The sequence below is a fragment of the Lepidochelys kempii genome, chromosome 16 (genome assembly GCF_965140265.1).
Source record: "Lepidochelys kempii isolate rLepKem1 chromosome 16, rLepKem1.hap2, whole genome shotgun sequence".
Classification (NCBI taxonomy): Eukaryota; Metazoa; Chordata; order Testudines; family Cheloniidae; genus Lepidochelys; species Lepidochelys kempii.
In genome coordinates, this window is record NC_133271.1 from 3,365,555 (window position 1) to 3,437,643 (window position 72,089).

General features: G+C 48.0%; 1 protein-coding gene across 1 annotated transcript; it reads right to left on the minus strand.

Annotated features, from left to right (window-relative positions):
• Nucleotides 1-1,020: 1,020 nt before the first annotated feature.
• Nucleotides 1,021-52,547, minus strand: LOC140899221 (leucine-zipper-like transcriptional regulator 1). The gene is made up of 5 exons (XM_073314298.1): nt 52,282-52,547; nt 51,376-51,545; nt 37,388-37,544; nt 4,747-4,873; nt 1,021-1,212 (listed from the first exon to the last, which is right to left on the minus strand). Exons 1-5 carry the CDS (start codon nt 52,322-52,324, stop codon nt 1,053-1,055), a joined length of 657 nt encoding a protein of 218 aa, XP_073170399.1. The 5' UTR covers nt 52,325-52,547; the 3' UTR covers nt 1,021-1,052.
• Nucleotides 52,548-72,089: the final 19,542 nt, after the last annotated feature.

Consider the following 72,089-nt stretch of genomic DNA (forward strand, 5'->3'; position numbering starts at 1 on the left):
CTTTTTGTGCATCTTACCCTAGCTCTCTAAGACACACCAGTCCTTTCACACAAACAACCCAAGACAGAGCTTGCCCCCATTACAGCCAACAGCCCAGTGGTTAGCACACACACCTGGACTGCAGGAGACCTAGATTTAAACCCTTCTCTGGATTAGCGACTTGAACACCAGTCTCCCATATCCCAGGTGAATACCTTAAGTGGCAGGCTATTGGACATTTGGGGTGGGGACTTCTCAATCTGTCCTGTTGGAGCTGTTCCACTTTGTATAATTAAATATTCATTAGATCAGGAAAAGAGAGAAATTGCATAGATCAGTGGTCTGAAAACTCACATGGGAAAGCCAGGTTCAAATCCCTGGCTAGTTATAATTAAGGCTATGATTTTGTCATGATGGTCACAGAAAGCATGAATTTGAATAAAGTCCATCAAATGCCCTCCAAAACAACTGAAATGTGCTCAAACCAAGTGGTGTTACAAACTTGTACATGGGGTCACAGCACCACTCAGGTTTGGTCCATCTGCCCTACCATCTCCATCTAAAGCAGCATGGACTCTTCAAAACTGTTCAGCATTGTGACCCCATGTGCTAGGTCGCAAGGCCTAGAGCGGACAGCTGGGCTCAGTCCCACGGGACAGGAGTTGCCATTGTGGGGCGAGTGTGGGGTAGGGTCACTCTCCGTCTCCCACTAACCTCTTTCTGTGACATATTGTTGTTTTCCAGCACCTCTGCCATGAAATATATTTAAAAATTTCATGACAAAATCATAACACTAGTTATAGTTTAACTCAACTGAACTGTTTCATAGTCCAGTAGAAGGGCCTGATTCTCCACTCCCTCACAATGAAGGCATTTGCAGCAGTGCAGAGCAGGTGTAATATGCTTCTCTTCTGGTCTGGCATATTTTTTTTCACTCACTTTGCACAGGTGTAAATGATGACACCAGGTGCATGACATGGCAGAATCAGAGCCAACATATTAAAATATCCATAGCAAAAGAAATCCAAAGTGTCTGTTTCAATTGCATCTACAGACCTTAGGCTTCAGTAGATTTAAGGATACAGGGAATCTTCAGGAGGCATGTTCACTTCACCATAGTAAATGTATCTCAGCATAGACTCAAATGCTTGTTTACTGGGAACCATTTCACCTATAGAAATATTTACTTGTCCATCTTCCGGCATGAAGGAACGGAACATGGCTTCAAAGTAACTGGAAAAGGAAAGGTGACTGATGTAACACAAGGAGATTTTACATAACCACAAGAAAGGTTCTGCAGATGGTTTCAAGCAGTACTGTTCAAAGGGGGCTACAAAGCATTGACGCTTTCACATAAATTACTTCCTAGCTACTATGCGGAGGGGAAAACTGCCTCTAAATGCCTCCTCAAATATAGTATGCAGTGTTGTTGTAATCATGTTGGTCCAGGATATTAGAGAGACAAGGTGGGTGAGGTAATATCTTTTATTGGACCAGCTTCTGCTGGTGAAAGAGACAAGCTTTTGAGCTACACAGATCTCAGGTCTCTTCCCAAAGGGGATTTGCTAGTGTTTCTCTCTATATAGTTCATGAGTGGCTTAGAGAACATACACTCAGCTAAATTGTTTGAATCTCTGCATGCGGGTGGCTGAGTGATCACAGCACCTGGAGGTGTTTACTGCTTATCACTAGCAAAGCACTATGAGAGACAGCCCAGATTGGAGAGCTAAGGGGGAACAAGGGTCCCACGGTTCCAAGTTGTACCCCAGAGATCCAGTCACACTCAAACCTTGTCTCTCAAATGTAGTATTGTCATGTTTCAGATAAATGTGTGTGTGATGCAACAAAGCAACACAATCCCAACAATGCTATAGGATGTTATATAGGAAACAATGCCATATGGATTTTCTTTATGGCAATTAATTTTCAAAAATATAAAAATTAGGATATAATACACTGTAATAATTCATTTACTTACTTTGCATATGAAGTACTGGTAAACGTCAAACATTATGGGTCTCCTGGTTTCTTAGGGGCTAGACACTAATATAAATGGTTACCTGCCTACTGTACAAGGATATTGTGATGGTTTGTTAGATACTATTTGTAAAGTACTAAAGTATGTACATGCTAAAGATTATTAGGGCTGGCTGAAAATTTTCCTTCAAAACTTTTTTTAATGGAAAATTGGATTTTAACTAAACGAAAATTTTTGCAGAAAGTATTGCCAAAAATTAAACAAAAAATCAAGTTTTTTTTCAACAAAAAGTCAAAATTTTCTGTTGACCCCCTCCATTTTCTAATTATTATTGTATACTGAATGGAAGGAACCCATTTTCACTGGCTATAGGCATTAGTAAGTTTGCCTGTGATAGTATTAGATTGTGCTCATCTACTAACCTCATTGCACCATTAATAGATAGGTTTCAGAGTAGCAGCCGTGTTAGTCTGTATTCACAAAAAGAAAAGGAGTACTTGTGGCACCTTAGATACTAACAAATTTATCTGAGCATAAGCTTTCGTGAGCTACAGCTCACTTCATCGGATGAGCTAGCTTCTAGTCTGGTTTCCCGCCTTTTCTACCCTTCCTCTCCATATAACATAACTTGCATCTACTGATGTGGCAAAGTGCTTTTCTTCACCCCACCAGGTGTACCTCTAACTCTGGACTATTGATCCAGCTCCCCCTTCCTTTTTTGAATATGTAAGAGTCAGTTTTTTCAGGTGCCTGAATCTGAATGACATGGTCACAATTTCTGGATAACAGCTTCTGAGTGCAGGTTCTTGTCACCGGTTACTGTAGACTCCTAATGGCATTCAGTATTATATTCTCTTCAACTTGTATACCTGATTAAAGCCCTTCACAATTTCTCCCTAGCAAATTCTTCATGTCACAACCAATTAGACTCGGCCTGAGATTTCTGCCACTGGCACTCTAGCTGTCTTTCTGTCTAGCTTCCTCTCCTGCTCCATCTGTCCCAGGTCATCTGTAAACCATGCTGATCAGTGAGGATGAAGCTGTATAGGGTCACCCTATCAAACCCTGAACTGAGAAGAGTTAGATGCCTCAAAAAGGGATTCCCAAAAGCCAGCATGCTGAGCGGGGAGTTGCCTAAGCCAGTCAATAGGAAATGCTGAGGAGAGGGGTGGTAGGTGGTGGTGGTGGTAGGTAAAGGGAGGAAGGTGCCTAACTTCGGTCTGAGGGAGGTGCCTCCCTCTAGCTGGGGGGGTCACAGCCATGAGCCTTCTGGAGTCAGTCACCTAAGCCAGGTCAGCCCTTTCTCAACAAAAACTGAGAAGCAGGAGGTGATGGTACTTTCCCCTTCACCAATAGTCCTGTGGCTAAAGAACTCATCCACAATTTGGGAGACTCAGGTTCAAATCCCCACTCCCCTTGATGAGGAGCAGTGTTTTGAACCCAGGTCTCTCACATCCCACACAAGTGCCCTAACCACTGGGTTTGAAGATTGAAAGGTGATTTGATTACCATGTCCCTTGTATTTTCTTCACAGGTACTAAAGGGCTCTTTATCAAGGAAGTCAGAATAAGAATCTGTGGCTGGAAGTTAAAGCCAAATGCAAATTAGAAATAATACACACAGTGAAGGTGATTAGCCATTGGAACAAACTATCAAGACAGGCGGTGGCTTCTCCATCTTTTTAAATCAAGATTGGACATCTTTTCTGGAAGACATACTTTAATCATCCACAAGTTACTGGGCTCAGTACAGTGTAAGAGGGCAAGATTCTATGGCCTGTGATATACAGGTCAGACTAGATGATCTAATGGTCCCTTCCGGCCTTGGAATCTACGAACCATTTATCTCGCCAACAATCCCCCTCTCCTTTTCGATTACTCCCTTTACACAGTTTAACAGGCCTGCTGATTCTCCACTGGCTTCTTACTTTGATGTACAGATACAGGACTAGATCATACCTAGCTTTAACATAGCCATACACAGAGTAGATTCCCATCTCTCTCACTCAGCCAGGTTAAGGCTGCCTAGATTGCAGCTCTATGCACTGCAGAACCCAATGCCATGCACCCAATGCTCCCCCTGCAAGTGAGTGAAGAAGGTACAGGGAAGGGCAGAACCAATATCCACCTCTCCTCACTACATGTACCAGCCAAGAGAGCTGGTTGGCCGTGCCAGGGAAGAGACGTATGATACACCCTTAAACGAGTAAGTTATTTACAACTTCAACCAAGTGGGAACCCAGAGAGACCAATCTACCCCCTAATGTATTGATGTTTTTATATGTTTGTTCAATGGATTCTTAAATCTCTACCTCATAGCTTACATACCAAAGTTTAGGCTTCATTCTATTAGCATCTCTTGAGCTGCATTTTCATTTTTAGAACATCCTTTTTGTTCTTCATGAACACTTGTTCCTTTCAAGTTCATGACAGTAGTTTTATGCGTAATTATTTGCTTCTTTTTGAAATTGTGGTAGGATACAGACCATCTGTTATTCCACTAAGGTTTTGATTTTCTAACATTTCCCTGCTGAGATGGCAAATTCATTCATATTTTAGTCACTGTTGCTTAATGGCTCTATTATGTTGAATTTCTAGGAGAAAAATCCTATGTGTTACTCAGTGAACAGAAGCCTATTCTCTTGTGTGCTTCAAAACAACCTGATCCAAGAAGCAGTCTGTGGTACTGAGAAATCATGTCCACACATGACATTTGTTATTGCTCTAGTAAATGATGACTATTTAAAAAGTTTCTAAGTTTCAGTAAATGGTTGATCAGAGTGCACACACCTGGAGCGGTCTGCCAGAATTGCCTTATGTGCTGGTCTTGGGTGGCCATCTAACAGGAGGATGATATCACAAAACTCGATCCCAGCTCCTTCTAGATAAGCCTTCATATCCTGAATCAAAGATGTTCCTGACAGAGGCAACATGGTGAAATGATTAAAAAGACGACATTTCCAGGTAATCAGCTGCTATAAAGTTAATACACGGTTGTGCCACATCTACATACAGGTTTTCCCATGGGATTAAGGGAGTTGTTAGTAGGCAGGCACTTCATCACATTCTCAGCACTATGGGAGGCCTCTTTTCGTATGCCATGGATAAGGCCAGGCCACGATCCCTGGAAATTTGTTCTGTATGTAAGACTGATGCCCTCGGTGAGGTTTTACATCTGCATCCTTTTCCTCACCTCTGGTACATTTGCCTCAATCCACTCCTCACCCACCCCCTGTCCATTTTGTGCCAACATTGCTAACCTCACATACATTGCACCTCCACTTCTCTCGTTGTCTCTGGAACGCCATGACATATCTACAAAGATCTCAGCCACCTGTGACCTCTTCCTATCTTGCTCCCTCCAGCTCCTGGCTCTTCAAGAAACCTGGATCCCTCTACAGCTGCCATCTTTTATAGAGGCTTCTCCTTCTCTCACCCCTTCCTTCCCCGCCCCGCCCATCCCCCCCCCCCGCCTGGATCAGACTGTGGTGGGGTACGGAGCTTCTCCTGTCCCCTTGCTGCTATTTCCAATACCTCCCTCCTCCCTTCCCCCTCCTCTCTTCTTCTGAACAATGCTGCATTGACTTCTCTCTTCTCCCCCTCAATATTGCTGTCACCTACCATCCATCCAGCTCCTCCCCATCAGCCTTCCTCTCTGATCTCAACTCCTCGCTCTCTCTCTCTCTCTCCCTCTTCTTACAATCTCCCACACTCAGCATCAGGGATTTCAACTTCCATGGGAACAACCCATCCAACCCCTTAGCTGCACACTTTCTTTTCCTCCCCTCTTCATTCAATCTGCAGCTCACGGTCAACTCTCCCATTCACCAAAAGGAACACTCATGGAATTTGGTCTCACCAAGCATTGCTTTCTCAGATCTCTCTTGCTGAGCTCCCTCCCTTTCAGGATCACCCATTGCTCCCCAACTCCCTCATGCCCTGTCACTTGGTCTTTCCGTGACTTCTAGTCCTTCAACATCAGTGACTTCTTATCTGCTCTCAGCATTCTCATCCTTTCTTTCACTGTTGTTGATTCGCTCCCTCCCTCCACCTTTGCCTCTTTTGCCTCTCTCTCTCAGTGCAAGATCTGCCCTACCAACCTCCAGCCCTAGCTCACCCCCGCATGAGGAAGTTACTTACCTTATAGTAACTGGAGGGTCTTCGAGATGTGTGGTCCCTATCTGTATTCCATTAGGGATACGCATGTACTCCATGCTCCTAGAGTCAGAGAATTTTGAAAGCAGTGTCCGCTGACTCGCACATGCACCCTTACTTTCCTAGGGCCTCCACCGAAGGAGATAAAAGATGGAGCACACCAACCACCTCTCCTGTTCCTTCTCTACCATGAATCTAATCAATGTCCAAAGCAGAGGGGAAGGAGAGTGGTAGTATGTATGATAGGGACCACAAATCTCAAATAACCTGTAAGGTAAATAACTTCCTCTTCTTCTTCAAGTGCTGGTCCCTATGTGTACTCCATTGTGGGTGACTGACAGCTAGTACTCAAGAAAGAAGCGAGTGCAAGGATGTAGGTGGCAGAGTTGCATGAAGGACTGTTGCCTCATAGTATGTGTCAGCAGCAGAGTCTTCTACTAAAGCATAATGACTCAGGAACATATGGTTGGAAGTCCACGTAGCTGCTTTACAAATGTTAACCAAAGACACTACCCTCAAGCAATGCTATAGACACTGCTTGTGCTCATCCTGCTTGAGGGAAGGAAAGTGAGACAATTGATAGCAGAGTAAGATACAACCTGAGATCCACCCAGAGATCCTCAGAGGAGATAGCCTGACCGTGGACACTTTCCACCGTGGCTCAAACATTGGGGGGAAAGAATTGCATCAGAAATGTTGGTTGGCAAGTGATCTACATGTGTCCCTAAAAAGGATTTTGAATGATTCGTTGGTTAGATCGTCAGCTTCCTGGTATGAACCAGGTACTCATGATGTGTGCAATGAGAACACTGATCCACTACTCCCTGCCACCAAGTGGCTGCTAACAGGCACCAGAACTAGAAGTTGAATTCTGAGAGAACAGAGGACTGCAATCCTGGAATCTGCTAGGTGGAATTCGGGGGTTCTGAATGTCCCTGACTGTATTTAAAATCAAGCACAGAAAGAAGAAGTTGTCCATGTAACTGGGTTGCCCCTGCTCAGGACTGTTTCCCTTGCACTACCTGCTCCTACTACCTTACTCTGATCCCCTGGTAACCTGACCCTGCCTGCCTCCTTACACTTGACTTTCGATCTCTGGCATAACTCAGAATCTAATCTCCTGGTATCTGACCCAGCCTGGCTCCCGACTCCTGGTCTGGCCGCTAGGTCAGACTGCCCACGTCAGTTTGCATGGACCACTTAAGCCACAGGAGTGGGCTTGATGCCAGTAAAATAGACCTGGCCAAACTTCTGGAAGCACTGGACACTCCCAACTGGGCTGCCTGACTTCAGGCTGACAACTAAGCCTTGGAGGCCCAGGTCATTCAGCTGACCTCGGAGAAAAAAGTGTCACCTACCTTTCATAACTGTTGTTCTTTGAGATGTGTTGCTCGTGTCGATTCCATTCTCGGTGTGCGCGCACCCACATGCACAGCTGTCAGAGATTTCTGCCTCAGCGTTATCCTTAGGGCTGGCTGTGGTGCCCCCTGGAGTGGCACTCCCATGCAGTGGTATATCAGGTGCTGCCTCCCTCCTGGCACCCTCTCAGTTCCTTCTTGCTGGCAACTCCAACAGAGGGGTGGGGGTGTGGGGGGGAAATGGAATGGACATGAGCAACCCATCTAGAAGAACAGTTAGGAAAAGTAGTTAACCGGTTTTTCTTCTTTGAGTACTTGCTCATGTCAATTCCTTTTCAGGTGACTCACAAGCAGTATCAACAGAGGTGGGCTTGGAGTTCATAGCTTAGCGGCATGCAGTATTGTCCTACCGAAACCAGCCTTATCCCAGGCCTGCTGGGTCAGCACATAATGGGACGTAAAAGTGTAGACAGACGACCATTTGGCCACTCTATAGATGCCCTGGATAGGCACATGGGCCAGAAAGTTGCCGAAGAAGTCTGCGCCCTTGTAGAGTGGGTGGTGACGATCGCCGCAGGTGGCACCTTCGCTTGGTCATAGCAAAAGCGAATGCAGACCGTGATCCAAGAAGAAATTCTTTGAGTGGATACCTGGTGACCTTTCATCCTGTCAGCCACTGTGACGAACAATTGCATCGATTTACGGAACAACTTGGTCCTATCCACACAGAAGGCCAGAGCCCTCCTAATGTCCAGGGCACTTAGCCTGAGCTCCTCTTCTGACTTATGCGGCTTTGGAAAGAAGACCAGTAAGTCAATGTTCTGGCTCCAATGAAACGGAGACTACTTTAGGAAGAAAAGCTGGGTGTAGCCTTAGCTGGACCTTGTCCTTGTAGAAGACCATGTACAGTGGCTCCGAGGTGAGCACCTGAATCTCGGATACCCAGTGGGCCGACATCACTGCAACCAGGAACGTGACCTTCCAGGAGAGGAGGAGAGAGCAAGAAGCCAAGGGCTCAAAGGGAGGACCCGTTAGCTGAGACAGCACCAGATTCAAGTCTCACAGAGGGATGGGGTCTCTGACTTGTGGGTAGAGGCACTCCAGGCCTTTAAGGAATCAGGCCATGATTTCCTGAGCAAAAACAGACCTACCCTGTAACGGTGGGTGGAAAGCCGAGATGGCCGCTAGATGGACCTTTATCAATGAGAGGGACAATTCCTGGAGAACCATAGAATATCAGGGTTTGGAAGGGACCTCAGGAGGTCATCTAGTCCAACCCCCTGATCAAAGCAGGACCAATCCCCAACTAAATCATCCCAGCCAGGGCTCTGACAAGCCTGACCTTAAAAACCTCTAAGGAAGGAGATTCTACCACCCCCCTAGGTAACGCATTTCCAGTGTTTCACCACCCTCCTAGTGAAAAAGTTTTTCCTAATATCCAACCTAAACCTCCCCCACTGCAACGTGAGACCATTACTCCTTGTCCTGTCCTCTTCTACCACTGAGAATAGTCTAGAACCATCCTCTTTGGAACCACCTCTCAGGCAGTTGAAAGCAGCTATCAGATCCCCCCTCATTCTTCTCTTCTGCATACTAAACCATCCCAGTTCCCTCAGCCTCTCCTCATAAGTCTTGTGTTGCAGACCCCTAATCATTTTTCAGAGTAACAGCCGTGTTAGTCTGTATTTGCAAAAAGAAAAGGAGTACTTGTGGCACCTTAGAGACTAACCAATGCTCAAATAAATTGATTAGTCTCTAAGGTGCCACAAGTATTCCTTTTCTTTTTGCTAATCATTTTTGTTGCCCTTCGCTGGACTCTCTCCAATTTTTCCACATCCTTCTTGTAGTGCGGGGCCCAAAACTGGACACAGTACTCCAGATGAGGCCTCATCAATGTCGAATAGAGGGGAACGATCACGTCCCTCGATCTGCTGGCTATGCCCCTACTTATGCATCCCAAAATGCCACTGGCCTTCTTGGCAACAAAGGCACACTGTTGACTCATATCCAGCTTCTCGTCCACTGTCACCCCTAGGTCCTTTTCCGCAGAACTGCTGCCTAGCCATTCGGTCCCTCGTCTGTAGCGGTGCATTGGGTTCTTCCGTCTTAAGTGCAGGACCCTGCACTTATCCTTGTTGAACCTCATCAGATTTCTTTTGGCCCAATCCTCCAATTTGTCTAGGTCCCTCTGTATCCTATCCCTGCCCTCCAGCGTATCTACCACTCCTCCTAGTTTAGTATCATCCGCAAATTTGCTGAGAGTGCAATCCACACCATCCTCCAGATCATTTATGAAGATATTGAACAAAACCGGCCCCAGGACCGACCCTTGGGGCACTCCACTTGATACCGGCTGCCAACTAGACATGGAGCCATTGATCACTACGCGTTGAGCCCGACAATCTAGCCAACTTTCTACCCACCTTATAGTGCATTCCTCCAGCCCATACTTCTTTAACTTGCTGACAAGAATACTGTGGGAGACCGTGTCAAAAGCTTTGCTAAAGTCAAGAAACAATACATCCACTGCTTTCCCTTCATCCACAGAACCAGTACTCTCATCATAGAAGGCGATTAGATTAGTCAGGCATGACCTTCCCTTGGTGAATCCATGCTGACTGTTCCTGATCACTTTCCTCTCGTGTAAGAGCTTCAGGATTGATTCCTTGAGGACCTGCTCCATGATTTTTCCGGGGACTGAGGTGAGACTAACTGGCCTGTAGTTCCCAGGATCCTCCTCCTTCCCTTTTTTAAAGATTGGTACTACATTAGCCTTTTTCCAGTCACCTGGGACTTCCCCCGTTCGCCATGAGTTTTCAAAGATAATGGCCAATGGCTCTGCAATCACAGCCGCTAATTCCTTTAGCACTCTCGGATGCAATGCGTCCGGCCCCATGGACTTGTGCACGTCCAGCTTTTCTAAACAGTCCCTAACCACTTCTTTCTCCACAGAGGGCTGGCCACCTACTCCCCATGCTGTGATGCCCAGCACAGCAGTCTTGATCTTGTTCGTGAAGACAGAGGCAAAAAAAGCATTAAGTACATTAGCTTTTTCCACATCCTCTGTCACTAGGTTGCCTCCCTCATTCAGTAAGGGGCCCAAACTTTCCTTGGCTTTCTTCTTGTTGCCAACATACCTGAAGAAACCCTTCTTGTTACTCTTAACATCTCTTAAGCTTAAGATGCAGGAGTTAGTCCAGAATAAGCTGCACTGAAGCCCACTTGGGACGAAAAGACAATTACCTTTTCTATAACTGGTGTTCTTCAAGATGTGTTGCTCACGTCTATTCCACAATAGATGTGTGTGCTCGCCACGTGCACTAGTGTCAGAAGTTCTTCCCCTAGCAGTATCCATAGTGGAGCACCCCTAGTGACCGCTGGAGTGGCACCTTCATGGTGCAGTATAAGGGGCGCTGCGCGCTCCCCCCACCCTCAGGTCCCTCTTGCCAGATAACTCCGGCAGAGGAGAAGGAGGGCGGGATGTGGAGTAGACATGAACAACACATCTCGAAGAACACCAGTTACGAAAAAGGTAACCGTCTTTTCTTCTTCAAGTGATTGCTCATGTGTATTCCACAATAGGTGATTCCAAGCTATATCTGTTGGAGGTCAGTAAGAGTTCACAAACTCTTGGGACGGAGCACAGCCCTGCTGAACCCGGCATCTTCCCTGGTCTGGGAGACAACTGAATAATGCGAGGTGATCGTGTAACCAGAAGGCCATGTGGCAGCCCTGCAAATGTCCTGAATGGGGACATGGGCTAAAAAGGCAGCTGACGAGGCTTACACCCGAGTCGAGTGTGCCCTCCCGATTGATGGCGGAGGGATTCCTGCCAAGTCATAACAGGTACAGATGCATGAGGTGATCCAGTTGGAAAGCCGCTGAGTGGAGATCGGCTGACCCCTCATGCGTGCAGCCGAGGCGATGCACAGCTGCGAAGACTTCCTGTACGGCTTACTCCGCTCCAGATAAAAAGCCAGAGCCCGTCTCCAACATGTGGAGACGGTGCATGTCGCTGGATGCATGGGGGTTGGGGAAGAGGACCGGCCGGAAAATGTCCTGATCCATGTGGTAGGCGGAGACCACCTGCAAGAGGAAAGGGGTGTGTGGCAGAGCTGGACCTTAAATTTATGGAACACTGTCTATGGGAGCTCGGACATCAGGGCCCTGAGTTCGGAGACCCGTCTAGCCGACGTGATCGCTACCAGGAAGGCTACCTTCCACAAGGTGTGTGACCAGGAGCATGTAGCGAGCGGCTCAAACAGGGGGCCCATCAGCCAGGCCAGCACCAAGTTCAGGTCCCACTGAGGGACAGGGGACCTAGCTTATGGGAAGAGATGATCCAACCCCTTAAGGCATCGGCAGGCCATGGTATGGGAGAATACCGTGTGCCTCTGCACCGGCGGGTGGAAGGCCGATATGGCCGCCAAGTACACCTTGACAGATGAGTGTGCCAGGCCGTGGTCTCTAAGGTGAAGGAGGTAGTCCAAAATGAGCTGGATCGGGGCAGCCATGGTGGAAACGCACCGCTCAGCCACCCATTGACCACTTTGCCAAGTAGGCTCAGCACGCGGAGGGTAGCCTGCTTTCCAAAAGGACATGCTGGACCCCTTTTGAGCATGTCCTTTCCTCCTGGCCTAACCACTGAGCAGCCATGCTGTGAAGTGGAGCGCCGCTAGGTTGGGGTGGAGGAGGTGGCCCTGGTCCTGGGAGAGCAGGTCTGGACGGGACGGAAGGCATCGGGACGGAAGGCAGGAGGGCATCGGAGATAGCGCCCCATCTCAGCCCGCCCCGGAGCAGAACTGGGAACAGAAATGGTTCTGTTGAGTTGTGAACACGTCCAATTGGGGAGTTCCCCAGTCTTGGAAGTCTGTGCACCACCTCTGGGTGAAGAGACCACTCATGCTGAGAAGTCCCTGCTCAAGCGATCCACCCGCGAGTTCCGGGTGCCTGGTAGGTGGTAGGCCTGTAGGCAAATATCGTGGGCTATACAGAATTCCCACAGCTTGAGGGCTTCCAGGCAGAAGGCGGAGGAACGGGCCACGCCTTGTCTGTCGATGTAAAACATTGAGGCCATGTTGTCCATGAGAACCCTGATTACCCTGCCTGCCAGGTGCAAGTGGAAGGCCATGCATGCCAGCTGGATTACCCTGAGCTCCTTGACATTTATATGGAGGGCCAGGTCCTGTGCAGACAACAGACTTTGGGTCTGAACGTTTCCCACATGGGCTCCCCACCCCAGATCCGAGGCGTTGGATACAGTTCCAGAGATGGGGGCCTGCCTCTGAACGGGACCTCGTGGAGCAATTTCCCTGGTGAGGACCACCATCGTAGGGAGGTGATCACCAGTTTGGGCACAGTGAGGATCGTGTCCATCCTGTCTCTGGCCTGGGAGAAAACTGAGGCCAACCAGAGCTGGAGGGGCCTCATCCTGAGTCTGGCGTGACGAATCACATATGTGCACGCCGACATGTGACCCAAGAGTTGGAGACACGCTCTGGCTGTTGTCACTGGAAACCTTGTGACCTTTCAGGGTCTCGAACCTATCCAGTGGGAGGGAGGCTCTGGCCGACGTGGCGTCCAGGGGTAAACTCTATGCATTGTACTGAGACTAATGTGGACCTGGTGTTGTTTACTAACAGGCCCAGAGTGGCGCACATGGACAGGAGGAGTGCCAAGTGGTTCTGTACTTGCGACCGGGAGCTGCCCTGGACCAGCTAGTCATCCAGACAGCGGAAGATCTAGACCCCACGGCACCTGAGGTAGGCTGCTGCCACAGACATACACTTTGTAAATACACTGAGGGCACTGGACAGGCCAAATGGGAGCACTGTAAATTCGTAGTGTTCCTGCCCAACCATGAAATGGAGGACACTCCTGTGCCCCTCCAAGATATGGATGTGGAAGTATATGTTCTGCAGATCGAGGGTAGCATACCATTCCCCGGGATCCAGGCAGGGGATGATGGAGGCCAGGGAGACCATGCAGAACTTGAGCTTCACCATGTACTGGTTCAGGCCTCACAGGTCCAGGATGGGCCTGAGCCCCGCTTTGGCCTTCGGGATAAGGAAATAGTGGGAGTAGTACTCCTTGCGTTTGAACTTCGCTGGCACCACTTCCACTGCTCCTAGTCCAAGGAGCCACCCCACCTCCTGCTCGAGTAGATCCTCGTGAGAGGAGGTCCCCCAGGAGGGACGGGGGCAGAGGGTGGTTGGGTGGGGTACAGATAAACTGGAGGGTGTAGCCCCAAGAGATGGTGCTGAGGACCCATCGGTCCGAAGTCAGCCGCGACCACTCCGGGAGGAAAGCACACAACCAGTTGGAGAAGGGAAGCTTTATTGGGGGTGGATCCCTGATAAGAACTGGTAGGTCGCCCCCAGGCATCCCGTCAAAACTACCGTTTCTCTGCCTGTTTGCCTTTGGAGGACCCAGGCTGAGGGGCAGACCGAGACTGCCTCTGGTGCCATTTCTTGTAGTCCCGTGACTTTTTATAAGGGGGCTCATATTTAGAGTGCGTGGCCTTGGTGGGAGCCTGCTGCTGCTTAAACTTAGATGTAGCCAGAGCTGGAACATAGAGGCCCAGAGTCTTAAGCGTAGTGGGGGGGGTCCTTCAAGCCACGCAGTTTTATGTCTGTCTGTTCCACAAACAGAGCCTTGCCATCAAACAGGAGGTCCCGCAGGGAGCTCTGCACCTCACTGGACAGCTCAGACAGCAGGAACCACCACACCCTTCTCATGGACACCACGGAGGCCATGGACCACACGGCCGTGTCCGCCGCATCTGCCGCTGCCTGCAGGGTTGCCTTGGCAGCTGCTGTACCCTCCTCCACCAGAGCTGTGAACTCCTTCCTGTCATGCTCCTGGAGGGAGTCCTCGAACTTGGGCAGAGAGCCCGGAAGATTGAACTTGGCCCAGGAGAGCCTGATGGTTTGCCACCCATAACTGGAAGCTCGAGGACGAATACATTTTTCTTCCAAAGGAATCCAGCCTCCTTGAGTCTTTATTCTTCGGAGAAGGAGCTGGTTGGCCTTGCGTTCTCTCTGGTTGACCGACTCAACCACCAGGGAGTTACAGGTAGGGTGGAGGTAAAGGTACTCATGACCACTGGCGGGCACAAAATACTTGTACTCCGCTCTCTTAGAGATGGGGGCCAGTGAGGCCAGGGTTTGCCACAAGGCATTTGAAATTTTCACCACCCCTTTGTGGAGTGGCAAGGCCACCCTGCCCAGTACCAAGGTGGACATGATCTTAAAGAGAGAGTCCAAGGGCTCTTCCACCTCCTCTGTCTGGAGGTTGAGGTTTGATGCCATCCTTTTCAAGTGTTCCTGGTGGGGCTTTAGAGTTCTTTTGCGGTATGGAGGGCCCTAATCGCCTCATCATGGGTGGGCGAGGAGACAGGCACGGTACTTTGCGTGTTCATCGGCATCGGGGGATCCGTTCCCTCGTCGCTCTCCAGGCACAGTGCCGAAGATGTGCATCCCACCGACTCCTTCCTCGGAGGCCGGGAGAGGGAGGCCGACGACCGTCCAGAAGCTCCGGCCAACCGAGTGAGCCCCCACTGGGGGCTGCATCGGGGACTACGGTGCACACTGGTACCACTATGCCAGCCACAGGGCCCGGTGCACTGCACCACCTTCAGTACCAGCGGAGCAGGCAGTTCGGCTTGGCTGGCCTGACCCATCGATGGAGAACTATGAAGGGAGGGCGGGATGACATACGACCTGATGCTGTCCCTGGACCGGGAGGAGTAGCAACACTGGGAGTGATGCTGACCATGAGACCGTGACCCCGACATGGAAGAACAGTACTGCCGGTAGCAGCTGCTCTGCGATTGGCTCCGGCGGGCGAACCCGCGCCGGCGATCGATGCCCAGGGCTACAGGAGAGGTGCCGAGGAGGGGTCCTGAGGAGGGGTCCTGGAGTGAGGCGACGAACGAGAACAGCATCAATGTTCGTGTCATGACTGGCTACGGCAGCCCTGCTGAGATGAGGACCTGTGTCGTCGTCTGCCTCAGTCCCATCGGTATCCGCTTCTCGAGACAGAGTGGTGCCTGGAGCCTCTGTCAGATGGAACCCAACCAGACCCCTGGTGGGGGTCAAAGGCGACCTGCGTGGACTAAGCACAGGATGGTTGCTGAGCAGTGAATGGCATCAGGAACGTTCCCTCGACCAAGACTGGTATTGAGCCGGGGGAGACTGTGGGGATCCCACAGGCGTTTTGCCTTTGGACCACGGGGCCAACATTGGCGGTGCTTCTGGTACTGGCATGGACATAACATCCTGAGTTGCTTGCAGGGCCTCTGGTGTGGAGGGCATCCAGACATCCAGGGAAGCCTGCTCCAAAGGGGCCCGGGCTACTCCGCTCGACCTGAGTCAGAGGCCGAGAGGATCAAGGACTGCCCAGCATGGGTCTAGCCTCTTCCCCAGTTTTGCTCCAGTGCTGTGGCGAACAAGGCCTCTTCTTAGCCTCCTTGGCATGTCCCATGGATGGGAAGTGGTGCAGATTGGTAGACAGTGCAGGTGGGTCATCGCATACCGACGCCCCGGTACTCGGAGCCTAATGTCTCTTTCTCTCTTGGTCCGAGGTTTAAACGACTTGCAAATCTTGCAGCGATTGCTGAGATGAGTTTCACCCAAACAGTGTAAACAGTCTGAATGCAGATCACTCACTGGTATCGGTCGCCCACAAGCATTGCATGACTTAAAACCCGGGGCCCAGGTGCACTAAACTAAACTAACTCCAGGTACCAACACTGAATGAACAAGAGTTCTGGGGACGAGCTGCAGCAAAGCTGGAGCAGAGCAGTTCTGAAGCACTTTCACTGGCAACAAGAAGGAACTGGGGGTGGGGGAAGTGTGCAGTGCCCCTTATACTGCGCCATGGAGGCGCCACTCCAGAGGTTGCTAGGGATGCTCACCTACGGGTATTGCTAGGGGGAAAACTTCCGACATCGGTGCACGTGGAGAGCATGCACACCTATTGTGGAATATACATGAGCAATCACTCGAAGATGATCACCTTTGTCCGCAATCCAACAGGTGAGAACCATCTCCATTTGGCCACGTAGATCGCTCTGGTGGAGGGCTTCCTGCTTCCCAACAGAACGCGCTGAACCTCCACCGAGCACGGCTGCTCCTGCGCATTTAACCACGCAGCAGCCAGGCTGTCAGATGTAGTACCGCCAGGTTGGGGTGCAGAAGACTGCCATGGTTCTGGGACAACAGGTCCGAACTGAGCGGTAGCTGGAATGGGGTTGCTACTGAGAGGTCCAGAAGGATGCTGAACCAGTGTTGGCATGGACACACTGATGCCATGAAGATGATCCTCGCCCTGTCTTGTCTGATCTTCATGATGACCCTGGGCAGCAACAGTACCGGAGGGAAGGTGTACATCAGATCCCGTGACCATGGGAGCAGAAAGGCATCAGACAAGGCTCCTCTGTCCATGCCTCCAATCAATCAGGAGACGTGGCACTTTCTGTTCTGTTTGGAAGTGAACAAGTCCACCTGGGGAGTTCCCCACCTGCGGAAGATGGAGCTGACCACCTCCGGATGAATTTGCGGCGAGACAAGAATGTCCTGCTGAGGCGATCTGCCAACGGGTTCTTGGATCCCAGAAGGTGAGCGGCTACGAGATGGATATTGTACTGTAGACAGAAGTCGCAGAGCCAGAGGGCTTCCCAGCAAAGGACCGATGACCTGGTTCTGCTCTGCCTGTTGATATAGAAAACTGTAGCCGTTTTGTTCGTCAGGACCCTGTACAACCCTGTCTTGTATATGAGGTAGAAAGGCCTGGCAAGCCAGTCAGACCGCCCTGAGTTCCCTGACATTGATATGAAGGGAACCATCTTGAGTGGACCAACAGCCTTGAGAGTTGAGATCACCGAAGTGTGCTCCCCAGCCCAGGTCTGAGGTGTCGGAGACAAGGATCACCGATGAGGATGGGGCCGCAAAAGGAACACCTTCCAACCGTGACGAGGGATTCTGCCACCAGATGAGGGACGCCAGGACGCTGTCCGGAATCCTGACTACCCGGTTCATGCTGTACCAGCTGGGGACACAGACCGACGCCAGCCATGCCTGAACAGGTCTGAGGTGGAGTTGTGCATGCCAGACCATGTAAGTACATGCTGCATGTGGCACAGCAGCCTCAGGCACGTGTGGGTGCTAGTGAGTGGGTGGGCCTGCAGGCCCACAATAAGGTCTGAAATGGCCTGGAACCAAGTCTCAGGGAGGAAAGTCCTGGCCCGAGTGGAGTCGAGGACCGATTCGATTAACTCTATGCGTTGTATTTTGTCTCATTTATTATAAACCCCAGGTCGCGACAGGTGAAACAGACCAGGTCAAGATGCCTCTGCACCTGACCTGGAGACCAGCCCTTTATCACCCAGTCATCGAGGTACAGGTATATTTGGACTCCCCGACATCTCAGGTAAGCAGCCACTGGTGCTATACATTTTGTGAATACCCTCGGGGCCGACGAAACACCAAAGGGCATCGCCAAGAACTGGAAATTGCGCCCTCCCAACATGGAGTGGAAGAAGCACCGGTGTCCTGGGAAGATGGAAATATGGAAGTACGCGTCCTTTAAATTGAGGACGGCGTACCAGTCTCTTGGATTCAGGGCGGGGATGATGGATGCCAGGGAGACCCTGTGGAACTTCAACTTCTGGAGCTACTTCTTGAGGCGACGCAGGTGGGTCTGAGGCCTCCTTTTGCCTTCGGAATTAGGAAGCAGCGGGAGTAGAATCCTCTGCCTTCCATGTTCCGAGGAACTTTTTCCACTGCCCCCAGGTGAAGGTTTTTGATCTCCCGAATAAGGAGTTGCTTGTGAGAAGGGTCCCTGAAGAGCGACGGGGGAGTGGGAGAAGTGGTCAGCTGTAAACGGCAGGGTATAGCCCGAAGAAACCATATTTAGCACTCAGCAGTCCAAGGTGACACAGGACCAGGCCGACCGGAAAGGGCGGAGGCCATTGAGGAAAGGGAGGGTTTGGATCCAGTACATTGGCTGGGGCACTGTCTTCGAGCGTACCCTCAAAATGACTGCTTCTAGCCTCCCTGACTTCTGGGAGAGTCAGGTTGAGCAGCCGGATGGGAAGAGGATGGGTAGCGTCTCTTACACGCTTTGTCCTTGTTCTTTCTCCTGGAGGAGCCAGACCTGGGAGCCCCCCACAACCTAGACTGCATCTGAGGAGGAGGCAGAGGGCAGAATGGCTTCTTGGACTGCTGAGAGGTGTGCAGACCCAGGGAATGGAGGGTGGCTCAGGTGTCCTTGAGCCCATGGAGCCTAGAGTCAGTCAGCTCAGAAAAGAGCCCCAAACCCTCAAATGGCAGGTCCTGTATCGTGGTCTGCATCTCCTGAGACAGCCCAGAAGCCTGCAACTAGGAGCTGCGTCGCATGGCTACCACCAACACGACCACCCTGGCAGCCAAGCCTGTCGCATCCCAGGCTATATGGAAGATTCCCCAGGCCACCGCCGTGCCTTTGCTCACCAACGCAGCGAACTCTTGGGCACGAACCTGTGGGAGGGCCCCCGTGAACTTACTAAGGGAGTCCCACAGGTTAAAGTTATAACATCCCAGCAGGGCCTGGTGGTTAGAGACCTTAAACTGTAAGCTGGCCATCGAATAAACTTTTCTCCCAAATAAGTTGAGTCTCTTGGTCTCTATTTTTTGAGGGGTCCGCTGGAGTGGCCCTGTCTGTCCCTTTCATTCACTGCAGACATGACCGGTGATGCCGCGGAGGGACGAGTATACAGATACTCAAAATCCTTGCAAGGACACAGTATTTCTTTTCCGCTTTTTAGGATGTTAGCGGAATAGATGAGGGCATTTGAATGGATGAATGGACTATAAGGTGGATAGAAAGTTGGCTAGATTGTTGGGCTCAACGGGTAGTGATCAATGGCTCCATGTCTAGCTGGCAGCCGGTATCAAGTGGAGTGCCCCAAGGGCCAGTCCTCGGGCCGGTTTTATTCAATATCTTCATAAATGATCTGGAGGATGGCGTGGATTGCACCCTCAGCAAGTATGCAGATGACACTAAACTGGGAGGAGAGGTAGATACGCTGGAGGGTAGGGATAGGATACAGAGGGACATAGACAAATTAGAGGATTGGGCCAAAAGAAATCTGATGAGGTTCAACAAGGATAAGTGCAAAGTCCTGCACTTAGGACGGAAGAATCCAATGCACTGCTACAGACTAGGAAGCGAATGGCTCGGCAGCAGTTCTGCAGAAAAGGACCTAAGGGTTACAGGGGACGAGAAGCTGGATATGAGTCAACAGTGTGCCCTTGTTGCCAAGAAGGCCAACGGCATTTTGGGATGTATATGTACGGGCACTGCCAGCAGCTTTGAGGGACGTGATCGTTCCCCTCTATTCGACATTGGTGAGGCTTCATCTGGAGTACTGTGTCCAGTTTTGGGCCCCACACTACAAGAAGGATGTGGAAAAATTGGAAAGGGTCCAGCGGAGGGCAACAAAAATGATTAGGGGACTGGAACACATGACTTATGAGGAGAGGCTGAGGGAACTGGGATTGTTTAGTCTGCAGAAGAGAAGAATGAGGGGGGATTTGATAGCTGCTTTCAACTACCTGAAAGGGGGTTCCGAAGAGGATGGATCTAGACTGTTCTCAGTGGTAGCTGATGACAGAACAAGGAGTAATGGTCTCAAGTTGCAGTGGGGGAGGTTTAGGTTGGATATTAGGAAAAACTTTTTCACTAGGAGGGTGGTGAAACCCTGGAATGAGTTACCTAGGGAGGTGGTGGAATCTCCTTCCTTACATATTTTTAAGGTCAGGCTTGAGAAAGCTCTGGCTGGGATGATTTAGTTGGGGATTGGTCCTGCTTTGAGCAGGGGGTTGGACTAGATGACTTCCTGAGGTCCCTTCCAACCCTGATAGACTATGATTCTATGATTTGACAAACTGATTTGGCTATTTTGAGCACCCCTGAGTGGACGGGCAATGTAATTTTTGCTGGTGTGGTGGCCAAGATGACACTTCAGCAACCTCTTCGATTTGCAAGCCCAAATTCTCCATCACTCATTTAAGGAGGGCCTGGTTCTCCTTAAAATCGTCTAGGGGACCGCTGGTGTGGGAGGGTCCGACCACCACCTCGTCCAGGGACGACGATGATGATTGACTGGCCTGAGGGATGGTGTCACCCCTTTCTTTGTTGGGGGAGAGCTCCCTCGGCGCCAGAGTATGGGGTGCTGGTTCTGCTTGTGCTGCGGTGCCATGCTCTGATTGCAGCACTGGGTGCACCTCGGCCCGTTTGTCCAACATGGCCAGGGAAGGCTAGACCAACATCACCAGCACCCCCCATGGATTCCAGGACTGCCAGCGGGGTGGGGGGGGAGGGAGGGAGAGAGAGTGTCGGTGTCACAGTCCCTGCTGTGTTGGCACCACGGCTGGTGACGTCTCAGTCTCCTGTGTCGGAGGGGAGTCACCCTGCTTCGGTGACAAGCTGAGAAGTCACGGTCTGATCCAACCACTGCCCCTCTGGTGACCACGGCAGAGCTGTTGAGGCCTGAGTCTACCTACTGACCCTGGTAGGCAAACGACAGTGTGACAGGGAGTCGTGCCACCTGCCAGAGGAGCAGTACCAGGGCGAGTGTGACCGATGTCGAGACCCCGAGTGATGGGGACTGACAACAAGGAGACCTTCTGGGAGAAGGTGTTTGGCATATAGACGACCTATGACTCTTGGTACCAGCAGTACGGGGAGCGGCGCCATTAGTCCGGAGTCCCCGGCCTAGTAGGAGGGGAATCTCAACAGAGATCTTGGCCATCTGGCTGGTGAGCTAGGGTACGGTGCCAGGTCCTGCGGTTGCAGTGAGGGGGACTTGCATCTGTGATTTGGTGACCTCCGGTGTTCCGCCAGTCTAGGCTGCAATACACTGGTGACCTTCCCCTTCGGTGCACAAGCAGAGCCACACTGGTCACCTGGCATGGCACCTGCAGAATTGGTCGGCCTTGTCCTTGGCTGCCAAGACCACTTCGGGCACTGAAGGCCCCATCACAGTGTTGCCGGCACCCAGTGCCAAGAGGCTGAACAACAGCTTGAGTTGGTTCGTTACCCGGTGTGCTGCACCCAATCATCACAACGGGGTGGAGAAGCAGAAAAGTTTATTTGAAGCTTCAAAAAGGTACAGGGAGAATAAAATCTCAAATCCTGCACAACAGAGCAGGAAGTTACACAGGCTTTTATACATCCTTTTTCCCAGCATACTTATCCAATAGCAAGCTGCTCCAAGTATCCATATAGCCAGCCAATCCAGTTCCCAGCTAGTTCCCTGATTCTCTGTATCATTTGTTAAACTATACATAAAGCTGCTTTATTCAGCATTGTTCTTCCATATCTCCCCTGTTTGGCCTTGCTTAGTTTCAGGCAGTCTGACTCTGCAACATACTGTTGCAGATTCTCAGCATAACTGCTGTGTGTGCCTCCAGGCAGGGGGGGCCAAGGACACTTGGGCCTAGCACACAGAGCTGCTGCGAGTGCCTCCAGGCAGGAGGGGGTGGGGCAAGGACACAGGGGCCTAGTGCAAGGGGGCTTCATCGACACTCGTGGTCTTCCATCCCCTCGAGTTACCTAGTGGCCATGCCCCAGTGTTCCCAACAACAGGCTGGGAACCCTTGGTGCTCCCTGGGGTCGGGGGCAGGTCCTTGGCAGGGTTGCTGCATCCAACCTCTGTGGTACTCCCGTGACTCCCCGTAGCAGGCGCATGGCCTGACAGCAGTCCTCTGCCTGATGCTCCCTCCAGGGGACAGAGGACTCCATTTCTTCAGCACCGGCGAGACGGAGCAGTGCTGGGCCGAGTCCGGGGCTGCGCTGCACACTGAGACCAAAGTACTGGGCATAGGTGCTGCAGTGGAGGGTTCCGATGCCGGACAGAGCAACCTCCATCAAGAATGCCCTCAAGCAGAGATCCCGTTCTTTCTGAGTCCGTGGGCGAAAGTTCTTACAGATGCGGCACCTGTCCTTGCGATGGCCTTCTCCCAGACACCTAAGACAGCTATCGTGCAGATCGCTGATTGGTATCGGCATGCTACATGACGCACATGGCTTAAAGCCGCGGTAGTGGGGCAAAGTCCTAACAGGGGACTCTCTTGACTAACTAACACTATTAGCTAACTAACTATGAAACTATGTACAACCACAACTAGCAAGTCAATGGATAAACTGCTACCGTTCTTGTGAAGCAAGACAAGACACTTCAACCAACCATCACGGGCGGTAAGAAGGAATTGAGAGGGTGTAGGGCCGGTGGTGCCTGATATGTTGCCGCATGGGAGAGCCACTCCAGGGGGTGCCACAGTCAGCCCTATGGATACCGCTAAGGCAGTAAACTCCGATAACTGTGCACATGGGTGCACACGCACCAAAAATGGAATTGACATGAGCAAGCATTCAGAGAAGAACTAGGTATTGCAAGAGCAAGTCACACAATTGCATGCTGAAAACACTGCACTCCAGACATGGCTCACAGTGCCCTGTTCCCTGATATGTCTGCAGGAATGGTTTGATGGTAATCACCAGGGATTCCATAGTTTTATAAACCAGTGCTGCCTCCTGTTCATGATGCATCCTGAGTCCTACACTACTGATTGTATAAAGGTAAGCCTGGTTATCAGCCTGCTGTCCGGGGAAGCCTCTCCCCTCTTGGAGTGTGACATTTTGGTATTGTCAACTTGGGACATATTCCTGAAAGTCAGTTCAGTGCTGTTTGGAGATCTGCACCAAACTCCAAAAGTGGAGGCCGCCCTAAGAAATCTCCAACAACGGCAGAGCACTACAGGCTCATATGCAGTACAATTCTGTCACCTCATGGCTGATACAGATCGGAACGAGGTGGCGCAGCTATACCAGTTATGGTGGGAAATGTGAGACGAAATTAAAGATGAATTGTCCTGAGTGGAAACTTCCGCAAGTCTGCATGCCCTCATGGATCTTACCATCCATACAGACAATTGGTTACAGGAACAAATGGAGGGAAAAATGGGGGTCTTGCAACTATTTTATCATTTTCTCTTACTTCTTTATCAATGCTTCCTACCAAGCTAATGCAGGTGGACATGGGCTGTTGACGGCTCACCCCCGTAGACAAGAAATGACACTGCCAACACCATCTCTGCTTCTATTCTGGTGAGTCAGGTCACTCCATCTCTGCCTGTCATGTACGCCTCCAAGGTATCAGGAAAAAGAGCTCCCCCACACTTTGGTCTTGACTGGAACACACCCTGAACTCTGTCCCAGGGCTCCCCACTTGCAGGTGCTGGTCCAGTAGCTCATCCCCAGGATGACCCTGCAAACTCCTGTCTCACTAGTCCTCATCAGGTCAGCCTCACCTCAGTCCCCGGAAAAATCATGGAGCATGTCCTCAAGGAATCAATTCTAAAGCACTTAGACGAGAGGAAAGTGATCAGGAACAGTCAGCATGGATTCACCAAGGGAAAGTCATGCCTGACTAATCTAATTGCCTTCTATGATGAGATAACTGGTTCTGTGGATGAAGGGAAAGCAGTGGATGTGTTATTCCTTGACTTTAGCAAAGCTTTTGACACGGTCTCCCACAGTATTCTTGTCAGCAAGTTAAAGAAGTATGGGCTGGATGGATGCACTACAAGGTGGGTACAAAGTTGGCTAGATTGTCGGGCTCAACGGGTAGTGATCAATGGCTCCATGTCTAGTTGGCAGCCGGTATCTAGCAGAGTGCCCCAAGGGTCGGTCCTGGGGCCGGTTTTGTTCAATATCTTCATTAATGATCTGGAGGATGGTGTGGATTGCACCCTCAGCAAGTTTGTGGATGACACTAAACTGGGAGGAGTGGTAGATATGCTGGAGGGTAGGGCTAGGATACAGAGAGACCTAGACAAATTGGAGGATTGGGCCAAAAGAAATCTGATGAGGTTCAATAAGGACAAGTGTAGAGTCCTGCACTTAGGATGGAAGAATCCAATGCACTGCTACAGACTAGGGACTGAATGGCTAGGCAACAGTTCTGCAGAGAAGGACCTAGGGGTGACAGTGGATGAGAAGCTGGATATGAGTCAACAGTGTGCCCATGTTGCCAAGAAGGCCAATGGCATTTTGGGGTGTATAAATCAGGGCATTGCCAGCAGATCGAGGGACGTGATCGTTCCCCTCTATTCGACATTGGTGAGGCCTCATCTGGAGTACTGTGTCCAGTTTTGAGCCCCACACTACTACAAGAAGGATGTGGAGAGAGTCCAGTGAAGGGCAATAAAAATGATTAGGGGACTGGAACACATGACTTATGAGGAGAGGCTGAGGGAACTGGGATTGTTTAGTCTGCAGAAGAGAAGAATGAGGGGGGATTTGATAGCTGCTTTTAACTACCTGAAAGGTGGATCTAAAGAGGATGGATCTAGACTATTCTCAGTGATAGCAGATAACAGGACAAGGAGTAATGGTCTCAAGTTGCAGTGGGGGAGGTTTAGATTGGATATTAGGAAAAACTTTCACTAGGAGGGTGGTGAAACCCTGGAATGAGTTACCTAGGGAGGTGGTGGAATCCCCTTCCGTAGAAGTTTTTAAGGTCAGGCTTGAGAAAGCCCTGGCTGTGATGATTTAGTTGAGATTGGTCCTGCTCTGGGCAGGGGGTTGGACTAGATGGCCTCCAGAGGTCCCTTCCAACTCTGTTATTCTATGATTCTATGATTAAGTCAGGTGCACCGACTGCTTTGCAAACACAGGTGTGGCTCAGGTTTTCAGATTCCCCTGCAAAGCAAGATCACTCCCAACCTCATAGAGACTACTGATGGTTCCCCTTAGTCTTCAGGTCCAGTAATAGAGGAAAAAACTCCCCTGGAGGCCATGATACAGGGGCACCAAGAAATGTTACAATTTAGCATGACCCTTTCTCCACACTTTCTCCTGATCCTCGGTATCTCCTGACTGGCTCTCCACAATCCACTAACGTAGTGGCAAGCACAGGAAGTCTATCTTCCACTGGATTTTGTCAGCAGCACTGTTGGGGGCTAATAGATCCTGTTGCGGCACCTAAACTCAAGAGGCTCAGGTGGGGGTGGCTATCCAGGCATAACCCTCTGTTGAAACTACATCGGAATGCCCGTTGAAATACCAAGAATAGGATGAAGTTTTTGAAAAGAGGAGTGCAGAAACCCTGCCTCTACTCCAAGACTCTGACTACCCAATAGAGTGCAACCAGGAGCAAAAATACCACTGTCTGGAAGGAGCTCACCACCCAGTCCAGGTATTCACTGATCATAAACATCTGGAGCACCTACATAGGGCAAAAGCCTTAAACCAACAGCAGCTTCGATGGGCCCTATTTTTCTCCCAATTTGATTTCATCATCACATATCATCCCAGGTCCAAAAATGGCAAGGTAGATGCACTGTTCTGAAGATATGGTACTAACCTGTGAGGCCCCAGCCAGGAATATCCCCTCATTTTCAAATCCCATAACTTTCTCAGTGCAGCTCTTCACCAGGATGTACTCACTCTGATATGCTCTACCTCTGCCTGAGGAATTCCACCTGACAAACAAGCTATCATCAATAAGCAAACCACGTGACTCCTGGGAAGGGATCACATATATAAGGGACCATATCTATGTTCCCCCAGGACCCAAAAAAGTTGCAGTCCTGCAACTATGTCATGACTTTCCCCCAGCAGGACACTGGGGTACTTTAAGGTTCCAAAACCACTGGGCTACAACTCACAGACGGGCTCCCTAGAGTAATGGCTCCATCCAAAAACTGATGTCTATATGCTTGTGGGGTAAAACCCATCCTGACTAGGATAGCTTCCTTGACCTCCACATACAAGCCAGCCTGTTCATCAATCAGGACCTTATATGCAACTGCTTCCCCAGTCAAAAATGGGGCCATCCTGGCCTCCCAGGATGACTCTTCCCAATCAGCTGCACTAGCCACCCATTCAAATGTGCGAGGGAAGGCTTCTAGTCATCCTGCAGCCCCAATTTTTCCAATACATGGAACAGCCTGCCCATGGAACCCATCCCTGTGCTAGATTGACTCCTGGTACCCCATTTCTCTAGCTGTTGTAAGAACCATTTGTGCAGCTGTCACTGACCTCTGGCCAGTGTTGTTGTACAGGGAAATGTACATCCTGCTCTTTTTGCTGGGTTTCCAGGGAATGGAACAGAAGATTCTGAATTTGTTTCTGCTGCTCCTGCTATTGTAGTGGGCCTGCAAGACTTCAGGTGTACACCACCTTCCATTTTGGATGTGAGACAGGGCCCCCTCACGACACAGCCTAGTGATACAGAAGCTCCGCCTTGCTGCTCAATCAACCCTCCTTAATGGGAGGGGAAGGGGATCTTCGGAATCCCACCACTGGTATCAATTGTTATGTGGTGCACTCACTGCCAGAGCATCCCATCACGCCAGGATTCAGCACTGCAGTGACTTCATCTTGAGTATTCCCCCTTTTGTTGGCCAATCAGTTTCTGAACTGGTCTTCTGGGTCACTCAGTCCTCCAACCAGGTTGCAGTTAAAGTTCAGTCCCCTTCCAGGGTAACAAAAGTCCAATTAAAATAAAATATCCAACCAACTGAATTTCTGCCCCTCTTGGGCCTGACAGGTCTCCCACTGCCTTTCCTCCCCAAAGACTCCAGCAGCTTCACATGGGACCTGGGACCGGCAAGCTGTATCTCAGGGTGTAATGGTCCCTTGCTCTCCCGCTCGGAGGGAGGCCACTCATTCCAGTCCTGTTTGGCCAGGATTCCAGTCCGCAGGACAGCCAAGAGCCCACAATAGGGCTGGGCAATCTATAGTCATAGTCAGGCTTTAGCCTGGGTTTGGACGGCTCAAACTGTCGGCCCCGAAACAGTCTATAACTGAGCTGGGGGCCTGGGCTTGAGGAGGCTCAGGCAGCCAACAACAAACAGACTATCAGGGCTGGCTTTAGCCTGGGTGGAGCTCAGGTAGCCAGCAAACAGTTTATAAGGGAGCTGGTAAGGGAGGCTCCTTCTTCAGGGCTAGAGCTTCCCTGAACAATGTAGGGAGTCAGCCACCCCAGGGTGGGGTGACAGGGGGATGCGGGCCCACCCTACTTCACTGCTTCCCAGCTCAGGGCCCTGGCAGGGGCAGCACTGGCTGCCCCTGCGTCGGTGGGGATCCAGCCACAACACGCTGACTGAGCCACACCTGACTCTGCAGCCAGCTGCTCTGTGGCTGCCCCTGGACCACTTCCTGCTTCCCCAGGGTTCGGTACCTGTGGCCTCCAGGCCTCTTCCGGCTCCTTGGGGTACACGGCAGGCACTCCGGGCCAGTCCTTGCCAGCATCTGGGGATCGGGACCAGCCAGGCGTAGGTTCCCCTCTGGGACGTGGCAGAACAGGCAGAGTATCCTCCTCTGCAGGCTCTGCCCCAACTGTGCTGCTGAGCCTGCCTTCCAGCCACGCTCTGGTACTTCCGGTGAGGGGGGCGGGACGATCTAGGCTCTGCCCTCCAAGGGGAGTGTAATGGTCCCTCACTCTCCCACTCGGAGGGAGGCCACTCGGCCTCGGTACACGGGGCTTCCCAAAGGAGCCAAAACTGGGTTTTTATCCCAGCTTCCTTCTGATTGTGTTCTCTTATGCCCTTTTTATTGTAAGGCCTAGTATTTGCCACACTAATACACGACCCCTTCAGTCCTTCCCCTTCAGGCTGGGATGCAGTTAATTATAGCACAGGTAGGGCTAACTGAACAGGTCTCCTAGCCCTTAAAAAGGCAGACTGTGAGAATTCATTGGTCTCAAACCACAGTCTGTGGGGCTCCAAGTGGGCAGGGCTTCCACACTGCCGCCAGACAGCCTTGTTGAGCACATCATACTTCCTGGGAGACAGTCACTGTAGGAAGTGCTGCCCACAATAGAAATTATTGGCAGCCCCTCCTTCAACATCTGATTGACTCAGACCAAGTGTTTAAACAAGGCAGGAGTACCAGAAAGTTATCTGAGAAACAAAGTAGATCCCTGACATGCTGTTGAGACAGACCCTGCCTTGTTCCTGGTCCCTTGCTTGGCTCCTGGTTCCTGCTCCCTTGCCTCATTCCCAGTTTCTGCCTCCTTGCCTTGCCCTCCAGTTCCTGGCTATTGATTCTGGCTTAACCCGTGGCTATTGACTAAGGCCTGACCCTCAGCTCTGGTTCCTAGCTGCTGACTCTGGCTTACCCCTTGGTTCTGGTTCTTGACTATTGATGCCAGTTTAACCTTCAGCTTCAGCTCAGTAGGCTATTGACCCTAGCTTGACCCTAGGCTCTGGTTCCCAGTTATGGAACTTGACATGATCCTTGGCTTGACCACTCAGGACCAACTGCCTATGGCTCTAACTACTGGAACTGAATGCCCATGCCCTGGTTCCTGACAGCTTGCACAGACACCTCCGACATTCTGTGGCCAACACTCCAGCAGGAGTTGGAGGGACTAGGCATTCCATTGTCCCATAGGGGCACCGGATCTGCAGGCACAGGTCGCCCACGTACAAGCAGAGATTTCAGCTCTGTAGGCCCAGGTGCTGCAACTTTTTGCAGAAAACCCTCCACAAGCAACCCATGCATAAGGAGATACATCACACATGGTGTGAGTGATAGCGCCGCTATACAAGCCAGGACCTGTGGTTTGATGGAGACCCCTGAAAATTCCTTAACCAGTGTCTTCATTGTTTCTGCTCCACCCCCAGACCTACCCCCTCGGTCAGGCCAAGGTGGGATTGGTAATTAGTTTCTGACAGGTGAGGCACTGGTTTGGGCCTCCCCCATGCTCCAGCAGAACAGTCCAGCACTGAGCCTTGTCTATGATTTTTTATTACCCTTGGTGCATGTGATCGCTGAAGCTGCCCTGCAGAACTTCACACAGGGACAAGGGCCAGCTGCCTTGTAGGCTGCACATTTCTGATGGCTTGTGGATGACATCAAGTGGAATGAAGTAGCCCAGATCTACCAGACTCAGTGAGGACTCAGTGAAGAGGTTCAGAATGTGTGGAAGCCACCATGGGCCTGGACACCTTCACTGATCTAGCCATCCACATTGACAATGGGCTACAGAAGCAGAGAGAGGAAAAGAGGGGTTCTACCCAGTTCTTGCCCACATCTTGCACTAGCACCCTCGAGCTCATCCCCTGAACACATGCAGGTCAACGTGGACTGCCAACGCTTGACCACCAAGGAGAAGGAGCAACCTTGGCACAAACAAGCTTGCACTACTACTGCGGTGAGTCAGAACACATACTTGCTTCATGCATCATGGACCCCAGCCAGGAAGGGATCAGGAAATGACCAAGCTTGGACTTCATAGTGGGTCTTGGCTTGGGCACAACCACAAAAATACACTCAGGACTGACCCCTGCCCCCAAGTCTTGACAGGCCCACCCAGACATTTCCTGCATCTTCAGGTTCCAAGTTAGCTGTGCCTCCGTGGCAAAACTTGACAGCTGCCATTGCTGTGGGCACTCACTGTTTCCAGGGCTACTGCCAATTTCACAAATTCCAAGACAGCCCAAGCTCTGCAAATCACCATCTGGCAGGAGTCCATACCAGACATTTTGGAAACCAGCAATGGGACACTCTTGTCATTGGAGCCGGTAACCCAGAAGACAAATTGGAGGATTGGGCCAAAAGAAATCTGATGAGGTTCAATAAGGATAAGTACAGGGTCCTGCACTTAGGATGGAAGAATCCAATGCACCGCTACAGACTAGGGACCGAATGGCTAGGCAGCAGTTCTGCAGAAAAGGACCTAGGGGTGACAGTGGACGAGAAGCTGGATATGAGTCAGCAGTGTGCCCTTGTTGCCAAGAAGGCCAATGGCATTTTGGGATGTATAAGTAGGGGCATAGCGAGCAGATCGAGGGACGTGATCGTTCCCCTCTATTCGACATTGGTGAGGCCTCATCTGGAGTACTGTGTCCAGTTTTGGGCCCCACACTACAAGAAGGATGTGGATAAATTGGAGAGAGTCCAGCGAAGGGCAACAAAAATGATTAGGGGTCTAGAACACATGACTTATGAGGAGAGGCTGAGGGAGCTGGGATTGTTTAGCCTGCAGAAGAGAAGAATGAGGGGGGATTTGATAGCTGCTTTCAACTACCTGAAAGGGGGTTCCAAAGAGGATGGCTCTAGACTGTTCTCAATGGTAGCAGATGACAGAACGAGGAGTAATGGTCTCAAGTTGCAGTGGGGAAGGTTTAGATTGGATATTAGGAAAAACTTTTTCACTAAGAGGGTGGTGAAACACTGGAATGCGTTACCTAGGGAGGTGGTAGAATCTCCTTCCTTACAGGTTTTTAAGGTCAGGCTTGACAAAGCCCTGGCTGGGATGATTTAACTGGGAATTGGTCCTGCTTCGAGCAGGGGGTTGGACTAGATGACCTTCAGGGGTCCCTTCCAACCCTGAGATTCTATGATTCTAAGACAGTGCCCCTGGAAGCAATAATTCAGGAACCCCATGTAATCCTGCAGTTCAGTGTGATCTATCCCCGGCATTTCAGCATTGAGCATGTCAGCAGGCCTGCCTCCATAGTAACAGTTGCACGTCCAGGGGTCAGTCCCAGGCAATACTGAGTGCACCTCCACGTGTGCTGGGGCTCACAGCAACTGGCCAAACCAAACCACGCCTGGGTCCGACCCCCCACATTCCTGATAAATACTAGGATTATGCAGGCATCTTCAAAAAAAGAATGTGGACATGTTGCCTCTGCACTGAGACTATGACTTCCCTGTTGTCCTACAACCTGGGGTGAAGGTTCCCTATGGCCATATTTACACGATGTCCGAACCAGAACCAGTAGCTCCTTTTGCAAATATTCAAGAAAACCTGGCCCAAGGGTTTATTTGCTTCTCAACATTTCCCGCAGGGACCCTGGCCTTCTTCGCAAAGAAGACAGACAGGACTCTGCACCTCTTTAGAGACTATGAGGCTTTGAACCAATGGATAATTTGGAACTGGTACCCTCCGTCCTTAATCTCTGACTTGCTGGATGATGTAAGATACTCATGGATATTCACCGAACAAGACCTCTGGTAGGCATACAATCTAATACACATCTAGACCAGGGATAAATGGAAGGCTGCTTTGCGAACTTGTTACAGATACTTTGAATACCTGGTAATATTCTTTGGACTGAACATTTGGTAATGTCCCTGTGATCTTGCAACACTTCATCAATGATGTATTTAGGGACATTCTGGATCAATAAATTGTTGTCTATTTAGATTATATTTGTCTTTTTGGAGAATCCAGGGCAGCACAAACACCACATCAGGACCGGCCAGGAGAGGTAGCAGCAGCATAGTCTATATACAAAACTGGAAAAGTGAACCTTCAACCAATCCTCTGCAGAGCTTTTGGGGTACATGCGCTCTGCATGAAGCCAAATAAGATGAAAGCTGTCTACAACTAGGAGTACTTGGGAAGTGCAGTGTTTCCTACATTTCACCAATTTCTATCACCACTTCATTCCAGGGTTCTCACAGTGAACAGTTGGCTTGACATCCCTCCTCTGCAAGACTGTCAAATTTGTTTGGTTATCTGAGGCTCACGAAGCCTTCAAACAGCTCAAAATCAGCTTCACCACTGCTCCTATTTAGGTGCATCCTGATTCAGTTAGAGAGTTCTTAGTGGAAGCCGATGCATCTAATGTGACCATATAGGTCACACTCTCTCAGATGCACGGGCCCCAGCACCTGCTGCACATAACACTCATGGAAGCTAAAACACACAGAAAAAAAGTACAAAATCCTCTATAAGGAATTGCTTGCGATTAAATCCACATTTGAAGAGTGGAGTCACTGCCTAAAGGCAATGGATTGCACCCTCAGCAAGTTCACGGATGACACTAAGATGGGGGGAGAGGTAGATACACTGGAGGGTAGGGATAGGTCCAGAGGGACCTAGAAAAATTGGAGTATTGGGTCAAAAGAAATCTGATGAGGTTCAACAAGGACAAGTGCAGAGTACTGCACTTAGGATGGAAGAATCCCATGCACTGCTACAGGCTGGGGACCGACTGGCTAAGCGGCAGTTCTACAGAAATGGACCTGGGGATTACAGTGGACAAGAAGCTGGATATGAGTCAACAGTGTGCCCTTGTTGCCAAGAAGGCTAACGGCATATTGGGCTGCAATAGTAGAAGCACTGCCAGCAGATCGAGCGAAGCTCTTTTTTTTGTTAACTATGTTAACTACCAGCAGCCTCCCCAAACCCGTCAGCTACCAACTTAGTTTAAGGATCCACCACATTCCAGAACTAACGGGGCATGTCAAGGACATTAAGAAGACTGCCGGAGACAGGAGGAACTGATCTTTTATGTAGGCCAGAAGATCTGGTTATCTGCTAAGCATTGCAACATGGGCAGGCCATCTCTCAAGCTAGACCACCAATTGCTTGGACCCTATATATTTATCAGAAAATCAACTGTTGCTTTCAAACTCCACAACCTCAAATTGTACCCAGTCTTCCATATTTCCCTCTTGAAAGCACCCACTGAAAATCTCTTCCCTGACTGAACACAGCCATCACCTTACTAGTTCCAGTTCAGGGCAACGAGGCGTCTGAGGATTGGGCTCCAGATTATTGTGGTACCTCGTAGACTGGGAAGGCTATGGCCCCAAAGAGTAGTACTGGGAGCCTGCCAGTAACATTCATGCCCCTGAACTTGTAAAAGACTTTCACTAATGTCACCCACAAAAACCTGGCATGACAATCTTTTGTCACCGTCTTTTGTAGGTGACAAATCTGAGAAATTCTCACAGATTAAAGTGTCACTAGAGGAGGTTTTGGAATTAATTGAGAAACTTAACAGTAACAAGTCACCGGGACCAGATGGCATTCACGCAAGAGTATTGAAAGAACTCAAATGTGAAATTGCAGAACTATTAACTATGGTCTGTAACCTGTCCTTTAAATCAGCTACTGTACCCAATGACTGGGAGATAGCTAATGTAACGCCAGTATTTAAGAAGGGCTCTAGAGGTGATCCTGGTAATTACAGACCAGTAAGTCTAACATTAGTACCGGGCATATTAGTTGAAACAATAGTAAAAAATAAAATTGTCAGGCACATAGAAGATCATATTTTATTAGTGTTCTTTGAAGGGGTCAAACAACATGTGGACAAGGGGGATCCAGTGGACATAGTATACTTAGATTTCCAGAAAGCCTTTGACAAGGTCCCTCACCAAAGGCTCTTCTGTAAATTAAGTTGTCATGGGATAAGAGGGAAGATCCTTTCATGGATTGAGAACTGATTAAAAGACCAGGAACAAAGGGTACGAATAAATGGTAAATTTTCAGAATGGAGAGGGGTAACTAGTGATGTCAGTCCTAGGACCAATCCTATTCAACTTATTCATAAATGATCTGGAGAAGGGGGTAAACAGTGAGATGGCAAAGTTTGCAGATGCTCAAGATAGTTAAGACCAAAGCAGATTGTGAAGAACTTCAAAAAGATCTCACAAAACTAAATGATTAGGCAACAAAATGGCAAATGAAATTTAATGGGGATAAATGTAAAGTAATGCACATTGGAAAAAATAATCCCAACTATACATACAATATGATGGGGGCTAATTTAGCTACAACTAATCAGGAGAAAGATCTTGGAATCATCGCGGATAGTTCTCTGAAGACGTCCACGCAGTGTGCAGCGACAGTCAAAAAAGCAAACGGGATGTTAGGAATCATTAACAAAGGGATTGAGAATAAGACAGAGAATATCTTATTGCCCTTATATAAATCCACGGTATGCCCACACCTTGAATACTGTGTACAGATGTGGTCTCCTCATGTCAAAAAAGATATACTGTCATTAGAAAAACTTCAGAGAAGGGCAACTAAAATGATTAGGGGTTTGAAATGGGTCCCACATGAGGAGAGATTAAAGAGGCTAGAACTTTTCAGCTTGGAAAAGAGGAGACTAAGGATGGGGATATGATAGAGGTTTATAAAATCATGAATGGGGTGGAGAAAGTGAATAAGGAAAAGTATTTACTTGTTCCCATAATATAAGAACTAGGGGCCAACAAATGAAATTAATGGGTAGCAGGTTTAATAAAACTAAAAGGAAGTTCTTCTTCACTCAGCGCACAGTCAACCTGTGGAATTCCTTGTCTGAGGAGGTTATGAAGGCTAGGACTATAACAGGGTTTAAAAGAGAACTGGATAAATTCATGGAGGTTAAATCCATAAGTGGCTATTAGCAGGATGGGTAAGGAATGGTGTCCCTAGCCTCTGTTTGTCAGAGGGTGGACATGGATGGCAGGAGAGAGATCACTAGATCATTACCTGTTAGGTTCACTCCCTCTGGGACACCTGGGATTGGCCACTGTTGGTAGACAGGATACTGAACTGGATGGACCTTTGGTCTGAACCATTATGGCCTTTGTGTTCAGTGCCCCAGGGCACACCTGAAGAGGGGCAATGTAAGGATTCATGGGACTTGAAACCACATCTGCTGGAGGCCAAGCAGGTGGCCCTTCCACACTGCCAGAAGGCATCCCAGGAGACCAGTCACTGTGGGGAGTGCCACCCACGGTACTGACGACTGGCAGCCCCACCCTATATCTCTGATTGTCCCAGACCTACTATTTAAGCCTGAAGGGAGTTCCAGGAAGTTGTATGTGCACCAATCCAGATCCCTGAACTGCTGCTGAGACAGACCCCTAATCATTCTTGCTTTCTTGCCTCATTTATGGTTCCTAGCTATTGACTCCAGCTTAACCCTTGGCTACAGCTCCTGGCTATTGACTCCAGATTGATCCTAGGCTCCAGACCCCAGCTACCAACTCACCTGCTTCAGGCTCCACCACCTAAAGCTCTAACCACTGGACTTTACTGCCCATGCCCTGATTCTGGACACAGGCTATCCTGTTACATACAGGCTCTGCCACACATGCCATTGGTATAAGGGCCTCAACAGCAGGCTTATTATGCCCCATCACTCTTTTTAATCTGGTAGCAGTAATTAGTGTGCACTGACACTCCTATCCTGAAGCCTGCAGCAGGGCATAGGTCAAACCCATGAATCTTCTTAGCCCCAAAGTGGGGTTCAACCTACCACCCTGCCTCATCAGACCTGCAGCAGGAATGACCCATCCTCCTCTCCCCTCTGGAGTCTTTAACCACAAAGTTCACGCAGTGTTCCTTAAAAAATGAAAAACAGTCTCATCAGAGGAAACTTTATAAATTGCAGACTGACTTAGCTCACCCTCCCTTTCACAATGCTAAGCTCTGGCCTTTCTCTGACCACCCCACTTCTCACAGGTGTCAAGATGACAAACATTTTCCAAGGAATAGTTCTTCTGCAGAAAAGGACCTAGGGGTTACAGTGGACGAAAAGCTGGATATGAGTCAACAGTGTGCCGTTGTTGCCAAGAAGGCCAATGGCATTTTGGGATGTATATGTAGGGGCATTGCCAGCACATCGAGGGATGTGATTGTTCCCCTCTATTCGACATTGGTGAGGCCTCATCTGGAGTACTGTGTCCAGTTTTGGGCCCCACACTACAAGAAGGATGTGGAAAAATTGGAAAATGTCCAGCGGAGGGCAACAAAAATGGTTAGGGGACTGGAACACATGACTTATGAGGAGAGGCTGAGGGGAGGCTGAGGGAACTGGGATTGTTTAGTCTGCAGAAGAGAAGAATGAGGGGGGATTTGATAGCTGCTTTCAACTACCTGAAAGGGGGTTCCAAAGAGGATGGCTCTAGACTGTTCTCAGTGGTAGCAGATGACAGAACGAGGAGTAATGGTCTCAAGTTGCAGTGGGGGAGGTTTAGGTTGGATATTAGGAAAAACTTTTTCACTAGAAAGGTGGTGAAACACTGGAATGCATTACCTAGGGAGGTGATGGAATCTCCTTCCTTAGAAGTCTTTAAGGTCAGGCTTGACAAAGCCCTGGCTGGGATGATTTAGTTGGGGATTGGTCCTGCTTTGAGCAGGGGGTTGGATTAGATGACCTCCTGAGGTCCCTTCCAACCCTAATATTGTATGATTCTATGAAATAAGCTGAATGGTATGGTCCACATCATGGAGCACATTTCTCTATACAGCTCTTCAGGGATACTTCAGCTAATGGAGTGCAGGGGCAAACAACATTTTAGCAGAGGGCTCCCAGCTGTGGAACATGTCACTAGGGATCAGGAGGTGTCTATCTAGGGACCTGAATGGCTTTCCATTGTAAGTATTTAAAAATAGAAGAAACTATAGCAAACTCTCTTTTCTTCCTTCTTTCCTTCCTTCCCAGCCCTTATGAGAAAAATAGCTGGAGCGTGCACATACATATGAGCATGGGTGAATTTAAACCTTACCGAGGGAAGGATAATGCAAAGAGATGAATTTGCATTTCTTTCCTAATTCAGTGGGTCCTGTGGTCATTCTTACCTATTGGGGGAATTAGTTCCACAACCTAGGTCTTGCTCCTGTGACAGTTCTGTCTTCTGCATTCAGGAGCCTCCCACTATTTATTACTTGATGGTTTCACTGTTCCCATGGAACACACCTTTTGCAGGAGGCTGTGGCTGTGGAAGGGGAGGTGATCTCTTAGGTACCTAGGGCCAATCCAATGGAGGACTTTCATTACCTTGAGCTGACCTTAAATGGGCAGCCAGGTTGTATTGCGACTAGCTGGAGCTTTCTCAGGACTCATTATCAGATATAGTCAGTAGAAACAATTGAGCCCAAAGGTCACAAATGGGAATCACTGTGATCAGCTCTGTTTCTGATAGAATGTCAGCAATCCTGAAGCTTAGCCGGTGCAAATATTAGCATGTCCTTGTATGCACTTAGGAGGCAGTATGGGTGACGCTAGACTGAGCAATCAATGGCGAGTAATCTGCTATTCCTGAGTGTAGACAATGCCCAAGTCATGTTAGAGTCTCAAGAAAACAGTGTGATTATTAGTTCAGGAAGGAAAATACATTACCAATATCCAGAGGCTGATCGGAATGTGTTCGAAGAGGAGGTTGCTGTTTTCTTCGTACTATCTCCACTATCAGGGATGAGGAAAGATGCTCAAATTCCTTCATCATTATTACCTGATTAAAATGTGACTCTTTAACCACAAAGTTCAGGCAGTGTTCCTTAAAAAGCGAAAAACAGTCTCATCTGAGGAAATTCTGTAATTTTATACAGAACAGAAGAAAAACCATTACAAAGCATCCATTCCAAAATCCCCACTGAAGATTCCCAACAGTATTAACCATGAGAAGAGAACTCAATGGTTTTTCACCAGAATCCTGAGAAATCAGTATCACGTGATAGCATAATCTTGGTTATTCTTTCTGATATTAAATACAAAAAGCTTTGTCAATGCAACATTATTTATGCATAAAATTAAGCACTCAAAATGGAATGCCCAAGTTAAGGCTGAATGCACAACCTTGCCTCTACCCACATAAGTGTATGTGTGATGACACACTGTGCTTACACAATCAAGTAATCTCTCAAATGATGCTATATTTGACATCACACATTTTTATTCCAAACCTTTAGTTCAGATGTGTAGCATCTTGTAACATATTCATCCGTGTATAAAGAATGATATCTTACGGTAACCATAGTTCTTAAAAAGAAAAGGAGGACTTGTGGCACCTTACAGACTAACCAATTGCCACAAGTCGTCCTTTTCTTTTTGTGAATACAGACTAACACGGCTGCTACTCTGAAACCTGTCATAGTTCTTAAAGAGGTGTTGTCCACCTAGATTTCACTTCCGGGGCACATGCACCCTGTATGTGTGAAATTTGATTCTTTCTGGCCAACAGTATCCATTGTCTGTGCCCTGGACATTCTCATGCCTCACACCTGAGGACATACAATACGTCTACAATGCAATGATAAACTCACAGAATTGAGTCTCAGAGCCTGGATCAACTGACTCAGGCTTATGGGGTTCCAGCTGCGGGACTAGAAGTGGCAGTGCAGACATTCAGGATCAGACTAGAGCCCAGGCCTCCCCTCTTACAGAGTCTCAGAGCAAAGGCTCTAGCCCAGGCCCAAACTTCTACCCTGCAATTTTATAGCCCCGCAGCCCGAGCCCCATGAGCCTAATTCAGGGGTCTTTTATTGCAGTGTAAATGTACCCATAAAGGACAGAGTAGGCCTAATGATCCCTCAGTTCCTTTGCCAATACACAATCCCAGAAGAGCAGGAAACAGTAGATACAGAAAGGAAGTGGATTGTGTAAGCCATGTGAATAACACACCTTGAAGGTGTGTTACAAGGTAAATAACTGTTCCTTCTTCTTCAAGTGACTGTCCACACAGATTCCACTTCTGATGACTATCAAGCAGTGACCTTACTATGGGTTCTTGGAGTCCTAATTAAATAATGAATGCAAGACAGCTCTACCAAAGTGGGAGTCTGATCTTGAAGTTTCAACTAAGGACGAGTCATGGTAAAAGTGTGGACTGATCCGCACATCACTGACGTGCAAATTTTGAAATAGGGATGTTTCATATAGAAGCTGAAGAAACCGCCTGAGCTCTGGTGGAATGAGCTCTCATGAGCATGGGTGAATGTGACCCAAGGCACACATGTATTCACATCCTAAGCATTACTGCAATAACATTTGTACAAAACATGCCTTGAAAGCTAACACCACCCTGGTCAATAATATAATTGTGAACATAGGTGCTGACTCCTTGGGTGCTCCGGGCTGGAGGACCCATGGGGAAAAATTAGTGGGTGCTCCGCATCTACCAGCAGCCAACCTCCCCAATCCTCACCTCCTTCTCCTCCCCCCACCCAAGTGCACTGCGTCCCTGCTCCTTCCCCTCCCTCCCAGCACTTCCAGCCTGCCCGTCGCCTAACAGGTGTTTGGCGGTGCTAAGGACTTTCCGGGAGGGGGAAGAATGGGGATGTGGCACGCTCTGGGGAGGAGGCCGAGAAGAGGCAGGGCAGGGGTGGGTACTTGGTGGAAGGGGGTGGAATGGGGGTGGGGCAAGGGCGGTGCAGGGGTGGGAAGAAGCAGGGCCAGGGGGTCGAGCACCCACTGGGCAGAGGGGAAGTGGTTACATATGTTTGTGAAACATATGTAACATTATATATGAAATTATAAATGTTCTCTATAACGTTATTAGAGCATGTTTAAGACCAGATGGTCTAGCCCAGGTAAAGCCAATAAACCAATTTGTCTTAGACTAACAAATTTGTTTAGCCTTAGTTTACATATTAGCACTAAACAAAGCCATCAAGCTAAATCGAGTGGGGGTTATCCTGAGACTGAACTCAGGAGACAGAACTAACATAGTTCTTGCATCCCTGAGAGAGACAGGAGACTGAATCATGGAAGTCAACGAATAGCTATGCAGGTGGTGTCGGAGAGAAGGCTTTGGATTCTTTGACCATGAGATGGTGTTCCAAGAAGGAGGAGTGCTAGGCAGAGACGGGCTCCACCTAATGAAGAGAGGGAAGAGCATCTTCGCGAGCAGGCTGGCTAACCTAGTGAGGAGGGCTTTAAACTAGGTTCACCGGGGGAAGGAGACCAAAGCCCTGAGGTAAGTGTGGAAGTGGGATACCGGGAGGAAGCACGAGCAGGAGTGTGTGAGAGGGGAGGGCTCCTGCCTCACACTGAGAAAGAGGGGCGATCAGCGGGTTATCTCAAGTGCCTATATACAAATGCACAAAGCCTGGGAAACAAGCAGGGAGAACTGGAAGTCCTGGCAAAGTCAAGGAATTATGATGTGATTGGAATAACAGAGACTTGGTGGGATAAATCCCATGACTGGAGTACTGTCATGGACGGATATAAGCTGTTCAGGAAGGACAGGCAGGGCAGAAAAGGTGGGGGAGTTGCACTGTATGTAAGAGAGCAGTATGACTGCTCAGAGTTCCGGTATGAAACTGCAGAAAAACCTGAGAGTCTCTGGATTAAGTTTAGAAGTGTGAGCACCAAGGGTGATGTCGTGGTGGGAGTCTGCTATAGACCACCGGACCAGGGGGATGAGGTGGACGAGGCTTTCTTCAGGCAACACGCAGAAGCTACTAGATCACACGCCCTGGTTCTCATGGGAGACTTCAATCACCCTGATGTCGGCCGGGAGAGCAATACAGTGGTGCACAGACAATCCAGGAAGTTTTTGGAAAGTGTAGGGGACAATTTCCTGGCGCAAGTGCTGGAGGAACCAACTAGGGGCAGAGCTCTTCTTGACCTGCTGCTCACAAACCGGGAAGAATTAGTAGGGGAAGCAAAAGTGGATGGGTACCTGGGAGGCAGTGACCATGAGATGGTCGAGTTCAGGATCCTGACACAAGGAAGAAAGGAAAGCAGCAGAATACGGACCCTGGACTTCAGAAAAGCAGACTTCTTCTGAAGTAACCAAGTTGGGCAAAGGCAAAGTGAGCCTTGTGGGCTGCTGGCTGGCTGTTGGGGTCAAAGCTCTGGACAAAAGCTGCACAGTCACAAGACACCCAGGGTTAAAAGGCAGATATTGATCAAACCCCTGTCTGGCCTGAGTGAACCCCAAAACATCCAAGTGAAATCTACCCTAGCTACTTCATAACAGGATCTAATATAGTTAGTTATCTATTTGGACAACCTTTGGGTGGAAGTGGCTTGAACCTTAACCCTATCTGAAAAGGCTACACACAGTCTGTGGGATCTTGTGAAGGATGTGATCCCATCCAGGTAGTATGTTAGAGCCCTACTATGTCAAAAGGTGTGCCATTTGGCTTCCCCCTGGTGTGAGAGTAGCACTTGAGGGAGAAAACTGGGCAGGGAAGCAACTGATTTAAATAAAAATCAGAAACAACATTAGGCAGGAATTTGGAGTGAGGCCTATCTTTATGGAATGTCATGTCAGGTGGACCATCCATAAGGGCTTGCATGTCCCCTAACCTATGAGTTGATGTAAGCAGTGTGGAAGTATAACATTATATAAGTATAGCGTTGTATAAGGGAACATGCTGGATACATTGTATATGAGAGGGCATGCCAAAACATGTTACAAAGTATCTGAGGGAGCACATGTAGGGACAGTTAGCTTTTGAATGGAGAAGCAATTAAGACAGAGCCAGCAAGTCTAAGAAGCAGGCATCAGAATGGAAGGTGTGAAGGGCAATTAGTTAAGTTAACTGGAAGCTGTTAAAGGAGATTGTTAAGGGTGGCAGGTAATTGAAGATACGTGACTGGTCTCAGGGATCTCGAAGGGTGGTGACTAAAATCTTTTTTCTTCTTTTGTCTGTAACTTCTCTGTAACTTGTTCTCCAAAAACAGTATAAATTAAGAGACACAAGCCCCACTCTAAATGTATTAGCAGAGCAGCTTTGCTAATAAAACAGAGTGGTCTGATAAATTGTGAGTCTGAGTCAAACTTTGACAGCAGTCTTCATAGACAGTTGATCAAAAAAGCAGGTTGCTTGTGGCTAAAAAGGAGGTCCCACTAAACAGTTAACACTGTGTTGAGGTCCCAGGAAGGAGGAGCCCCTTGGTCTGGGTGGAAAAACATGAATAAAACCCTTACGGAATCTAGCAACTGTAGGGTGGGAAGATACAGTATAACCCTGAATTGAGGATGGTATGCAGCTATTACTGCTAAATGTACTCTTATGGATCTGATGGATGGCCCCAAATGTGTTAGAGCTAGCAGACAGTCCTGAGTAGCAGAAAGAGGAATTGACAAGGGAAATGTTTTGGAGCCCAAATAGAAAACCTCTTCCATTTTGTTTCATTTCTCAGTATAGTAGAGGTTTTTCTGCTATGTACCAAACTGTCCTGGACTTCATTTGAACAGCTCCTTTCAAAGGCAGTTAATCAGCCAACAACCACACTGTCAGATGTAATGATGAAAGAGGTGAAAGATCTCACTTCTGTTTTGCAAAATCATGTCAGATAGAACAAGTGGTGTGTTGATAGGTTCATCAGCTCAGAGTATCAGAGCTGTCTGGGCCACGCTGGGTCTAGCATAGTAACTGAGGCTGAACCTTGTCCGAGTTCCCTCAGGATCCCTGGTATTAAATGAATTGGCAGAAGGCATACATGAGCCCCTCTGCCTATGAGACTACAGAAAGCCTGGACTCAAAACCCCTCTGGAGCAGAACACACGGCATTTCTTGTTCTGATCTGTGGCATATATGTCTATTTCTGGACACCATATTGCAAGGGACCATTAAAGGTGAATTGGCCTGTTAACAACCCTTCAGTCATGGGGGGAAAGGCCGGGGGGAGGCAACTTGTCAGAGAAGTTGTTAGTGGGTTGTTGGTGAGATTGTTGTAATAAGCCATAAATCTAGAGTCCTATTTAGTCCATGATTTTTAGGGTCTAGCAAAGTTATAAATTTAAGCTCCCAGTAGTCTCTTTTGAAGATGTGAAGATTTCCTGAGAAGTCAGATAGAGTGATCATTTTCTGAAAAGTGTTCACCCACGTGGTGTTTTTTTCTTTTTTTATGATTTTTCTGTTAGCTCATTCGAGAGCACAGTACCCGTCTGGTTTCACTCACATAGTTGTTACTGGGGCATTTAGTGCACCAGATAAGGTATGCCACATGTTGCAGGACTCTCAGATCTTGAAAGGTGTATTGGGGAGGGGGTGTCAATCATCGTAGCCATGGAGATATGTCTACAGGTTTTGCATCTGTTGTTCTGGCAGGGGTCTGGTAAAGATTTGAATTGATGTGTCCTGGTCTGTGGGGAGCTTGCTTCTAATGATGATTTTGGAGAAGCTGCGGGGGTGTTTGAAGGCCAGAAGAGGGGTTCAGAAAAGATTTCTTTCAGAATGTGGACCCCATAGAGTATGGGTTGTGAATATTTAATGCTATCTTATATGGGTTCCAGTGTGGGATGGTAAGTGACAACTACTGGTGTGCAGTCAGAGGGGGTTTTATTTCTGTATTGAAGCAGGTTCTCTCGGGGTATTTGTATGGCCTGTTCCATGATGCAATCTACTTCTCTGGTGGAATGTCCTTGTTTGGTGAAGGCAGTTTTAAGTGTGTTAAGGTTTACATCCCACTGTAGTACTTAGTGAAGAGCTTCTCCCATCAGCGTAGGTACTCCACCTCCAGAGAGGCGATAGCTATGTTGACGGGAGAAGCCCGTACTGTTTACACCCAGATTAAGCAGGTCCCTTTTCCCTGGGTAAGGTAACAGGCAGTTCCAGAACAATCAGGAACTTGCTGGAACCAATTAAGGCAGGCAGGCTAATTAGGACACCTGGAGCCATCAACCGATACATGAGGGGACTACCGCCAGACCTTTGTGTCTGGGTAAGCCAGAATGAACCCTCCACCTATGACGAGGTTGTTGCACCAGTAGAGAGGCAAAGGACGGCAAGGGAACTGACCCAACCACTTAAGGTTAAAGCATCTTAAGGCACCCTGGGTTAAACAAGCAGCACCAAGCCCCAAAGCTTGGGCAACTGGGCCCCCAGGAGGGCCTAGTGGAAAAAGAGAGAGGCTGAAGACCCATCAGAAGCCGCAAACAGTTGGAGCACTGAGGGGAAAGAGGATAGTATCATTAGACTGCCCAAACCGAGAGACTGGGCAATGCCTAGGGCCCCATACAGATGTTACACCTGAGGGAGTGGGGACACATAGCTGCACAGTGTCCCAATGCCGAGGAGCCTATGCAGTGTAACCTGGGGAACTGGGCAGACACATGCTCCCTAATTCACCTGGTGGGGGTTGCACTAACCCTGCATATATACACCAGACCAGTAAAACTAAATGTGGCAGAAACCACGGCACTAGTTGATTTGGGGAGTGCTATCACGCTTATTTCAGGGAAGCTTGTGAAGTGTTGTCATCTGCTGCAGGTAAAGCGCACTGGGGTGACATGCGTCCATGGGACAGTTATTACCCCACCATCCCAGTAAAAATTGAAATCCAGGAGAACACTACTGAGGTAGCAGCAGGTGTAGTCCCTAAACTCCCATACCCGGTGCTCATAGGGAGGGACTTTCCAGGGTTTGGAGACTTACTCCCAGTAGGGGGACTGGAGAAAGGGGGAAACCCTGAAGTTAGTGAGACATCCATAGTAGACTGTCAACCCCCAATCTTCTCTGAAATATCCCCAGATTTGTTCTCCACTCCCAGGCAGGATAGAAAGAAGAAAAGGGAAAGAAGGGCAGCAAAGGCCTTGGGAACCCGAATACTGACCCAAAGCCAGAGGGTCGCTCTCTTAGGTAGGCGGACACGAGCAGCTGAAAAGGAGGCCACCCAGGAGGGAGACGCACCCACGTCTGACCCCCACCCTAATGCCTTTGACCCAGTAGAGGTGACAGAGACTGGCCCCCTAGATCTCGGGCAGATCAGCCCCAGGAGAGAAAATTTTGGACGGGACCAGGCTGAAGACCCAAGGTATGACAACATTAGGAAGGAGGTGACCGAAATAGATGGGGTCCCCATGGAAGGGAAAACCCAGGGACCAGGACCCTACTTCATGATGAAGAAGGATCTCTTGTACTGGGTCGCACCAGTACAGGGGCAGAAGGTACAGCAGATCCTAGTACCTCAAAAACACCAGAATGCTGTATTACATCTTGCCCATAGTCATCTTTTTGGGGGGCATTTGGGGGCAGAGAAGACCCTGGCATGGGTCGTGCGACGCTTCTTCTGGCCCGGAGTACACGAAGAAGTGCGGAGGTACTGTGCATCCTGCCCAGAGTGTCAGCTGCACAGTCCCCATCCCCACTTGAGGGCACCTTTAGTACCCCTTCCCATCATAGAGGTCCCCTTCGAGCGAATAGCCATGGACCTAGTGGGACTCCTGGAGAAGACAGCCTGGGGCCACCTATACTTCTTGTTTTGGACTATGCTACTCGCTAACCAGAAGCCATCGCCCTGCGGAGCACGGCCTCTAAAATGATAGCCAAAGAGCTGGTGGGGATCTTTGCCCGAGTGGGGCTACTAAAGGAGATATTAACAGACCAAGGAACCCCATTCATGTCGAAGCTAATGAAGGACCTCTGTACCCTGCTCCATATACGTACCCTGAGAACTTCAGTCTATCATCCACAGACCAATGGGCTGGTAGAAAGGTTTAACCGAACCCTCAAGGCTATGATACAGAAGGTGGTAAGTCGGGACAGGAAGGTTTGGGACACCCTACTACCTTACCTTATGTTCGCCATATGGGAGGTATCTCAGGCCACAACTGGTTTTCCCCCTTTGAGTTATTATACGGGTGCCACCCCTGTGGCATACTAGATATCGCCAAAGAGATCTGGGAAGAGGAACCCAATGTGGGGAGAAATATAATTGAACATGTATTGCAGATGCGAGACCAGATAGCCAGGGTCACCCCTTTTGTACAGGAACATTTGGAAAAGGCGCAGGATGCCCAGCGAACCCATTATAATCACCAGGCAAAAGTCCGACAGTTCCAACCAGGGGAATCGGGTGATGGTGTTGGTACCCACGGCAGAAAGCAAGCTTTTGGCCCGATGGCAGGGGCCCTATGAGGTGGTTGAACCCATTGGGGAAGTAACCTACAAGATGCGGCAGCCAGGACACTGGAAACAAGAACAGATTTATCACATCAACCTCTTGAAACCTTGGCACCAGCAAGAGGCATGTGTAGTGGCCCAAGAGGCCCCGAACCAGGGAAATAACCTACATGTGCAGGTAGATATAGGCAGATATCACCTGATCTGACACCGAACCAGAAGGAGCTAACTAAGATGGTATCAGGATGTGTTTTCAACCAAACCAGGCCAGACCATGGAAGCATATCACCACATTATCACAGACCCTGGGGCAAAGATAACTTTAAGGCCCTACCGGGTCCCAGCGGCAAAAAGGGAGGAGATCAAGGCAGAGGTGAAAAGCATGTTGGAACCCACAGTCAGTGGTCGAGCCCGATTGTGTTGGTGCCCAAACCTGATGGCACCACTAGATTTTGTAATGACTTTCGCCATCTGAACGAGATATCCAAATTTGATGTATAACCCATACCCCGCATTGATGAGTTAGTTGACCGCCTGGGCAATGCCCAATTTTTGACCACCCTTGATTTAACAAAGGGATACTGGCAGATTCCCCTTGCCAAAGAAAAGATGGCACTCTCTACAGCAGAGGGTCTGTTTCAATATACTGTTCTTCCTTTTGGACAGCATGCAGCACGTGCCACCTTCCAGCGTCTTATGGACAAGCTCCTACGGCCCCATACCAGTTATTCAGCTGCGTACCTGAATGATGTGATTATTCACACCCCCAACTGGGAGACCCTCTTGGAAAAGGTGGAAGTGGTACTGGACACACTAAGACTGGCCGGCCTTACAGCCAACCCAGGCAGGTGTGCTATAGGGCTTGCCAATGCTAAATACCTTGGCTACATTGTAGGAAGGGGCATGGCCAAGCCCCAAATAAACAAACTGGAGGCTAACCAAAATTGGTCCTGGCCAAATTGGAAAAAGCAAGTCCAGGCATTTCTGGTTGTGGTGGGGTACTACTGGCAATTTATTCCCCATTTCGCCACCAGAGCAAGTCCCCTGACAGAGCTGATAAAAGCTTGGGGTCCAGACATGGTGAAGTGGACAGATGCCGCAGAGAAAGCATTCATGGATCTACAGACAGCCCTCTGCAGTAACCCCGTGCTTACAGCCCCACACTTCAACAAAGAGTTCATTTTACAAACAGATGCATCTGAAGTAGGACTGGGAGCTGTCCTGTCACAGATGGTCAGAGACAAAGAACACCTGATCCTCTACCTCAGCAGGAAACTCCTCCCGAGAGAGCAGAAGCATGCAGTGGTTGAGACAAAGTGCCTTGCTGTGAAATGGGCCATGGAAACACTATGTTATTACCTGCTGGGACGACGGTTTACCCTTGTGACCAACCATGCATCCCGCCAGTGGATGCAATGAAATAAAAAGAAGAACGCAAGGGTGACCAGATGGTTCCTGTCCCCAACAACCTTTTCAATTCACCAGACAACACCGGGCTGGAAGCCACATGGCAATGCAAATGGCTTGTCACGGGTACACTGCCTGACATCCCAAGTTGCCCAACCCCGCGGTGTTGAACGGGGGGAGGAGGGGGAATATGTGACAGGGTCAGGCCAGATGGCTACAGGAGAGTAACAGAAGGCAGACATATTACCCCCAGATTAAGCAGGTCCCTTTTCCCAGGGTAAGCTAACAGGGGCAGTTCCAGAACAATCAGGAACTTGCTGGAACCAATTACGGCAGACAGGCTAATTAGGACACCTGGAGCCAATTAAGAAGCTGCTAGAATCCCTTAAGACAGGCAGGCTAATCAGGGCACCTGGTTTAAAAAAAGACCTCACTTCAGTCAGTGAGGGGCACGTAAGGAGCTGAGAGTGAGAGGGAGTGCTGCTGGAGGACTGAGGAGTACAAACACTATCTAGCATCAGGAAGAAGGTCCTATGGTGAGGATAAAGAAGATGTTGGGAGGAGGCCATGGGGAAGTAGCCCAGGGAGTTGTAGCTGTTACACCGGTGTTATACAAAATACTGTAGACAGCTGTGATCCACAGGGCTCTGGGATGGAACCCAGAGTTGAGGGCGGGCTCAGGTTCACCCCATTCCCCCAACTCCCTGTTGGATACAGGAGGAGTTGACCTGGACTGTGGGTTCCACTAGAGGGTATGGTCCCTGGCCTCTCCCCCGACCCACTAGGTGGATCAGCAGAGGCTGCAGGGATTGTTCTCCTTCCTTTTCCCCACGCTCGCCAGTGATGAGGTTAGCTGAGTGAACGGCAGGTTTGAGCCACTAGCAAAAGTGGCCAAACTGAGGGCTCCTGTGAATCTCTGAGGTGAGCAAAGCCACCAATAAGCGCAGGACCCACCAAGGCAGAGAAGGAACTTTGTCACAGGCAGGTATAAATTGATAGTGTAGTCCAAGCCTCTGTATCAAGGGTCTCCACAATTCAGGACAGGAGGTCCAGGAAGGCTTTAGAATCATCTATAGCAAGGGTTCTCACACTGGTGGTCGGGACCCCTCAGGGGGTCATGAGGTTATTACATAGCCACCCCCGCTTTGCCTCTAGCATTTATAATGGTGTTAAATATATTAAAAAGTGTTTTTAATTTATAAATGGTGGGGGGGTTGCACTCAGAAGCTTGCTATGTGAAAGGAGTCACCAGTACACAAGTTTGAGAATCACTGATCTGTAGCCAGGGTGCGTGCTAGTGTCTCTGCCTTGTCTGGTGGTGAGAAGGATTCCTTGGGGGATGTCGGGGCTCACTGTTGTCTCTCTAACATCTCCTGTTCCTGTGGGCCCACCTCTCATTCCTCTGTGGATGGGCTAGTCAGCGAAGCCATCAGGAAGCATGATCTATATTCCTTTTTCTACATTGTAGAAGACGCTAAACTGCTCCTTCACATGTCAATACAGCCAAACAAGGTGGCATATTTATGGGTGTTGACCATGTTGGGGCTGGTTGGCCCATGGCACTCCAGAGCCGGTTGAGGTGGTGCTCTAAATGTGGGCTCCCCAATATCCTCCTTGAAGTCATTCTCCAATGGCACGGAAGAGAGATTTCTGTTCAATGTCAGCAAGAAGGGATACACTGGCAAGAGTGAGGAGGAATATATCTCCTCACTGAAGGACAGTACTGAGGGACTGAATGGGGCCAACTGATGTACTTCCTTGGCTTCATCACTGGCATTGGTACTGGGATCGTGGCAGGTATCTTGTTTTGCCCAACCGTTTAAGGGTTTTTTCCTTGGAGAAACATCCCATGTCTTCCATATGGGAGTTCCCTTCGGTCTTGGAGCTAGGTTTATGCTCAGACAGGCTACATCAGTGGGCGTCCAGTTTATAAGTGGATGCAATGCCAGGTTTACTCGCTGAGTTGGAGCAGCCAGTAAGGAAGACAAAGTTCTCAGCACCCGATTTACCAATGCCAAGTCTGTCAATGCCAAGATGCATAGTGCCAAGCTCTTAAGAGGCGGTTGACATCATTAGTGTCAACTCTGCCAGTGTCCTCTTTGCCTTCTTTCCACTGCCTGATCCTGGAGTTTGAAGAGTATTCAAGGGATCACTGGTCGACGCTAATTTAACCAGCCTCACTCTGGTCATAATCGTCACATCTGGGGCCAAAGTGATCTGTATGGACTGCTCAAGTACATGTAGCTTGAACCATGCATTCCTAGACTTGGAGGTCCTGGTGGAGAAGTTCTTGCACACAAAGGAATTATTCAGGATGTGACACTCTCCTAAGCAAGAGAGGCATTGGCTTGTCTGTCCATGATAGGGACAGGATTCCCTTGTTCATTGCAGGATGGGCAGGGTTTGAACTCTGTCACAAGACATGGGAGCTGGCAAGAAGCATTTTACCCTGTTGCACATGGGGTGGGGAGATGTCACCAATCAATATCCTTTAGAGAACAAATTTGATTGTAAGAATTCTTCACTAAGCATCTTGAAAGATCTGGCTTAAAGTGTCTGAAGCGAGTTGCAGGTCAGAGATTTGCCAAATTCCTTTTCACTCCTAAGGCAGTAGGGGGAACTGAGGGGGGTTGTGGCTGCTCTGCCCTTTACACCACTGTGTGGGAGCTATTCAAAATATCTGATCTTCTGCACATGAGGCTTGTGCACACCTACCGTGGGACTACACTGACACATACTTGAAGAGCTAACAACAGAGAAAAAGAAATGAGCTTAAGAAACCAGACAAACTTTAGTAGAGATAAATTCCTGTGACAAATGTGTGAATTTTCTGTAATATTTCTGTGAACTATATGCATCTCCTTACTGCACAGGAGGCAGAAGGGTTAACATGCTTCTCCTGGAACAGAGCAGGAGGCATGAGAGGCTTGGGTCATGTGGCTGTCTGGGGTGGTAAGAATGTGCCATCAAGAGCTGGCTGGAATTAGCATAAAGCAATGAAGGGTCCAGAAAAAAAATGGGAACCTCAATGACCAAACATGAATCCTTGACAGTAGGATAGAGCTCAGAGGCAGCAGAGCAGGATGAAGCCCCGGCTCCACCAACATGGACTCTATCATAAGTCTGTCACTCTCATACTAACCCAAAGACTTTCTGTGCTCCAGGCGACTAATAAAGGTTACCTTGCTGGAGAAAGGCTGCCTGGTGTTGCTGCAGTTACTTAAGAGCACTGCACTCTGGAAGGGGAAATCTCTTGCAGGAGTCTGCCTCAGCTGGACTCCCTGAAGGGAGCCACAGGGAAAGAGAGGTGGAGTCATGGACACCATGGTCCTGCCCCTGGAAAACCCTGGGGATCCAAGGGGTCCAGCACAGTAAAGGGGACTCCCAGTAGACTGGTTAAAGGCTAAGACACAGATCAGACTCTGGGAATCCATGACAACCACCTAAGAACTGTAAAGGGATTTCAGGTAAAGAGATGTTTTTAGGGCAGTAGCTGTTCCAGCTGCTGCATTAGGGCATGTCTACACTACAAAATTAAATCGATGTATAGCCACCATAGTAATTAAAATGGTGGTTCATGTCCACCTTCTGTCGGCGGAGCGCATTCTCACCAGGAGTGCTTCCACTGACTTAACTGTGTGGGGCACTGGAGGGCACTGACACCTGGAGCTCCCCACATCCCCCACCCCAGGGCTGACAGCCAACAGACGATGTACGTAACTCAGTGTCCACACCGGCACTGCATCACCCTAACTACATCAACCTACACCTCTCACAGAGGTGAAGTTATTAGGTCGCTGTAGTGGGTGACTTACATTGGTGGGAGCTACATTTTAGTGTAGACACTTACAGAGCTAGGTCAACGTATGCAGCCCTAGGTCAACCAAACTCTGTAATGTTAAAGACATAGGAAGCGGGAGGAAGGGAGTCTAGTTTAATGCTGATGCTGACCCCCAGGTGGAATTTTAAGTTGCTACCAATTTCAAAGTCAACGTCAAAGCCTTAAAACCCACAAAACAACAATAATATGTTTTGTCCATGAGTCAATGTCTACAGTGACTATACTGAGCTTTAATTCTTTAATTTTTATCAGTAACCTTGTTAGTGAAATTCAGTGTTTACCTTTAGTTGATCCAGTTGAAGCTTGTTAGCATTTTCACACACAATGAGCACATTCTGTAGATCTACAGATGCTTCAATATACTGGAGGCAGAGCTGTTCCAGTCGCGAGAGCTTGAAATTCAGGGCTAGTTTGTACACGTCCATGATAAGTAGTACATCCTGCACATGACCTGTACATCACAAAGGGAAACAGTGTCATTCCACAGCTCTAGAGAGCTTTCTAATATAAGGTTCTTCAAAGATGTCCAGTGGGGTCAGAAATTTTCCCAATTTCTGATGCCATCTTGAGTAATTCGGATAGCAGAACCAAGGGAGATTAGCATTATGATCATCTAGTCTGATCTCCTGTTTAACACAGGTCACAGAGCTTCCCCAGAATAGCTCCTAAAGGAGATTTTTAGAAAAACATCGAATCTTGACTTTAAAATGGTCAGTGATTAATGGTTAATTACTCTCACTGTTAAAAATGTATGCCTTATTCCTGTCTGAATTTGTCTAGCTTCAACTTCCAGCCATTGCACTGTGTTATACCTTTCTCTGGTAGACTGAAGAGCCCATTATTAAATATTTTTTTCCCTATGTAAGTCTTATAGACTGTAATCAAGGCACTTCTTAACCTTCTCTTTGTTAAGATAAACAGAATGAGCTCCTTGAATCTATGACTACAAATCATGTTTTCAAATCTTTTAATAATTCTTGTGGCTCTTCTCTGAACCCTCTCTGATTTTTGAGCATCCTTCTTGAGCTGTGGACAACAGAACTGGACTCAGAATTCCAGCAGCGGTTGCATCAGTGATAAGTATAAAGATTTGCTCACAAATTGCTAATATTCAATTTTCATTTTCTTTTTAAAAGACCCTATGGGCCAGGTTTGGCTTGCACACAGTCCTCCTCCTGCTGTCCTACCTTTGCGTGGGTATTTTATTTTATCCGTGTACAGGAACTGCATGAGCACCTCAAAGGGCTGAGCTTCAGCTTCTCGGATTGTCACTTCCAGCAGAGGTTGCAGGCAGCACAGCTTGACATTGCCACAAATCCCCTCGTTCTGGGACAGTGCTTGTCCCTCTTCTTCAATCTCTTGCTTTGATTTCTAATGGGATAGAAAAACAGTAAACAAAGAAGCAAAGGTCTGGGTGTGTCCAAGGGCTGGTTTGCCAGGAACAAACTGTTTGTGGGTGTGCATTTGTGAGACTGTGATGTATGTAGCTACATGGCTTTGCACTGTACTTCCTGGCGATGTGCTGTGGAGTTGGGTCCCTTCATGCCCTGAACTGGCTTTGTGACATTTATCTTTGAATTTCCCTGCATTTCAAAATAAAGAGAGCCTCAACCACAGAGCTCAGTAATGAAGTGTCCCATCTTCCCCCTGAAGAGGTCCATCAGATGCTGGAAAATCTCCTCTGCGCTCTGTGCACAACTGCATGTACACTCGGCAAAGTGGCTGCAAGGCCCCCAGTAAACTTCTCTGGTGCAGCAGGCCCCCATGACAGACACCGCAACAGCAACACAGGTTTGGATCCTCTGGCACAGGAGGCATCTCGGGCAGATCAGAGGCAGGGGAAGGCCTGGTTGAGACAGTCCTGCACCCTGATGCTTCCCAGGTACCACAATGTCCATGAGGGCTAAGGCAGCAAGGGGTGCAAGTTAGTGCAGCCCTGGGATTGCTTTATCCTGTTTTCTTGGATGATCTGTCCCTTATCAATCTCAGCATAGCAGAGGTACAAAGCCTACCCTCTCAACCCGGTGCTGACCTGGGAACCCAAAGGACCCCAAATCCAGATATTCTCAGACTGATCATTTCACTTCCCTGCAAAAGCACTGGTCACACCAGAAGTGAGCTCCTGGCTGAAGCTCCTGGAATCTCCTTCACCGGAGGTATCCAAAAGGGCGCTGGATAGTCATCTGTCTTGGATGGTTTAGACAGAACAAATCCTGCATCTTGGCAAGGGGTTGGCCTAGATGACCCTTGTGTTCCTTTCTAACCCTATTGTTTTATGATCTATGAAGCTCCCTGTGACAGGGCATACCTACCTTGCACCAGCCCTGTCATAAATATAAAGAAAAGGGTAGCATAAGATCCCTCCTTGGTAGCTGTACTGAATCGCTTTATCTGTAAGGGGTTAAGTAGCTCAAATCACCTAGTTGGAACCTGACCAGAATGACGAATGAGGAAAGAAGATACTTTCAAATGGGGGGGGGGGGTTGAAGAGAATTTGTTTGTGGCTCTCTTTGTTTGTTCCCTCTCTGGATGGAGGGAGAGATCAAGCAGGTTCAACATCTCCTGAAAACATACCTGGAATGATCCATCTAAAATTACAGAATTTGTAAGTAAGATAAGAAAATGCATTAGGTTATCTTTTGTTTTGGCTTGTGAATTTTCCTATGCTACAAAGGTAGTTTTATTCCTGTTTTTGTAACTATAAAGCTGAGGCCAGAGGGGAGTCCTCTGTGTTTTAAATCCTTTTTATTACCCGGTAAAGTTACCTTCCATCCTGATTTTGCAGGTGTGATTCTTTTACTTCTTTCTTTATTATAAAGTTCTTCTTTTAAGAACCTAATTGATTTTAGTGTCCTAAAGATAAAGGGTCTGGTCTGTGCTTACATTGCTAAGGTAATTAGTTGGTATATTATTCTCAAGCCTCCCCAGGAAAGGGGGTGAAGGGGCTTGGGGGGATAGGGATTCCAAGTGACCCCTGAATTTTTGTGTAAATCACTTGGTGGTGGCAGCAATACCGTCCAAGGACAAGGAAAGGAATTTGTGCCTTGGGGAAGTTTTTAACCCAAGCTGGTAGAATATAACTTAGGGGGTCTCTCATGTGGGTCCCCATATCTGTACCCCAGAGTTCAGAGTGTGTGTGGGAGAACCCTGACAAGCCCCGAGAGGGTTAACTCTGCTTTGCAGGCTGAGGAAGCAACGTCCCTCCCACACTGATGGGCATGCCCAGCCTGGAGGCAGCATAGAATCATAGAATATCAGGGTTGGAAGGGATCTCAGGAGGTCAACTAGTCCAACCCCTTGCTCAAAGCAGGACCAATCCCCAACTAAAGCATGTAAAAGAAAGCAGCCCAGCTCAGTCTGGGCAGGCTGCTGTAGGGGAAGGACGCAGGCTGCGAGCTCTCTCCAGGAAGTTGCTACAGGCCCCAGTGGCGGGACCACAGCTTGCAGAGTTCCAGACAGACTCCAGGCTGCCCAACAAGCCCCAAGAAGGGACCGCACCACTGGGAGCCGGCCATTTGAGGACCGCAGAGACCCAGAGATACCGGGGAGCTTCGACAAGGGGGAAACTAGGTTTGCTGGGAGATGGAGACCGAAGCTCTGAGGTAAGTGGGATACCAAGAGGAAACACAAGGAGGAGGGTACAAGACAGGAAGCCTCCTGATTCATACTGAGAAAGCAGGGCAATCACCTAGTTTTCTTAGGTGCCTGTACCCGAACGCAAGAAGGCTGGGAAACAAGCAGGAAGAATTGGAAGTCCTGGCACAGTCAAGGAACTATGATGTGATTGGAATTACAGAGACTTCATGGGATAACTCACATGACTGGAGCACTGTCATGGATGGGTATAAACTGTTCAGGAAGGACAGATGGGGGAGAAAAGGTGGAGGAGTTGCACTGTATGTAAGAGAACAGTATATGATTGCTCAGAGCTCCAGTATGAAACTGCAGAAAAGCCTGTTGAGAGTCTTTCGGTCAAGTTTAGAGGCGCTATACTTACCTACATGCCTCCAGCTTTCATCCAGACCACGCCACACAATCCATTGTCTACAGCCAAGCTCTACGATACAACCGCATTTGCTCCAACCCCTCAGACAGAGACAAACACCTACAAGATCTCTATCAAGTGTTTTTACAACTACAGTACCCACCTGCTGAAGTGAAGAAACAGATTGACAGAGCCAGAAGAGTACCCAGAAGTTACCTACTACAGGAAAGGCCCAACAAAGAAAATAACAGAATGCCACCAGCCATCACCTTCAGCCCCTAACTAAATCCTCTCCAACGCATCATCAAGGATCTACAACCTATCCTGAAGGAAGACCCATCACTCTCACAGATCTTGGGAGACAGGCCAGTCCTTGCCTACAGACAGCCCCCCAACCTGAAGCAAATACTCACCAGCAACCACACACCACACAACAAAAACACTAGCCCAGAAACCTATCCTTGCTACAAAGCCCATTGCCAACTGTGTCCACATATCTATTCAGGGGACACCATCACAGGGCCTAATCACATCAGCCACACTATCAGAGGCTCATTCACCTGCACATCTACCAATGTGATATATGCCATCATGTGCCAGCAATGACCCTCTGCCACGTACACTGGCCAAACTGGACAGTCTCTACGTAAAAGAATAAATGGACACAAATCAGACATCAGGAATTATAACATTCAAAAACCAGTTGGAGAACACTTCAATCACTCTGTTCACTCTATTACAGACCTAAAAGTGGCAACACTTCAACAAAAAAACCTTCAAAAACAGACTCCAACGAGAGACTGCTGAATTGGAATTAATTTGCAAACTGGATACAATTAACTTAGGCTTGAATAAAGACTGGGAATGGATGTGTCATTAAACAAAGTAAAACTATCTCCCCATGTTTATTTGCCTCCCCCCAAAGTTCCTCACACGTTCTTGTCAACTGCTGGAAATGGCCCACCTTGATTATCACTACAAAAGGTTTTTTTTTGTCTCCTGATGGTAATAGCTCACCTTACCTGATCACTCTTGTTACAGTGTATATGGTAACACCCATTGTTTCATATCCTCTGTGTACATAAAATCTCTCCACTGTATTTTCCACTGCATGCATCCGATGAAGTGAGCTGTACCTCACAAAAGCTTATGCTCAAATAAATTTGTTAGTCTCTAAGGTGCCACAAGTACTCCTTTTCTTTTTGTGGATACAGACTAACATGGCTGCTACTCTAAAGGGTGATGATGTGGTAGGAATGTGCTAGACCACCAGACCAGAAGGATGAGGTAGACAAGGCTTTCTTGGAACAACTAACAGAAGTTTCCAGATCACAGGTCCTGGTTCTCATGGGGGACTTCAATCACCTGGACATCTGCTGGGAGAGCAATGGAGCAGTGCACAGACAATCCAGGAAGTTTTTGGAGAGACTTGGGGGAAAACTTCCTGGTGCAAGTGCTGGAGGAACCAACTAGGGGCCATGCTCCTCTTGACCTGGTGCTCACAAACAGGGAAGAATTGGTAGGGGAAGTAGAAGTGGATGGCAACCTGGGCAGCAGTGATCATGAGGTGGTCAAGTTCAGGATCCTGACGAAAGGAAGAAAGGAGAGTAGCAGAATACGGACCCTGGACTTCAGAAAAGCAGACTTTGACTCCCTCAAGGAACTGATGGGAAGGATACCCTGGGATGCTAATATGAAGGGGATAGGAATCCAGGAGAGCTGGCTGTATTTTAAAGAAGCCTTATTGAGGGCACAGAAACAAACCATCCTGATGTGCAGAAAGAATAGCAAACATGGCAGGTGACCAGCTTGGGTTAACAGAGAAATCTTTGGTGAGCTTAAACACAAAGGAATCTTAGAAGAAGTGGAAACTTAGACAGATGACTAGGGAGGAGTATAAAAATATTGCTCGAACCTACAGGGGTGCAATCAGGAAGGCCAAAGCACAATTGGAGTTGCACCTAGCAAGGGATGTGAGGGGTAACAAGAATGGTTTCTACAGGTATCATAGTAGCAGCCGTGTTAGTCTGTATTTGCAAAAAGAAAAAGAGTACTTGTGGCACCTTAGAGACTAATCAATTTATTTGAGCATAAGCTTTCGTGAGCTACATAAAAGCATCCAATGAAGTGAGCTGTAGCTCACGAAAGCTTATGCTCAAATAAATTGGTTAGTCTCTAAGGTGCCACAAGTACTCCTTTTCTTTCTACAGGTATGTTAGCAACAAGAAGGTGGCCAGGGAAAGTGTGCGATCCTTACTGAATGGGGAAGGCAACCTAATGACAGACGATGTGGAAAAAGATAATGTACTCAATGCTTTTTTTTGCCTCGGTCTTCACAGACAAGGTCAGCTCCCAGACTGCTGCACTGGGCAATACAGTATGGGGAGGAGGTGAGCAGCCCTCAGTGGTGAAAGAACAGGTTAAGGACTATTTAGAAAAGCTGGACATGCATAAGTCTATGGGGCCAGATGCAATGCACCCCAAGGTGCTGAGGGAGTTGGCTGATGTGATTGCAGAGCCATTGGCTGTTATCTTTGAAAACTCGTGGCAATCATGGAGGTCTTGGATGATTGGAAAAAGGCAAATATAGTGCCCATATTTTAAAAAGGGAAGAAAGAGAACCCGAGGAACTACAGCCTCACTTCAGTCCCTGGCAAAATCTTGGAGCAGATACTCAAGGAATCCATTCTGAAGCACTTGGAGGAGAGGAAGGTGATCAGGAACAGTCAACATGGATTCACCAAGGGAAAGTCATGCCTGACCAACTTGATTGCCTTCTGTGAGGAGATAACTGACTCTATGGATATAGGGAAAGTGGTGGACATGATATACGACTTTAGCAAAGCTTTTCATACAGTCTCCCACAGTATTCTTGCCAGCAAGTTAAAAAAGTATGGATTGGATGAATGGACTATTAGGCTGATAGAAAGCTGGCTACATTGTCGGGCTCAACTGGTAGTGATCAACGGCTCCATGTCTAGTTGGCAGCTGGTATCAAACGGAGTACCCCAGGGATCAGTCCTGGGGCTGGTTGTGTTCAACATCTTCATTAATGATCTAGATGATGGGATGGATTGCATCCTAAGCAAGTTAGTGGATGACACTAAGCTGGGGGAGAGGTAGATACACTGGAGGGTAGGGTCCAGGGTGACCTAGACAAATTGGAGGATTGGGCCAAAAGAAATCTAATAAGGTTCAACAAGGACAAGTGCAGAGTCCTGTACTTAGGAAGGAAGAATCCCGTGCACTGCTCCAGGCTGGGGACCGACTGGCTAAGTGGCAGTTCTGCAGGAAAGGACCTGGGGATTACAGTGGACGAGAAGCTGGATATGAGTCAACAGTGTGCCCTTGTTGCCAAGAAGGCTAACGGCAATATGGGTTGCATTAGTAGGAGCACTGCCAGCAGACTGAGGGAAGTGATTATTCCCCTCTATTCAGCACTGGTGAGGCCACATCTGGAGCACTGTGTCCAGTTTTGGGTCTCCCATTACAGAAAGGATGTGCAGAAATTGGGGAGAGTCCAGCAGAGGGCAACAAAAATTATTAGGGGGCTGGGGAACATGATTTATGAGGAGAGGCTGAGGAAACTTGGGTTATTTAGTCTGCAGAAGAGAAGAGTGAGGGGGGATTTGATAGTAGCCTTCTACTACCTGAAGGGAGGTTCCAAACAGGATGGAACTCGGCTGTTCGGTGGTAGCAGATGATAGAACAAGGAGTAATGGTCTCAAGTTGCAGTACGGGAGGTGCAGGTTGGATATTAGGAAAAACTATTTCACTAGGAGGGTGGTGAAGCACTGAAATGGGTTACCTAGGGAGGTGGTAGAATCTCCATTTTGGAGGTTTTTAAGACCCAGCTTGACAAAGCCCTGGCTGGGATGATTTAGTTGGGGTTGGTCCTGCTTTGAACAGGGGGTTGGACTAGATGACATCCTGAGTTCTGTTCCAACCCTAATCTTCTATGATTCTATGAAAGGGTAAGAAGCAGCCCAGGGGACTTTTTGCTGGTGAGTGAACTGGGGAACCAGTCTGTGTTTCGGGAGGATCACTGCTTACTTGCTGGTGAGCACCCCTACCATCACCAAGGCACTGGGCTGGGACTCGGAGGAGCAGCGAGGGCCTGAGTCTCCTTACCCAGGGCACCCCCTGTTCCCTGAGTGGTGTCCCACTCCCCCAGTGGGCCAACACGCCAGGCACTCTCACAGAGGTGGGCTATTTTACTGACTCTGGCCCTTAGGCAACACTGCCCCGAGCAGAAGGACCATTTGCTGACCCGGACCATTGGGCCACATTGTCCTGAGTGAAAGGGCCGTTTGCTGACCCTGGCAGTTGGGCCACACTGCCCTGAGTGAAAGGGCCATCTACTGACTCTGGCCATTGGGCCACGCTGCCCTGAGCGGAAGGGCCGCTTTACTGACCTTGGCCATTAGGTCACGCTGCCCTGACTGGAAGGGCCGCTTTATTGGCTCTAGCCATTAGGCCATGTTGCCCTGTGTGGGAGTGCAACATTACTGACTCTGGCCACTAGGCTGTATTACCCTGTTTCGTAGTAAGGATCATTAGCACTGGACCTAACTGGCTCTAGCAGTTAGCCTCTTTCCTTGATTGTGTACACACGTGGCCAGACACCCTGTGACAGGGTGTACCTACCCCGCAACGCTCCCCCTCGTCAAAGAGCAAGATCTTGGAGAGGAGGTGGAGACTCTGGCTGAGCTCACAGGTCTGCTCCAATACATCTACAGGAACAGCTGTTTTTAGATCAGACATTCTCTACTTTGAAGCACATATATAGAGGGACCTGTAGGCATTGGCAGAGCAAAATTGTGAACTAAGCCTGCTCAGCCCTCAGTTGAAGACCCAACGGTGGCACCATCAGCAGTAACCACTGTACATCCTGAGGCCAGAGGGGGCCTGTGAGCCAAGTCTGGAAGCTGAAGCAAGACAAATTCAGAGTAGGAAAATATGATTTTTTTTTTAACAAGGAGAGTAATTAACCATCAATTGGAGTCTCTGAATTAAGTCTGGTGTCTCTTTCCACAAGATCCACTCTAGCCCAACCAGAAATAAATGAAAGTAAGTGCTGAATTTTCTTAAGTCCAAGGCAGGGCATCCTCTTCCTTTCTTTTGGAATAAAAAAGTATTTCAAGCAGAACCACTTCCCTTGATATGGAGCAAGAACTTCTATTGCTCCAAGGGACAAACAAGAGAGAACTGCCTAGTTTAACAGCTCCTTGTGAGGTGATTTCTGAAGAGGGATGGGGAATAAGGGGTTGGGAGTAGACCAGTATATAAATAGACAGAATATTGCATTGTAACCGTGTCCAGTACCCATTGGTCTGAAGTGATGGAAGTCCCTTACTCGATTTCCAAAACAAAGGGATGGTGGCTCTAGACCCCTGGGAATGAGTTCACCTCTCTTGACTATCCCATAAAGTATTCTGACCCAGGAGCAGGCTGCTATGTATGAGCAGCTGGCCTCTTCTTACGGAACTGCTGCCTCTTTCTTAGAGGTTCAGAGGATCTCTGGTGGAGAAAAGGTTGTGGTGGTATTGGTCTCTGTGATGAATAACCTGGTGGTATAACACACTTCATTTCAGAGGCTGCTGTAAAGCCTGCAAGGGAACAAGGTGTGCCACATCGGGCCTCATCGGTTTTAGTAATGAATAAGCAATAAAAAAGGCAAGTCCTCTACATTGGACTGAGCTTCCTGTGGGAAGCTAGATCCCTGAAACCATAGAACTATCCTCACAACCACCATCATGGCCATGGGACTTGAAGCAGCATCTCCTGCATCAGGCGAAGCTAGTAAATTGGTTCTGGCCATGAACTATCCCACAGTCACAAGAGGCTGTTTATTTACAAACTTCAAAAGCTTATGTAACTTAAGAAGTCATATCTGGCCAACACGGCCTGATAATTTCCTACTCAAAACAGAAAACTAGCAGAAGAATAAGACTTTCAGTCCAATAAATCTAAGTGCTTTGGTTCATGCTCTTTTGGTATGATTTTAAATGGTTGTTTGGACTTCTTTTTTGTGGCTCTCACCAACAGGAATCCCACGTGGGGTTGGGGAGGAAATAACAGAATTCAGCCCCCCTGGAAGGACATGGTACTTTTTGTCCACTTTCTAGGACATAGGGACTGCTGTGATAGGAGTTTGCCATCAAATTCTTGCAGAATCCATAATAGCCTCATTCATTGGAAGGGCAAACCTACCAGAAGCAGAAAATTGGAGAATATCAGTAAGTCTCTGGGCGGGCTCCTTAACCTCTTCTACAGGGATTTGTAAAGAGTCTGACACCATTTTAATAAGTCCTGAAATGCTTTCAAATCATGTAGTTGTGGTGTACTAGGAGGAACCACACAGTCTCATCTAGAGGTGATGAAATTATGGTATGTCCCAACAAGTCTGCAGAGTGGGATCAAGTGTCCTTGCCTGAATCCTCAGGCTGAAGAGAAGGCTGTATAGGAGCTGCACAGGAGCAGCCTGAGTGGTTGAGACAGTAGAAGATGGTTCTTGTGAGGATATCATCTTTTAGGAGAAGGTTCCTGTCTCTATGGACCACAAAGAACCCAGTATCACCATACATGCATGCTAGGATAAGAACTTGGTGGTCCATGCCGGGCCCAGAGTCTATCATGAGATGAGTCTCTAGATTCCCTGCATGACTCATCATAACCAGGATATTCCCTTGAGGAATACATGTGAGAGTGTCCCACACAATCATTAGAAGCTGTGGAGGAAGACAAGGAAAATGAACCTTGTCATTTAAAGGTAAAGAAGTACATAAAAACGGCCACACTGTGTCAGATACAATGGTCCATCTAGCCCAGTATCCTGTCTTCCAACAGCGGCCAGTGCCAGGTGCTTCAGAGGGAATGAACAGAACAGGCAATCACCAAGTGATCCATTCCCTGTCGCCTACTCCCAGCTTCTGGCAGTCAGAGGCTAGGGACACTCAGAGCATGGGGTTGCATCCCTGACCATCCTGGCTAATAGCCATTGATGGGCCTAGCCTCCATGAACTTATCTAATTCTTTTCTGAATCCAGTTATAATTTTGGCCTTCACAACATCCCCCGGCAACAAGGTTCCACAGGTCACTGTGCATTGTGTGAAAAAATACTTCCTTTTCTTTGTTTTAAACCTGCTGCCTATAAATTTCATTGGCTGATTCTCACATAATGCACATCCTTATTCACTGTCTCCGCACCATTTCCGATTGTATAGACCTTTATCCTATCCCCCTTAAACACCTCTTTTCCAAGCTGAAAAGTCCCTGTCTTTTTTTTCTCCTCATACAGAAGCTGTTCCATGTCCTAATCCCCCCCGCCTTTGTACCTTTTCCATTTCTAAACAATCTTTTTTGAGATTGGGCAACCAGAACTGCATGCAGTATTCAAGGTGTGGGCTTCCTTACTATGGATTAATATAGTGGCATTAAGATATTTACTGTCTTATTCTCTATCCCTTTCCTAATGATTCCTAACGTTCTGTTTGCTTTTTTGACTGCTGCTGCACATGGAACAGATGGTTTCAGAAAACTATCCACAATGACTCCAAGATCTCTTTCTTGAATGATAACTAATTGATATCACATCTTGTATGCATAGTTGGCATTATGTTTTCCAATATGTATTATTTATCAAGATTGAATTTCATCTGCCATTTTGTTGCCCAGTCACCCAGTTCTGAGAGAGCCCTCTACAACTCTTCACAGTCTGCTTTGGACTTAACCATCTTGAGTAATTTTGTATCATCTGAAAATTTTGCCACCTCATTGCTTACCCCTTTTTCCAGATCATTTATTAATCTGTTGAACAGCACTGGTCCAAGTACAGATCACTGGGGGACACCATTATTTACCTCTCTCCATTCTGAAAACTGTCCATTTACTCCTTCTCTTTGTTTCCTGTCTTTTAACCCATTACAGATCCATGAAAAGACCTTCCCTCTTATTCTTTGACTGCTGACTTTGGTTAAGAGCCTTTGATGAGGAACCTTGTCAAAGGCTTTCTGGAAGTCCAAGTACACTATGACCACTTGTCCATATCATAGAATATCAGGGTTGGAAGGGACCCCAGAAGGTCATCTAGTCCAACCCCCTGCTCGAAGCAGGGCCAATTCCCAGTTAAATCATCCCAGCCAGGGCTTTGTCAAGCCTGACCTTAAAAACCTCTAAGGAAGGAGATTCTACCACCTCCCTAGGTAACGCATTCCAGTGTTTCACCACCCTCTTAGTGAAAAAGTTTTTCCTAATATCCAATCTAAACCTCCCCCACTGCAACTTGAGACCATTACTCCTCGTTCTGTCATCTGCTACCATTGAGAACAGTCTAGAGCCATCCTCTTTGGAACCCCCTTTCAGGTAGTTGAAAGCAGCTATCAAATCCCCCCTCATTCTTCTCTTCTGCAGGCTAAACAATCCCAGCTCCCTCAGCCTCTCCTCATAACTCATGTGTTCCAGACCCCTAATCATTTTTGTTGCCCTTCGCTGGACTCTCTCCAATTTATCCACATCCTTCTTGTAGTGTGGGGCCCAAAACTGGACAGTACTCCAGATGAGGCCTCACCAATGTCGAATAGAGGGGAACGATCACGTCCCTCGATCTGCTCGCTATGCCCCTACTTATACATCCCAAAATGCCATTGGCCTTCTTGGCAACAAGGGCACACTGCTGACTCATATCCAGTTTCTCGTCCACTGTCACCCCTAGGTCCTTTTCTGCAGAACTGCTGCCTAGCCATTCGGTCCCTAGTCTGTAGCTGTGCATTGGGTTCTTCCGTCCTAAGTGCAGGACCCTGCACTTATCCTTATTGAAGCTCATCAGATTTCTTTTGGCCCAATCCTCCAATTTGTCTAGGTCCTTCTGTATCCTATCCCTCCCCTCCAGCGTATCTACCACTCCTCCCAGTTTAGTATCATCCGCAAATTTGCTGAGAGTGCAATCCACACCATCCTCCAGATCATTTATGAAGATATTGAACAAAACCGGCCCGAGGACCGACCCTTGGGGCACTCCACTTGATACCGGCTGCCAACTAGACATGGAGCCATTGATCACTACCCGTTGAGCCCGACAATCTAGCCAGCTTTCTACCCACCTTATAGTGCATTCATCCAGCCCATACTTCCTTAACTTGCTGACAAGAATACTGGGGGAGACCGTGTCAAAAGCTTTGCTAAAGTCAAGAAATAATACATCCACTGCTTTCCCTTCATCCACAGAACCAGTAATCTCATCATAAAAGGCAATTAGATTAGTCAGGCATGACCTTCCCTTGGTGAATCCATGCTGGCTGTTCCTGATCACTTTCCTCTCATGCAAGTGCTTCAGGATTGATTCTTTGAGGATCTGCTCCATGATTTTTCCAGGGACTGAGGTGAGGCTGACTGGCCTGTAGTTCCCAGGATCCTCCTCCTTCCCTTTTTTAAAGATTGGCACTACATTAGCCTTTTTCCAGTCATCCGGGACTTCCCCCGTTCGCCACGAGTTTTCAAAGATAATGGCCAATGGCTCTGCAATCACAGCCGCCAATTCCTTCAGCACTCTCGGATGCAACTCGTCCGGCCCCATGGACTTGTGCACGTCCAGCTTTTCTAAATAGTCCCTAACCACCTCTATCTCCACAGAGGGCTGGCCATCTCTTCCCCATTTGGTGATGCCCAGCGCAGCAGTCTGGGAGCTGACCTTGTTAGTGAAAACAGAGGCAAAAAAAGCATTGAGTACATTAGCTTTTTCCACATCCTCTGTCACTAGGTTGCCTCCCTCATTCAGTAAGGGGCCCACACTTTCCTTGGCTTTCTTCTTGTTGCCAACATACCTGAAGAAACCCTTCTTGTTACTCTTGACATCTCTGGCTAGCTGCAGCTCCAGGTGAGATTTGGCCCTCCTGATATCATTCCTACATGCCCGAGCAATATTTTTATACTCTTCCCTGGTCATATGTCCAACCTTCCACTTCTTGTAAGCTTCTTTTTTATGTTTAAGATCCGCTAGGATTTCACCATTAAGCCAAACTGGTCGCCTGCCATATTTACTATTCTTTTGACTCATCGGGATGGTTTGTCCCTGTAACCTCAACAGGGATTCCTTGAAATACAGCCAGCTCTCCTGGACTCCTTTCCCCTTCAAGTTAGTCCCCCAGGGGATCCTGGCCATCCGTTCCCTGAGGGAGTCGAAGTCTGCTTTCCTGAAGTCCAGGGTCCGTATCCTGCTGCTTACCTTTCTTCCCTGTGTCAGGATCCTGAACTCAACCAACTCATAGATTCATAGATATTTAGGTCAGAAGGGACCATTATGATCATCTAGTCTGACCTCCTGCACAATGCAGGCCACAGAATTTCACCCACCACTCCTAAAAAAGACCTCACACCTATATCTGTGCTATTGAAGTCCTCAAATTGTAGTTTGAAGACCTCAAGGAGCAGAGAATCCTCCAGCAAGTGACCCGTGCCCCATGCTACAGAGGAAGGCGAAAAACCTCCAGGGCCTTCCAATCTGCCCTGGAGGAAAATTCCTTCCCGACCCCAAATATGGCGATCAGCTAAACCCTGAGCATATGGGCAAGATTCATCAGCCAGATACTACAGAAAATTCTTTCCCGGGTAACTTGGATCTTACCCCATCTAAAAACCCATCACAGGCCATTGGGCCTATTTACCATGAATATTTAATTACCAAAACCATGTTATCCCATCATACCATCTCCTCCATAAACTTATCGAGTTTAATCTTAAAGCAAGACAGATCTTTTGCCCCCTCTACTTCCCTCGGAAGGCTATTCCAAAACTTCACTCCTCTGATGGTTAGAAACCTTCGTCTAATTTCTAATCTAAATTTCCTAGTGGCCAGTTTATATCCATTTGTTCTTGTGTCCACATTGGTACTGAGTTTAAATAATTCCTCTCCCTCTCTGGTATTTATCCCTCTGATATATTTATAGAGAGCAATCATATCTCCCCTCAACCTTCTTTTAGTTAGGCTAAACAAGCCAAGCTCCCTGAGTCTCCTTTCATAAGACAAGTTTTCCATTCCTCAGATCATCCTAGTAGCCCTTCTCTGTACCTGTTCCAGTTTGAATTCATCCTTCTTAAACATGGGAGACCAGAACTGCACACAGTATTCCAGGTGAGGTCTCACCAGTGCCTTATATAACGGTACTAAAACCTCCTTATCCCTACTGGAAATACCTCTCCTGATGCATCCCAAGACGACATTAGCTTTTTTCACAGCCATATCACATTGGCAGCTCATAGTCATCCTATGATCAACCAATACTCCAAGGTCCTTTTCCTCCTCCGTTACTTCTAGTTGATGCGTCCCTAGCTTATAACTAAAATTCTTGTTATTAATCCCTAAATGCATGACCTTACACTTCTCACTATTAAATTTCATCCTATTCCTATTACTCCAGTTTACAAGGTCATCCAGATCCTCCTGTAGGGTATCCCTGTCCTTCTCTAAATTAGCAATACCTCCCAGCTTTGTATCATCTGCAAACTTTATTAGCACACTCCCACTTTTTGTGCCCAGGTCAGTAATAAAAAGATTAAATAAGATTGGTCCCAAAACTGATCCTTGAGGAACTCCACTGGTAATCTCCCTCCAACTTGACAGTTCACCTTTCAGTAGGACCCGTTGTAGTCTCCCCTTTAACCAATTCCCTATCCACCTTTCAATTTTCCTATTGATGCCCATCTTATCCAATTTAACTAATAATTCCCCATGTGGCACAGTATCAAACGCCTTACTAAAATCTAAGTAAATTAGATCCACTGCGTTTCCTTTATCTAAAAAATCTGTTACTCTCTCAAAGAAGGAGATCAGGTTGGTTTGGCACGATCTACCTTTTGTAAAACCATGTTGTATTTTGTCCCATTTACCATTGACTTCAATGTCCTTAACTACCTTCTCCTTCAAAATTTTTTCCAAGACCTTGCATACTACAGATGTCAAACTAACAGGCCTATAATTACTTGGATCACTTTTTCCCTTTCTTAAAAATAGGAACTATGTTAGCAATTCTCCAATCATACGGTACAACCCCTGAGTTTACAGATTCATTAAAAATTCTTGCTAATGGGCTTGCAATTTCTTGTGCCAATTCTTTTAATATTCTTGGATGAAGATTATCTGGGCCCCCCAATTTAGTCCCATTAAGCTGTTTGAGTTTCGCTTCTACCTCAGATATGGTGATGTCTACCTCCATATCCTCATTCCCATTTATCATGCTACCATTATCCCTAAGATCCTCTTTAGTCTTATTAAAGACTGAGGCAAAGTATTTGTTTAGATATTGGGCCATGCCTAGATTATCCTTGACCTCCACTCCATCCTCAGTTTTTAGCGGTCCCACTTCTTCTTTGTTTTCTTCCTATTTATAGGACTATAGAACCTTTTACTATTGGTTTTAATTCCCTTTGCAAGGTCCAACTCTACTTGACTTTTAGCCTGTCTCACTTTATCCCTACATATTCTGACCTCAATAAGGTAGCTTTCCTTACTGATCCCTCCCTTCTTCCACTCCCTATATGCTTTCTGCTTTTTCTTAATTACCTCTCTAAGATGCTTGCTCATCCAGCTTGGTCTACAACTCCTGCCTATGAATTTTTTCCCCTTTCTTGGGATGCAGGCTTCCGATAGCTTCTGCAGCTTTAATTTAAAATAATCCCAGGCCTCCTCTACCTTTAAACCCATAAATTCTTCAGTCCAATCCACTTCCCTAACTAATTTCCTTAATTTTTGAAAGTCAGCCCTTTTGAAATCAAAAACCCTAGTTGCAGATTTATTTTGGTTAATCCTTCCATTCAGTTTGAACTGAATTAGCTCATGATCACTTGAGCCAAGATTATCCCCTACAACCATTTCCTCTATGAGGTCCTCATTACTCACCAAGACCAAATCTAAAATGGCATCCCCTCTAGTCGGTTCAGCAACTACTTGCTGAAGGAATCCATCAGCTATCGCATCTAGGAAAATCTGAGCCCTATTATTATTACTAGCACTCGTCCTCCAGTCTATATCTGGGAAGTTAAAGTCTCCCATGATCACACAGTTTCCATTAGTATTTACTTTATTAAAAACATTAAAAAGGGCTCTATCCATATCCAAATTAGATCCCGGCGGTCTATAGCACACCCCAAGCACTATCCCAGGGGAGGCTCTAATAGTTTTCTTCCCCAATTTAATTGTTGCCCAGACAGACTCAGTCATATCCATTTCATCGCTTCTTATTTCTTTACATTCTATCTCATCATTGATATACAATGCTACTCCACCACCTTTACCTTTATTTCGGTCTTTCCTAAACAGCACATACCCTTCAATACCTGTAGCCCAGTCATGACGACTATTCCACCAGGTCTCTGTTATACCTATAATATCCGGTTTCACTTTCTGCACCAGTAACTCTAGTTCCTCCATTTTGTTACCTAGGCTCCTTGCATTAGTGTACAAACATCTTAATTTTTGCTGTTTGGCCTCACTCACATTCTGTACCCTATTAGGCACGGTTATTTTACTACCAGTATAACCTATTAGACTTGTATCTACACTGCCCTTCCTCCTACCTACAGCTGTATCCACTCTTACTTCATTTTCTTTCCACTCTATGCTAAATTCTGGCATGGAGATTACCTGGACATCTCCCAACCATCTCCCCCAAATTCCTAGTTTAAAGCTCTCTTAATCAGTTGTGCCAGCCTCCATCCTAGAAGTCTATTTCCTTCCCTACTCAGATGAAGTCCATCCCGAGAGAACTGTCCTCTATCCATGAATGCCTCCCAATGGCCATACATCCCAAAGCCCTCCTTATAGCACCACTGCCTAAGCCATCTATTGATAGTCATAATCTTGTCACACCTTTGTTGCCCTTCTCTAGGAACAGGCAGAATCCCACTAAAGATCACCTGAGCCTCAATTTCCTTAAGCGTCCTCCCCAGCCTAGCATAGTCTCCCTTAATACTTTCCAGCGAGAATCTAGCCGTATCATTTGTTCCCACATGAAGGATAATTAGGGGATTCTTTCCCGCTCCCTTTAGAATCCTTTTCAACCTCAGGTCTACATCCCGTATCTTAGCACCTGGAAGACAGCACACCCTCCTATTTTCTGGATCAGCTCTGGTTACAGGCCTATCTATTCTTCTCAGTAAAGAGTCCCCAATCACATAGACCTGCCTTTTCCTAGTGACGGTGCTATTCTCCAGTCTATCCCCTGTTCCCTCTGGCTGCAAGTTCTTTCCATTCCCATTCTCCCTTGTAATCCTTTTTAACCCATCCTGTATCCTCCTGGGGCTCATATTTGGTGTAATCTCCATTAACTCTTCCCCTTTTCCTATAGGACTAACCGCTCTTCTCTTCTTCCTTGCCCTATCACCTTCAGTGACTACCTGCTGAGCCCCTTCTTCATTTTCCAACTCTGCAAACCTATTCTGAAGCTCTAGTTCTCCTTCACTAGCCCGTCTTTTCCTCTGCCTAGTTCTTTTAGTCACATGCTTCCACTGACCACTTTCCTCACCCAGTCTCCCCTCAGAATTCCCTAGTCCTGCTTCCATCTGCAAGTCTGAGCTTTTCCCTTCAGATACCTCATGTCTTTGCTCCATAATCTGCTCAAACCCCTTCCTAAACTCTACCAGACTTTCCACCTGCATCTCCAAAGCTCTGATCTTTTCCTCCATCAGCTCTATCAGACGGCATTTCATGCAGACAAAACTCTTACCAGGTGCCCCCTCCAGGATCATGTACATACCACAGCTTCCACATCCAGTCATCTTCATTGCGTCATCTGCTACATGGGTCACTCACACTGCCACCTCTGAATCTGGCATAGCCTTCCCACCTAAATCCTGTTAATCTGGGAAACACAAACCACACCAAAACACCACCAACCACAGCAAAACCAAACCCCACACAAGCACCACAAGACAAACTCCCCTTTCAAACTCCCACTCAAACTCCCCTGTTTACAGCTCTGTTTGCTAGCTCCTGTGCCGCTGCAGCTGTCTGTGCCGGTGCCTGACTGGCTGTTCCCTTTATAGGACCCCTAGTCAGTGAAGCCCCGTCCCCTAAGCAGGGCGCAGCTTCTCTCCCAGCACAAAGCCCCTACACATACAGATACCACCAATACAAATCCAAACACACACAAATACCTTCTCCTCCAACAGAACTCCCACTCAAACTCCCCTGTTTACAGCTCTGTTTGCTAGCTCCTGTGCTGCTGCAGCTGTCTGGGCTGCTGCCTGACTGGCTGCTACCTTTATAGGACCCCTAGTCAGTGAAGCCCCGCCCCCTAATCAGGGTGTTGCCGGCACCCAGTGCCGAGAGGCTGAACAACAGCTTGAGTGGTTTGTTACCCGGTGTGCTACACCCAATAATTACAACGGGGTGGAGAAGCAGAAAAGTTTATTTGCAGCTGCAAAAAGGTACAGGGAGAATAAAATTTTAAATCCTGCACAACAGAGCAGGAAGTTATATAGGCTTTTATATATTTTTTTTAGCATATTTATTTAATAGCAAGCTGCTTTAAGTATTTATATAGCCAGCCAATTCAGTTTTTAGCTAGTTTTCTGATTTTTTGTATTATTTGTTAAATTATACATAAAGCTGCTTTATTTAGCATTGTTTTTCCATATCTCCCCTGTTTGGCCTTGCTTAGTTTTAGGCAGTTTGACTTTGCAACATATTGTTGCAGATTTTTAGCATAACTGCTGTGTGTGCCTCCAGGCGGGGGGGCCAAGGACACTTGGGCCTAGCACGCAGAGCTCCTGCGAGTGCCTCCAGGCAGGAGGGGGCTTTATTGACACTCGTGGTTTTTTATCCCCTCGAGTTACCTAGTGGCCATGCCCCAGTGTTTCCAACAACTCCCCCCTTTGAGAACACTCAACAGCCTTGGCTCTGAGTTTTTTTACTTGGGCTTGCTACATTGGAGATATTAACTGGACGGCAAGTTACATTTCCAAACCCCTTTTTTGTGGTAAGATTATTTGTAAGTGTTTTTTTAAAAGGGGAGGAACCATTACATTTATATTGCTGGCCTCGCCTTTTGGTTTTTATTTAATATTTATTAGCCCACTGTGTAATAACACAGGAGCTTTTTTTTACAGGATGCCCATAGTGAGCAGATTGGTTTTGGGTAAAACATAACACTCCCTTAGTGAGTACTGCAACTGAATACTCCTGGTCCTGATAGGTGGCCTGCTGTAAAGAGGTCTTGTTCCAGAATGGTGAGTCCGTTCTTTCCTGCTCTTTGGTGGTGGCTAATTCTGCTAGGGTCAAGGGCAGCATGTCAAGGGGCATTTCCGTTTTGGGGATAGTGGAGTTGGAGCACACACCCAGCAATCAGTCTGGTTTGTTAAAGTAGCAACATGGTGCGCAAGCAAAACAAAGGAGTTATGCTCTCGATATGCACAATTTGGAAATACCAATACAAAGGATAACAATGTTACCCAATTAATTATTACCAGAGTCTTTCCAACCCAGGGTCTCCAGTACCTGGGTGGGCCCATTTTAGCATTAAGGTGCCCGCTATTTTTGTTTTTTACATAGTAGCTTTAGCCCGAGATTGTTATTAGATGAGGAGTCAGCAGGTTGGACGGTCCACTGTTCTGCTGACGAGGGGGCGGGTACTGCCTTCAGACGAGAGTGATGGATTCAGTTTTTGTGTTCCTTGATTTTTGCCGCTGTATGGGAGATCAGCAGGACGGTATAGGGTTCTTTTCACTTTTTTTGGAGAGGCTTGTTTTTCCAGGTGCGAACAAGCACAGAGTCACCGGGCTGTAAGGAGTGAACGGGAGAGTCCAAGGGGAGAGGCTGGGAATCCTTGGTATATCTGTGAAGAGACAAGAGAACAGCAGACAGGGAACACATATACTGTGACAAAAAAACATTACCCAACTTCTATTCCCCTGACAGAACCGGGGTGCCATTCATGGGCCATGCCCTTCCAAACATAATTTTAAAGGGACTGAGCCCTAATTTACCCTTTGGGAGAACGCGGATACGGAGTAGGACG

Bases quoted from the DNA above. Each gene is read 5' to 3' on its own strand.
- LOC140899221 (XM_073314298.1), bottom strand. From the start codon at position 52,324: ATGCAGTTCCTGTACACGGATAAAATAAAATACCCACGCAAAG. The intron at 51,546-52,281 runs GTAGGACAGCAG...TGTGATGTACAG, and splicing joins AATAAAATACCCACGCAAAG to GTCATGTGCAGGATGTACTA. The intron at 4,874-37,387 runs GTAATGTATTTT...TGCCTCTGTCAG, and splicing joins CGATCAGCCTCTGGATATTG to GAACATCTTTGATTCAGGAT.